Source organism: Schistocerca americana, chromosome 5 (assembly GCF_021461395.2).
Source record: "Schistocerca americana isolate TAMUIC-IGC-003095 chromosome 5, iqSchAmer2.1, whole genome shotgun sequence".
Taxonomy (NCBI): domain Eukaryota; kingdom Metazoa; phylum Arthropoda; class Insecta; order Orthoptera; family Acrididae; genus Schistocerca; species Schistocerca americana.
In genome coordinates, this window is record NC_060123.1 from 695262609 (window position 1) to 695334697 (window position 72089).

Genomic DNA, 72089 nt, shown 5'->3' on the forward strand with positions numbered 1-72089 from the left:
ATTAGAAGGTCCAAGGGATACAGTAAACCTGAAGTGAAACATCGGAATCTAAAACTGGACTCACAGGAGAGGTTCAAATCATAGAAAGTTAGAGTGTCAGTCCTCTAGTACTCAAGTCGGCATTGTGCCTTTTGTATTAAATTCGGATGCAATTTCTGTGTTGCATCGTCAATAAGAAGGTCCAAGGGATACAGTAAACCTTAAGTGAAGCATCGGAAACTGAAACTGGACTCACAGGAGAGGTTCAAATCATGGAAACTAAGAGTGTCAGTCCTCATGTACTTAAGACGGCATTGTGCCTTTTGTATCAAATTCGGATGCTATTTCTGTGTTGCATCGTCAATAAGAAGGTCCAAGGGATACAGAAAACCTGAAGTGATGCATCGGAATCGAAAACTGGATTCACAGGAGAGGTTCAAATCATAGAATGTTAGAGTGTCCGTCCTCTTGTACTTAAGTCGGCTGTGTGCCTTTTGTATTAAATTCGGATGCAATTTATGTGTTTTGTCGTCAATAAGATGGACCAAGGGATACAGTAAACCAGAAGTGAAGCATCGGAATCTAAAACTGGACACACAGGAGATGTTCAAATCATAGAAAGTTAGAGTGTCAGTCCTCTTGTACTTAAGTCGGCATTGTGCCTTTTGTATTAAATTCGTATGCAATTTCTGTGTTTCATCGTCAAAAAGAAGGTCCAATGGATACACTAAACCTGATGTGAAGCATCGGAATCTAAAACTGGACTCACTGGTGAAGTTCAAATCATAGAAAGTTAGAGTGTCAGTCCTCTTGTTCTTAATTCGGCATTGTGCCTTTTGTATTAAATTCAGATTCTGTGTTGCATCGTCAATAAGAAGGTCCAAGGGATACGGAAAACCTGAAGTGATGCATCGGAATCGAAAACTGGATTCACAGGAGAGGTTCAAATCATAGAATGTTAGAGTGTCCGTCCTCTTGTACTTAAGTCGGCTGTGTGCCTTTTGTATTAAATTCGGATGCAATTTATGTGTTTTGTCGTCAATAAGATGGACCAAGGGATACAGTAAACCAGAAGTGAAGCATCGGAATCTAAAACTGGACACACAGGAGATGTTCAAATCATAGAAAGTTAGAGTGTCAGTCCTCTTGTACTTAAGTCGGCATTGTGCTTTTTGTATTAAATTCGTATGCAATTTCTGTGTTTCATCGTCAATAAGAAGGTCCAAGGGATACAGTAAACCTGAAGTGAAGCATCGGAATCTAAAGCTGGACTCACAGGAGAGTTTCAAATCATAGAGGGAAAGTGTGTTAGTCCTCTTGTACTTAAGTCGGCATTGTGCCTTTTGTATTAAATTCGGATGCAATTTCTGTGTTTCATCGTCAATAAGAAGGTCCAAGGGATACAGTAAACCTGAAGTGAAGCATCGGAATCTAAAACTGGACTCACAGGAGAGGTTCAAATCATAGAAAGTTAGAGTGTCAGTCCTCTTGTTTTATGTCCGCATTGTGCCTCTTGTATTAAATTCGGATGCAATTTCCGTTTTTCATCGACAATTAGTAGGTCCAAGGGATACAGTAAACCTGAAGTGAAACATCGGAATCAAAAACTGGACTCACAGGAGAGGTTCAAATAATAGAAAGTTAGAGTTTCAGTCCACTTGTACTTAAGTCGTCACTGTGCCTTTTGTATTAAATTCGGATGCAATTTCTGTGTTTTATCGTCAATAAGAAGGTCCAAGGTATACAGTAAACCTAAAGTGAAGCTTCGGAAACAAAAACTGGACTCACAGGAGAGGTTCAAATCATAGAAACTTAGAGTGTCAGTCCTCTTGTACTTAAGTCGGCATTGTGCCTTCTGTGATAAATTCGGATGAAATTTCTGTGTTTCATCGTCAATAAGAAGGTCCAAGGTATACAGTACACCTGAAGTGAAGCATCGGATTCTAAAACTGGACTCACAGGAGGGGTTCAAGTCATAGAAAGTTAGAGTGTCAGTCCTCTTGCACTTAAGTCGGCATTGTGCCTTTTGTATTAAATTTGGATGCAATTTCTGTGTTGCATCGTCAATAAGAAGGTCCAAGAGATACAGTAAACCTAAAGTGAAGCATCGGAAAGTAAAACCGGACTCTTAGGAGAGGTTCAAATCATAGAATCTTAGAGTGTCAGTCCTCTTGTACTTAAGTCGGCATTGTGCCTTCTGTGATAAATTCGGATGAAATTTCTGTGTTTCATCGTCAATAAGAAGGTCCAAGGTATACAGTACACCTGAAGTGAAGCATCGGATTCTAAAACTGGACTCACAGGAGGGGTTCCAGTCATAGAAAGTTAGAGTGTCAGTCCTCATGTACTTAATTTGGCATTGTGCCTTTTGTATCAAATTCGGATGCTATTTCTGCGTTTCATCGTCAATAAGAAGGTCCAAGGGATACAGTAAACCTGAAGTGAAGCATTGGAAACTAGAACTGGACTCACAGGAGAGGTTCAAATCATAGAAAGTTAGGGTGTCAGTCCTCTTGTACATAAGTCGGCATTGAGCCTTTTGTATTAAATTCGGATGCAATTTCTGTTTTTCATCATCAATGAGAAGGTCCATGGGATACAGTAAGCCTGAAGTGAAGCATTGGAATCGAAAACAGGACTCACAGGAGAGGTTCAAATCATAGAATGTTAGAGTGTCAGTCCTCTTGTACTTAAGTCGGCATTGTGCCTTTTGTATTAAATTCGGATGCAATTTCTGTGTTTATCGTCAATAAGAAGGTCCAAGGGATACAGTAAACCATAAGTGAAGCATCGGAATCTAAAACTGGACTCACAGGAAAGGTTCAAATCATAGAAAGTTAGAGTGTCAGTCCTCTTGTACTTAAGTCGGCATTGTGCCTTTTGTATTAAATTCGGATGCAACTTCTGTGTTTCATCGTCAATGAGAAGGTCCAAGGGATACAGTAAACCTGAAGTGAAGCATCGGAATCTAAAACTGGACTCACAGGAGTGGTTCAAATAATAGAAAGAAAGAGTGTCAGTCCTCTTGTACTTAAGTCGGCATTGTGCCTTTTGTGTTAAATTTGGATGCAATTTCTGTGTTTCATCGTCAATAAGAAGGTCCAAGGAATACAGTAAATCTGAAGTGAAGCATCGGAATCTAAAACTGGACTCACAGGAGAGGTTCAAATCATAGAAAGTTAGAGTGTTAGTCCTCTTGTACTTAAGACGGCATTGTGCCTTTTGTATTGAATTCGGATGCAATTTCGGTGATTCATCGACACTAAGTAGGTCCAAGGGATACAGTAAACCTGAAGTGAAGCATCGGAATCTTAAACTGGACTCACAGGAGAGGTTCAAATCATAGAAGGAAAGAGTGTCAGTCCTCTTGTACTTAAGTCGGCATTGTGCCCTTTGTATTAAATTCGGATGCAATTTCTGTGTTTCATCGTCAATAAGAAGGTCCAAGGGATACAGTAAACCTGAAGTAAAACATCGGAATCTAAAACTGGACTTACAGGAGAGGTTCAAATCTTAGAAAGTTAGAGTGTCAGTCCTCTAGTACTTAAGTCGGCATTGTGCATTTTGTATTAAATTCGGATGCAATTTCTGTGTTGCATCGTCAATACGAAGGTCCGAGGTATACAGTAAACCTGAAGTGAAGCATCGGAAACTAAAACTGGACTCACAGGAGAGGTTCAAATCATAGAAACTTAGAGTGTCAGTCCTCTTGTACTTAAGTCGGCATTGTGCGTTTTGTGAAAAATTCGGATGAAATTTCTGTGTTTCATCGTCAATAAGAAGGTCCAAGGTGTACAGTACACCTGAAGTGAAGCATCGGATTCTAAAACTGGACACACAGGAGGGGTTCAAATCATAGAAAGTTAGAGTGTCAGTCCTCATGTACTTAATTTGGCTTTGTGCCTTTTGTATCAAATTCGGATGCTATTTCTGTGTTTCATCGACACTAAGAAGGTCCAAGGGATACAGTAAACCCTAAGCGAAGCATCGGAATCTAAAACTGGACTCACAGGAGAGGTTCAAATCATAGAAGGTTAGAGTGTCAGTCCTCTTGTATTTATTTCGGCATTGTGCCTTTTGTATTAAATTCGGATGCAATTTCTGTTTTTCATCGACAATTAGAAGGTCCAAGGGATACAGTAAACCTGAAGTGAAACATCGGAATCTAAAACTGGACTCACAGGAGAGGTTCAAATCCTAGAAAGTTAGAGTGTCTGTCCTCTAGTACTCAAGTCGGCATTGTGCCTTTTGTATTGAAATCGGATGCAATTTCTGTGTTGCATCGTCAATAAGAAGGTCCACGGGATACAGTAAACCTGAAGTGAAGCATCGGAAACTAAAACTGGACTCACAGGAGAGGTTCAAAACATTGAAACTAAGAGTGTCAGTCCTCTTGTATTTAAGTCGGCATTGTGCCTTTTGTGAAAAATCCGGATGAAATTTCTGTGTTTCATCGTCAATAAGAAGGTCCAAGGTGTACAGTACACCTGAAGTGAAGCATCGGATTCTAAAACTGGACTCACAGGAGGGGTTCAAATCATAAAATGTTAGAGTGTCAGTCCTCATGTACTTAAGTCGGCATTGTGCCTTTTGTATCACATTCGGATGCTATTTCTGTGTTGCATCGTCAATAAGAAGGTGAAAGGGATACAGTAAACCTGAAGTGAAGCATCGAAATCGAAAACTCCAATCACAGGAGAGGTTCAAATCATAGAAAGATAGCGTGTCTGTCCTCTTGTACTTAGGTCGGCATTGTGCCTTTTGTATTAAATTCAGATGGAATTTCTGTGTTTCATCGTCAATAAGAGTGTCCAAGGGATACAGAAAATCTGAAGTGGTGCATCGGAATCGAAAACTGGACTCCCAGGAGAGGTTCAAATCATAGAAAGTTAGAGTGTCCGTCCTCTTGTACTTAAGTCGGCATTGTGCCTTTTGTATTAAATTCGGATGCATTTTCTGTGTTTTATCGTCAATAAGAAGGTCCAAGGGATACAGTAAACCAGAAGTGAAGCATCGGAATCTAAAACTGGACACACAGGAGAGGTTCAAATCATAGAGGGAAAGAGTGTTAGTCCTCTTGTGCTTAACTCGGTATTGTGCCTTTTGTATCAAATTCGGATGCAATTTCTGTGTTTCATCGTCAATAGGAAGGTCCAAGGGATACAGTAAACCTGAAGTGAAGCATCGGAATCTAAAACTGGACTCACAGGAGAGGTTCAAATCATAGAAAGTTAGAGTGTCAGTCCTCTTGTATTTATGTCGGCATTGTGCCCTTTGTATTAAATTCGGATGCAATTTCTGTTTTTCATCGACAATTAGAAGGTCCAAGGGATACAGCAAACCTGAAGTGAAGCATCGGAATCTAAAACTGGACGCACAGGAAGGGTTCAAATCATAGAAAGAGTGTCAGTCCTCTTGCACTTAAGTCGGCATTGTGCCTTTTGTATTAAATTCAGATGGAATTTCTGTGTTTCATCGTCAATAAGGAGGTCCAAGGGATACAGTAAACCTGAAGTGAAGCATCGGAATCGATACTGGACTCACAGGAGTGGTTCAAATCATAGAAAGTAAGAGTGTCAGTCCTCTTGTACTTAAGTCGGCATTGTGCCTTTCGTATTGAATTCGGATGCAATTTCTGTTTTTCATCGACAATAAGAAGGTCCAAGGGATACACTAAACATGATGTGAATCATCGGAATCTAAAACTGGACTCACTGGTGAGGTTCAAATCATAGAAAGTTAGAGTGTCAGTCCTCTTGTTCTTAATTCGGCATTGTGCCTTTTGTATTAAATTCAGATGGAATTTCTGATAGGTCCAAGGGATATAGTAAAGCTGAAGTGAAACATCGGAATCTAAAACTGGACTCACAGGAGATGTTCAAATCATAGAAAGTTAAAGTGTCAGTCCTCTTGTACTTATGTCGGCATTGTGCCTCTTGTATTAAATTCGGATGCAATTTCTGTGGTTCATCGTCAATAAGACGGTCCAAGGGATACAGTAAACCTGAAGTGAAGCATCGGAATCTAAAACAGGACTCACAGGAGAGGTTCAAATCATAGAAGGAGAGAGTGTCAGTCCCCTTGTACTTAAGTCGGCATTGTGCATTTGGATTAAATTCGGATGCAATTTCTGTGTTTCATCGTCAATAACAAGGTCCAAGGGATACAGTAAACCTGAAGTGATGCATCGGAAACTGAAACTGGACTCACAGGAGAGGTTCAAATCATAGAAACTAAGAGTGTCAGTCCTCATGTACTTAAGACGGCATTGTGCCTTTTGTATTAAGTTTGGATGCAATTTCTGTGATTCATGGTCAATAAGAAAGTCCAAGGGATACAGTAAATCTGAAGTGAAGCATCGGAAACTAAAACTGGACTCACAGTAGAGGTTCCAATCATAGAAAGTTAGAGTGTCGGGCCTCTTGTCCATAAGACGGCATAGTGCCTTTTGTATTAATTTCGGATGCAATTTCTGTGTTTCATCGTCAATAAGAAGGTCCAAGGGATACAGTAAACCCTAAGCGAAGCATCGGAATCTAAAACTGTTCTCACAGGAGAGGTTCAAATCATAGAAAGTTAGAGTGTTAGTCCTCTTGTACTTAAGTCTGCATTGTGCCTTTTGTATTAAAATCGGATGCAATTTCGGTGATTCATCGACACTAAGTAGGTCCAAGGGATACAGTAAACCTGAAGTGAAGCATCGGAATCTAAAACAGGACTCACAGGAGAGGTTCAAATCATAGAAGGAGAGAGTGTCAGTCCCCTTGTACTTAAGTCGGCATTGTGCCTTTTGTATTAAATTCGGATGCAATTTCTGTGTTTCATCGTCAATAAGAAGGTCCAAGGGATACAGTAAACCTGAAGTGAAGCATCGGAATCTAAAACTGGACTCACAGGAGAGGTTCAAATCATAGAAAGTTAGAGTGTCAGTCCTCTTGTGTTTATGTCGGCATTGTGCCTTTTGTATTAAATTCGGATGCAATTTCTGTTTTTCATCGACAATTAGAAGGTCCAAGGGATACAGCAAACCTGAAGTGAAGCATCGGAATCTAAAACTGGACTCACAGGAAGGGTTCAAATCATAGAAAGTTAGAGTGTCAGTCCTCTTGCACTTAAGTCGGCATTGTGCCTTTTGTATTAAATTCAGATGGAATTTCTGTGTTTCATCGTCAATAAGGAGGTCCAAGGGATACAGTAAACCTGAAGTGAAGCATCGGAATCGATACTGGACACACAGGAGTGGTTCAAATCATAGAAAGTTAGAGTGTCTGTCCTCTAGTACTCAAGTCGGCATTGTGCCTTTTGTATTGAAATCGGATGCAATTTCTGTGTTGCATCGTCAATAAGAAGGTCCACGGGATACAGTAAACCTGAAGTGAAGCATCGGAAACTAAAACTGGACTCACAGGAGAGGTTCAAAACATTGAATCTAAGAGTGTCAGTCCTCTTGTATTTAAGTCGGCATTGTGCCTTTTGTGAAAAATCCGGATGAAATTTCTGTGTTTCATCGTCAATAAGAAGGTCCAAGGTGTACAGTACACCTGAAGTGAAGCATCGGATTCTAAAACTGGACTCACAGGAGGGGTTCAAATCATAAAATGTTAGAGTGTCAGTCCTCATGTACTTAAGTCGGCATTGTGCCTTTTGTATCACATTCGGATGCTATTTCTGTGTTGCATCGTCAATAAGAAGGTGAAAGGGATACAGTAAACCTGAAGTGAAGCATCGAAATCGAAAACTCCAATCACAGGAGAGGTTCAAATCATAGAAAGATAGCGTGTCTGTCCTCTTGTACTTAGGTCGGCATTGTGCCTTTTGTATTAAATTCAGATGGAATTTCTGTGTTTCATCGTCAATAAGAGTGTCCAAGGGATACAGAAAATCTGAAGTGGTGCATCGGAATCGAAAACTGGACTCCCAGGAGAGGTTCAAATCATAGAAAGTTAGAGTGTCCGTCCTCTTGTACTTAAGTCGGCATTGTGCCTTTTGTATTAAATTCGGATGCATTTTCTGTGTTTTATCGTCAATAAGAAGGTCCAAGGGATACAGTAAACCAGAAGTGAAGCATCGGAATCTAAAACTGGACACACAGGAGAGGTTCAAATCATAGAGGGAAAGAGTGTTAGTCCTCTTGTGCTTAACTCGGTATTGTGCCTTTTGTATCAAATTCGGATGCAATTTCTGTGTTTCATCGTCAATAGGAAGGTCCAAGGGATACAGTAAACCTGAAGTGAAGCATCGGAATCTAAAACTGGACTCACAGGAGAGGTTCAAATCATAGAAAGTTAGAGTGTCAGTCCTCTTGTATTTATGTCGGCATTGTGCCCTTTGTATTAAATTCGGATGCAATTTCTGTTTTTCATCGACAATTAGAAGGTCCAAGGGATACAGCAAACCTGAAGTGAAGCATCGGAATCTAAAACTGGACGCACAGGAAGGGTTCAAATCATAGAAAGAGTGTCAGTCCTCTTGCACTTAAGTCGGCATTGTGCCTTTTGTATTAAATTCAGATGGAATTTCTGTGTTTCATCGTCAATAAGGAGGTCCAAGGGATACAGTAAACCTGAAGTGAAGCATCGGAATCGATACTGGACTCACAGGAGTGGTTCAAATCATAGAAAGTAAGAGTGTCAGTCCTCTTGTACTTAAGTCGGCATTGTGCCTTTCGTATTGAATTCGGATGCAATTTCTGTTTTTCATCGACAATAAGAAGGTCCAAGGGATACACTAAACATGATGTGAATCATCGGAATCTAAAACTGGACTCACTGGTGAGGTTCAAATCATAGAAAGTTAGAGTGTCAGTCCTCTTGTTCTTAATTCGGCATTGTGCCTTTTGTATTAAATTCAGATGGAATTTCTGATAGGTCCAAGGGATATAGTAAAGCTGAAGTGAAACATCGGAATCTAAAACTGGACTCACAGGAGATGTTCAAATCATAGAAAGTTAAAGTGTCAGTCCTCTTGTACTTATGTCGGCATTGTGCCTTTTGTATTAAATTCGGATGCAATTTCTGTGGTTCATCGTCAATAAGACGGTCCAAGGGATACAGTAAACCTGAAGTGAAGCATCGGAATCTAAAACAGGACTCACAGGAGAGGTTCAAATCATAGAAGGAGAGAGTGTCAGTCCCCTTGTACTTAAGTCGGCATTGTGCCTTTTGTATTAAATTCGGATGCAATTTCTGTGTTTCATCGTCAATAAGAAGGTCCAAGGGATACAGTAAACCTGAAGTGATGCATCGGAAACTGAAACTGGACTCACAGGAGAGGTTCAAATCATAGAAACTAAGAGTGTCAGTCCTCATGTACTTAAGACGGCATTGTGCCTTTTGTATTAAGTTTGGATGCAATTTCTGTGATTCATGGTCAATAAGAAAGTCCAAGGGATACAGTAAATCTGAAGTGAAGCATCGGAAACTAAAACTGGACTCACAGTAGAGGTTCCAATCATAGAAAGTTAGAGTGTCGGGCCTCTTGTCCATAAGACGGCATAGTGCCTTTTGTATTAATTTCGGATGCAATTTCTGTGTTTCATCGTCAATAAGAAGGTCCAAGGGATACAGTAAACCCTAAGCGAAGCATCGGAATCTAAAACTGTTCTCACAGGAGAGGTTCAAATCATAGAAAGTTAGAGTGTTAGTCCTCTTGTACTTAAGTCTGCATTGTGCCTTTTGTATTAAAATCGGATGCAATTTCGGTGATTCATCGACACTAAGTAGGTCCAAGGGATACAGTAAACCTGAAGTGAAGCATCGGAATCTAAAACAGGACTCACAGGAGAGGTTCAAATCATAGAAGGAGAGAGTGTCAGTCCCCTTGTACTTAAGTCGGCATTGTGCCTTTTGTATTAAATTCGGATGCAATTTCTGTGTTTCATCGTCAATAAGAAGGTCCAAGGGATACAGTAAACCTGAAGTGAAGCATCGGAATCTAAAACTGGACTCACAGGAGAGGTTCAAATCATAGAAAGTTAGAGTGTCAGTCCTCTTGTGTTTATGTCGGCATTGTGCCTTTTGTATTAAATTCGGATGCAATTTCTGTTTTTCATCGACAATTAGAAGGTCCAAGGGATACAGCAAACCTGAAGTGAAGCATCGGAATCTAAAACTGGACTCACAGGAAGGGTTCAAATCATAGAAAGTTAGAGTGTCAGTCCTCTTGCACTTAAGTCGGCATTGTGCCTTTTGTATTAAATTCAGATGGAATTTCTGTGTTTCATCGTCAATAAGGAGGTCCAAGGGATACAGTAAACCTGAAGTGAAGCATCGGAATCGATACTGGACTCACAGGAGTGGTTCAAATCATAGAAAGTAAGAGTGTCAGTCCCCTTGTACTTAAGTCGGCATTGTGCCTTTCGTTTTGAATTCGGATGCAATTTCTGTTTTTCATCGACAATAAGAAGGTCCAAGGGATACACTAAACCTGATGTGAAGCATCGGAATCTAAAACTGGACTCACTGGTGAGGTTCAAATCATAGAAAGTTAGAGTGTCAGTCCTCTTGTTCTTAATTCGGCATTGTGCCTTTCGTATTAAATTCAGATGGAATTTCTGATAGGTCCGAGGGATATAGTAAAGCTTAAGTGAAACATCGGAATCCAAAACTGGACTCACAGGAGATGTTCAAATCATAGAAAGTTAGAGTGTCAGTCCTCTTGTACTTATGTCGGCATTGTGCCTTTTGTATTAAATTCGGATGCAATTTCTGTGGTTCATCGTCAATAAGAAGGTCCAAGGGATACAGTAAACCTGAAGTGAAGCATCGGAATCTAAAACAGGACTCACAGGAGAGGTTCAAATCATAGAAGGAGAGAGTGTCAGTCCCCTTGTACTTAAGTCGGCATTGTGCCTTTTGTTTTAAATTCGGATGCAATTTCTGTGTTTCATCGTCAATAAGAAGGTCCAAGGGATACAGTAAACCTGAAGTGAAGCATCGCAAACTGAAACTGGACTCACAGGAGAGGTTCAAATCATAGAAACTACGAGTGTCAGTCCTCATGTACTTAAGACGGCATTGTGCCTTTTGTATTAAGTTTGGATGCAATGTCTGTGATTCATGGTCAATAAGAAGGTCCAAGGGATACAGTAAATCTGAAGTGAAGCATCGGAATCTAAAACTGGACTCACAGTAGAGGTTCCAATCATAGAAAGTTAGAGTGTCGGGCCTCTTGTCCATAAGACGGCATAGTGCCTTTTGTATTAATTTCGGATGCAATTTCTGTGTTTCATCGTCAATAAGAAGGTCCAAGGTATACAGTAAACCCTAAGCGAAGCATCGGAATCTAAAACTGTTCTCACAGGCGAGGTTCAAATCATAGAAAGTTAGAGTGTTAGTCCTCTTGTACTTAAGTCTGCATTGTGCCTTTTGTATTAAAATCGGATGCAATTTCGGTGATTCATCGACACTAAGTAGGTCCAAGGGATACAGTAAACCTGAAGTGAAGCATCGGAATCTAAAACAGGACTCACAGGAGAGGTTCAAATCATAGAAGGAGAGAGTGTCAGTCCCCTTGTACTTAAGTCGGCATTGTGATTTTTGTATTAAATTCGGATGCAATTTCTGTGTTTCATCGTCAATAAGAAGGTCCAAGGGATACAGTAAACCTGAAGTGAAGCATCGGAATCTAAAACTGGACTCACAGGAGAGGTTCAAATCATAGAAAGTTAGAGTGTCAGTCCTCTTGTGTTTATGTCGGCATTGTGCCTTTTGTATTAAATTCGGATGCAATTTCTGTTTTTCATCGACAATTAGAAGGTCCAAGGGATACAGCAAACCTGAAGTGATACATCGGAATCTAAAACTGGACTCACAGGAGAGGTTCAAATCATAGAAAGTTAGAGTGTCAGTCCTCTAGTACTCAAGTCGGCATTGTGCCTTTTGTATTACATTTGGATGCAATTTCTGTGTTGCATCGTCAATAAGAAGGTCCAAGGGATACAGTAAACCTGAAGTGAAGCATCGGAAACTGAAACTGGACTCACAGGAGAGGTTCAAATCATAGAAACTAAGAGTGTCAGTCCTCATGTACTTAAGACGGCATTGTGCCTTTTGTGAAAAATTCGGATGAAATTTCTGTGTTTCATCGTCAATAAGAAGGTCCAAGGTGTACAGTACACCTGAAGTGAAGCATCGGAATCTAAAACTGGACTCACAGGAGGGGTTCAAATCATAGAAAGTTAGAGTGTCAGTCCTCATGTACTTCAGTCAGCATTGTGCCTTTTGTATCAAATTCGGATGCTATTTCTGTGTTGCATCATCAATAAGAAGGTCCAAGGGATACAGAAAACCTGAAGTGATGCATCGGAATCGAAAACTGGACTCACAGGAGAGGTTCAAATCATAGAATGTTAGAGTGTCCGTCCTCTTGTACTTAAGTCGGCATTGTGCCTTTTGTATTAAATTCAGATGGAATTTCTGTGTTTCATCGTCAATAAGGAGGTCCAAGGGATACAGTAAACCTGAAGTGAAGCATCGGAATCGATACTGGACTCACAGGAGTGGTTCAAATCATAGAAAGTAAGAGTGTCAGTCCTCTTGTACTTAAGTCGGCATTGTGCCTTTCGTATTGAATTCGGATGCAATTTCTGTTTTTCATCGACAATAAGAAGGTCCAAGGGATACACTAAACCTGATGTGAAGCATCGGAATCTAAAACTCGACTCACTGGTGAGGTTCAAATCATAGAAAGTTAGAGTGTCAGTCCTCTTGTTCTTAATTCGGCATTGTGCCTTTTGTATTAAATTCGGATGCAATTTTTGTGTTTTATCGTCAATAAGATGGACCAAGGGATACAGTAAACCAGAGGTGAAGCATCGGAATCTAAAACTGGACACACAGGAGATGTTCAAATCATAGAAAGTTAGAGTGTCAGTCCTCTTGTACTTAAGTCGGCATTGTGCCTTTTGTATTAAATTCGTATGTAATTTCTGTGTTTCATCGTCAATAAGAAGGTCCAAGGGATACAGTAAACCTGAAGTGAAGCATCAGAATCTAAAGCTGGACTCACAGGAGAGGTTCGCATCATAGAGGGAATGTGTGTTAGTCCTCTTGTACTTAAGTCGGCATTGTGCCTTTTGTATTAAATTCGGATGCAATTTCTGTGTTTCAACGTCGATAAGAAGGTCCAAGGGATACAGTAAACCTGAAGTGAAGCATCGGAATCTAAAACTGGACTCACAGGAGAGGTTCAAATCATAGAAAGTTAGAGTGTCAGTCATCTTGTATTTATGTCGGCATTGTGCCTTTTGTATTACATTCGGATGCAATTTCTGTTTTTCATCGACAATTAGAAGGTCCAAGGGATAAAGTAAACCTGAAGTGAAACATCGGAATCAAAAACTGGACTCACAGGAGAGGTTCAAATAATAGAAAGTTAGAGTGTCAGTCCACTTGTACTTAAGTCGCCACTTTGCCTTTTGTATTAAATTCGGATGCAATTTCTGTGTTTTATCGTCAATAAGAAGGTCCAAGGTATACAGTAAACCTAAAGTGAAGCATCGGAAACAAAAACTGGACTCACAGGAGAGGTTCAAATCATAGAAACTTAGAGTGTCAGTCCTCTTGCACTTAAGTCGGCATTGTGCCTTTTGTATTAAATTCAGATGGAATTTCTGTGTTTCATCGTCAATAAGGAGGTCCAAGGGATACAGTAAACCTGAAGTGAAGCATCGGAATCGATACTGGACTCACAGGAGTGGTTCAAATCACAGAAAGTAAGAGTGTCAGTCCTCTTGTACTTAAGTCGGCATTGTGCCTTTCGTATTGAATTCGGATGCAATTTCTGTTTTTCATCGACAATAAGAAGGTCCAAGGGATACACTAAACCTGATGTGAAGCATCGGAATCTAAAACTCGACTCACTGGTGAGGTTCAAATCATAGAAAGTTAGAGTGTCAGTCCTCTTGTTCTTAATTCGGCATTGTGCCTTTTGCATTAAATTCAGATGGAATTTCTGATAGGTCCGAGGGATATAGTAAAGCTGAAGTGAAACATCGGAATCTAAAACTGGACTCACAGGAGATGTTCAAATCATAGAAAGTTAGAGTGTCAGTCCTCTTGTACTTATGTCGGCATTGTGCCTTTTGTATTAAATTCGGATGTAATTTCTGTGGTTCATCGTCAATAAGAAGGTCCAAGGGATACAGTAAACCTGAAGTGAAGCATCGGAATCTAAAACAGGACTCACAGGAGAGGTTCAAATCATAGAAGGAGAGAGTGTCAGTCCCCTTGTACTTAAGTCGGCATTGTGCCTTTTGTATTAAATTCGGATGCAATTTCTGTGTTTCATCGTCAATAAGAAGGTCCAAGGGATACAGTAAACCTGAAGGAAGCATCGCAAACTGAAACTGGACTCACAGGAGAGGTTCAAATCATAGAAACTAAGAGTGTCAGTCTTCATGTACTTAAGACGGCATTGTGCCTTTTGTATTAAGTTTGGATGCAATGTCTGTGATTCATGGTCAATAAGAAGGTCCAAGGGATACAGTAAATCTGAAGTGAAGCATCGGAATCTAAAACTTGACTCACAGTAGAGGTTCCAATCATAGAAAGTTAGTGTGTCGGGCCTCTTGTCCATAAGACGGCATAGTGCCTTTTGTATTAATTTCGGATGCAATTTCTGTGTTTCATCGTCAATAAGAAGGTCCAAGGTATACAGTAAACCCTAAGCGAAGCATCGGAATCTAAAACTGTTCTCACAGGCGAGGTTCAAATCATAGAAAGTTAGAGTGTTAGTCCTCTTGTACTTAAGTCTGCATTGTGCCTTTTGTATTAAAATCGGATGCAATTTCGGTGATTCATCGACACTAAGTAGGTCCAAGGGATACAGTAAACCTGAAGTGAAGCATCGGAATCTAAAACAGGACTCACAGGAGAGGTTCAAATCATAGAAGGAGAGAGTGTCAGTCCCCTTGTACTTAAGTCGGCATTGTGCCTTTTGTATTAAATTCGGATGCAATTTCTGTGTTTCATCGTCAATAAGAAGGTCCAAGGGATACAGTAAACCTGAAGTGAAGCATCGGAATCTAAAACCGGACTCACAGGAGAGGTTCAAATCATAGAAAGATAGAGTGTCAGTCCTCTTGTGTTTATGTCGGCATTGTGCCTTTTGTATTAAATTCGGATGCAATTTCTGTTTTTCATCGACAATTAGAAGGTCCAAGGGATACAGCAAACCTGAAGTGATACATCGGAATCTAAAACTGGACTCACAGGAGAGGTTCAAATCATAGAAAGTTAGAGTGTCAGTCCTCTAGTACTCAAGTCGGCATTGTGCCTTTTGTATTAAATTCGGATGCAATTTCTGTGTTGCATCGTCAATAAGAAGGTCCAAGGGATTCAGTAAACCTGAAGTGAAGCATCGGAAACTGAAACTGGACTCACAGGAGAGGTTCAAATCATAGAAACTAAGAGTGTCAGTTTTCATGTACTTAAGACGGCATTGTGCCTTTTGTGAAAAATTCGGATGAAATTTCTGTGTTTCATCGTCAATAAGAAGGTCCAAGGTGTTCAGTACACCTGAAGTGAAGCATCGGAATCTAAAACTGGACTCACAGGAGGGGTTCAAATCATAGAAAGTTAGAGTGTCAGTCCTCATGTACTTCAGTCAGCATTGTGCCTTTTGTATCAAATTCGGATGCTATTTCTGTGTTGCATCATCAATAAGAAGGTCCAAGGGATACAGAAAACCTGAAGTGATGCATCGGAATCGAAAACTGGACACACAGGAGAGGTTCAAATCATAGAATGTTAGAGTGTCCGTCCTCTTGTACTTAAGTCGGCTGTGTGCCTTTTGTATTAAATTCGGATGCAATTTTTGTGTTTTATCGTCAATAAGATGGACCAAGGGATACAGTAAACCAGAAGTGAAGCATCGGAATCTAAAACTGGACACACAGGAGATGTTCAAATCATAGAAAGTTAGAGTGTCAGTCCTCTTGTACTTAAGTCGGCATTGTGCCTTTTGTATTAAATTCGTATGCAATTTCTGTGTTTCATCGTCAATAAGAAGGTCCAAGGGATACAGTAAACCTGAAGTGAAGCATCAGAATCTAAAGCTGGACTCACAGGAGAGGTTCAAATCATAGAGGGAAAGTGTGTTAGTCCTCTTGTACTTAAGTCGGCATTGTGCCTTTTGTATTAAATTCGGATGCAATTTCTGTGTTTCAACGTCGATAAGAAGGTCCAAGGGATACAGTAAACCTGAAGTGAAGCATCGGAATCTAAAACTGGACTCACAGGAGAGGTTCAAATCATAGAAAGTTAGAGTGTCAGTCATCTTGTATTTATGTCGGCATTGTGCCTTTTGTATTAAATTCGGATGCAATTTCTGTTTTTCATCGACAATTAGAAGATCCAAGGGATAAAGTAAACCTGAAGTGAAACATCGGAATCAAAAACTGGACTCACAGGAGAGGTTCAAATAATAGAAAGTTAGAGTGTCAGTCCACTTGTACTTAAGTCGCCACTGTGCCTTTTGTATTAAATTCGGATGCAATTTCTGTGTTTTATCGTCAATAAGAAGGTCCAAGGTATACAGTAAACCTAAAGTGAAGCATCGGAAACAAAAACTGGACTCACAGGAGAGGTTCAAATCATAGAAACTTAGAGTGTCAGTTCTCCTGTACTTAAGTCGGCATTGTGCCTGTTGTATTAAATTCGGATGAAATTTCTATGTTTCATCGTCAATAAGAAGGTCCAAGGTATACAGTACACCTGAAGTGAAGCATCGGAATCTGAAACTGGACTCACAGGAGGGGTTCAAATCATAGAAAGATAGAGTGTCAGTCCTCTTGCACTTAAGTCGGCATTGTGCCTTTTGTATTAAATTCGGATGCAATTTCTGTGTTTCATCGTCAATAAGAAGGTCCAAGGGATACAGTAAACCTGAAGTGAAGCATCGGAATCTAAAACTGGACTCACAGGAGTGGTTCAAATAATAGAAAGAAAGAGTGTCAGTCCTCTTGTACTTAAGTCGGCATTGTGCCTTTTGTGTTAAATTTGGATGCAATTTCTGTGTTTCATCGTCAATAAGAAGGTCCAAGGAATACAGTAAATCTGAAGTGAAGCATCGGAATCTAAAACTGGACTCACAGGTGAGGTTCAAATCATAGAAACTTAGAGTGTTAGTCCTCTTGTACTTAAGACGGCATTGTGCCTTTTGTATTAAATTCGGATGCAATTTCGGTGATTCATCGACACTAAGTAGGTCCAAGGGATACAGTAAACCTGAAGGGAAGCATCGGAATCTAAAACTGGACTCACAGGAGAGGTTCAAATCATAGAAGGAAAGAGTGTCAGTCCTCTTGTACTTAAGTCGGCATAGTGCCTTTTGTGTTAAATTCGGATGCAATTTCTGTCTTTCATCGTCAATAAGAAGGTCCAAGGCATACAGTAAACCTGAAGTAAAACATCGGAATCTAAAACTAGACTTACAGGAGAGGTTCAAATCATAGAAAGTTAGAGTGTCAGTCCTCTAGTACTTAAGTCGGCATTGTGCATTTTGTATTAAATTCGGATGCAATTTCTGTGTTGCATCGTCAATACGAAGGTCCAGGGTATACAGTAAACCTGAAGTGAAGCATCGGAAACTAAAACTGGACTCACAGGAGAGGTTCAAATCATAGAAACTTAGAGTGTCAGTCCTCTTGTACTTAAGTCGGCATTGTGCGTTTTGTGAAAAATTCGGATGAAATTTCTGTGTTTCATCGTCAATAAGAAGGTCCAAGGTGTACAGTACACCTGAAGTGAAGCATCGGATTCTAAAACTGGACTCACAGGAGGGGTTCAAATCATAGAAAGTTAGAGTGTCAGTCCTCATGTACTTAATTTGGCTTTGTGCCTTTTGTATCAAATTCGGATGCTATTTCTGTGTTTCATCGACACTAAGAAGGTCCAAGGGATACAGGAAAAGATGAAGTGAAGCATCGGAATCTAAAACTGGACTCACAGGAGAGGTTCAAATCATAGAAAGTTAGAGTGTCAGTCCTCTAGTACTTAAGTCGGCGTTGTGCCTTTTGTATTAAATTCGGATTCAATTTCTGTGTTGCATCGTCAATAGGAAGGTCCAAGGTACACAGTAAACCTGAAGTGAAGCATCGCAAACTAAAACTGGACTCACAGGAGAGGTTCAAATCATAGAAACTTAGAGTGTCAGTCCTCTTGTACTTAAGTCGGCATTGTGCGTTTTGTGAAAAATTCGGATGAAATTTCTGTGTTTCGTCGTCAATAAGAAGGTCCAAGGTGTTCAGTACACCTGAAGTGAAGCATCGGATTCTAAAACTGGACTCACAGGAGGGGTTCAAATCATAGAAAGTTAGAGTGTCAGTCCTCTTGTACTTAAGTCGGCATTGTGCCTTTTGTATTAAATTCAGGTGGAATTCCTGTGTTTCATCGTCAATAAGGAGGTCCAAGGAATTCAGTAAACCTGAGGTGAAGCATCGGAATCGATACTGGACTCACAGGAGAGGTTCAAATCATAGAAAGTTAGAGTGTCAGTCCTCTTGTACTAAAGTCGGCATTGTGCCTTTCGTATTAAATTCGGATGCAATTTCTGTTTTTCATCGACAATAAGAAGGTCCAAGGGATACACTAAACCTGATGTGAAGCATCGGAATCTAAAACTGGACTCACTGGAGAGGTTCAAATCATAGAAAGTTAGAGTGTCAGTCCTCTTGTACTTATGTCGGCATTGTGCCCTTTGTATTAAATTCGGATGCAATTCCTGTGGTTCATCGTCAATAAGAAGGTCCAAGGGATACAGTAAACCTGAAGTGAAGCATCGGAATCTAAACTGGACTCACAGGAGAGGTTCAAATCACAGAAAGTTAGAGGGTCAGTCCTCTTGTACTAAAGTCGGCATTGTGCCTTTCGTATTAAATTCGGATGCAATTTCTGTGTTTCATCGTCAAAAAGAAGGTCCAAGGGATACAGTAAACCTGAAGTGAAGCATCGGAATCTAAAACTGGACTCACAGGAGAGGTTCAAATTATAGAAAGAAAGAGTGTCAGTCCTCTTGTACTTAAGTCGTCATTGTGCCTTTTGTTTTAGATTTGGATGCAATTTCTGTGTTTCATCGTCAATAAGAAGGTCCAAGGGATACAGTAAATCTGAAGTGAAGCATTGGAATCTAAAACTCGACTCACAGGAGAGGTTCATATCATAGAAAGTTAGAGTGTCAGTCCTCATGTACTTAAGTCAGCATTGTGCCTTTTGTATCAAATTCGGATGCTATTTCTGTATTGCATCGTCAATAATAAGGTCCAAGGGATACAGAAAACCTGGAGTGATGCATCGGAATCGAAAACTGGACTCACAGGAGAGGTTCAAATCATAGAATGTTAGAGTGTCCGTCCTCTTGTACTTAAGTCGGCTGTGTGCCTTTTGTATTAAATTCGGATGCAGTTTTTGTGTTTTATCGGCAATAAGATGGACCAAGGGATACAGTAAACCAGAAGTGAAGCATCGGAATCTAAAACTGGACACACAGGAGATGTTCAAATCATAGAAAGTTAGAGTGTCAGTCCTCTTGTACTTAAGTCGGCATTGTGCCTTTTGTATTAAATTCGTATGCAATTTCTGTGTTTCATCGTCAATAAGAAGGTCCAAGGGAGACAGTAAACCGGAAGTGAATCATCGGAATCTAAAGCTGGACTCACAGCAGAGGTTCAAACCATAGAGGGAAAGGGTGTTAGTCCTCTTGTACTTAAGTCAGCATTGTGCCTTTTGTATTAAATTCGGATGCAATTTCTGTTTCTCATCGACAATTAGAAGGTCCAAGGGATACAGTAAACCTGAAGTGAAACATCGGAATCAAAAACTGGACTCACAGGAGAGGTTCAAATAATAGAAAGTTAGAGTGTCAGTCCACTTGTACTTAAGTCGTCACTGTGCCTTTTGTATTAAATTCGGATGCAATTTCTGTGTTTTATCGTCAATACGAAGGTCCAAGGTATACAGTAAACCTAAAGTGAAGCATCGGAAACAAAAACTGGACTCACAGGAGAGGTTCAAATCATAGAAACTTAGAGTGTCAGTCCTCCTGTACTTAAGTCGGCATTGTGCCTGTTGTATTAAATTCGGATGAAATTTCTATGTTTCTTCCTCAATAAGAAGGTCCAAGGTATACAGTACACCTGAAGTGAAGCATCGGAATCTGAAATTTAACTCACAGGAGGGGTTCAAATCATAGAAAGATAGAATGTCAGTCCTCTTGCACTTAAGTCGGCATTGTGCCTTTTGTATAAAATTCGGATGCAATTTCTGTGTTGCATCGTCAATAAGAAGGTCCAAGGGATACAGTAAACCTAAAGTGAAGCATCGGAAACTAAAACTGGACTCACAGGAGAGGTTCAAATCATAGAAACTTAGAGTGTCAGTCCTCTTGTACGTAAGTCGGCATTGTGCCTTCTGTGATAAATTCGGATGAAATTTCTGTGTTTCATCGTCAATAAGAAGGTCCAAGGTATACAGTACACCTGAAGTGAAGCATCGGATTCTAAAACTGGACTCGCAGGAGGGGTTCAAGTCATAGAAAGTTAGAGTGTCAGTCCTCATGTACTTAATTTGGCATTGTGCCTTTTGTATCAAATTCGGATGCTATTTCTGCGTTTCATCGTCAATAAGAAGGTCCAAGGGATACAGTAAACCTGAAGTGAAGCATTGGAAACTAGAACTGGACTCACAGGAGAGGTTCAAATCATAGAAAGTTAGGGTGTCAGTCCTCTTGTACATAAGTCGGCATTGAGCCTTTTGTACTAAATTCGGATGCAATTTCTGTGTTTATCGTCAATAAGAAGGTCCAAGGGATACAGTAAACCAGAAGTGAAGCATCGGAATCTAAAACTGGACTCACAGGAAAGGTTCAAATCATAGAAAGTTAGAGTGTCAGTCCTCTTGTACTTAAGTCGGCATTGTGCCTTTTGTATTAAATTCGGATGCAATTTCTGTGTTACATCGTCAATAAGATGGTCCAAGGGATACAGTAAACCTGAAGTGAAGCATCTGAATCTAAAACTGGACTCACAGGAGTGGTTCAAATAATAGAAAGAAAGAGTGTCAGTCCTCTTGTACTTAAGTCGGCATTGTGCCTTTTGTGTTAATTTTGGATGCAATTTTTGTGTTTCATCGTCAATAAGAAGGTCCAAGGAATACAGTAAATCTGAAGTGAAGCATCGGAATCTAAAACTGGACTCACAGGAGTGGTTCAAATCATAGAAAGTTAGAGTGTTAGTCCTCTTGTACTTAAGACGGCATTGTGCCTTTTGTATTAAATTCGGATGCCATTTCGGTGATTCATCGACACTAAGTAGGTCCAAGGGATACAGTAAACCTGAAGTGAAGCATCGGAATCTAAAACTGGACTCACAGGAGAGGTTCAAATCGTAGAAGGAAAGAGTGTCAGTCCTCTTGTACTTAAGTCGGCATTGTGCCTTTTGTATTAAATTCGGATGCAATATCTGTGTTTCATCGTCAATAAGAAGGTCCAAGGGATACAGTAAACCTGAAGTAAAACATCGGAATCTAAAACTGGACTTACAGAAGAGGTTCAAATCATAGAAAGTTAGAGTGTCTGTCCTCTAGTACTGATGTCGGCATTGTGCATTTTGTATTAAATTCGGATGCAATTTCTGTGTTTCATCGTCAATACGAAGGTCCAAGGTATACAGTAAACCTGAAGTAAAGCATCGGAAACTAAAACTGGACTCACAGGAGAGGTTCAAATCATAGAAACTTAGAGTGTCAGTCCTCTTGTACTTAAGTCGGCATTGTGCGTTTTGTGAAAAATTCGGATGAAATTTCTGTGTTTCATCGTCAATAAGAAGGTCCAAGGTGTAGAGTACACCTGAAGTGAAGCATCGGATTCTAAAACTGGACTCACAGGAGGGGTTCAAATCATAGAAAGTTAGAGTGTCAGTCCTCATGTACTTAATTTGGCTTTGTGCCTTTTGTATCAAATTCGGATGCTATTTCTGTGTTTCATCGACACTAAGAAGGTCCAAGGGATACAGTAAAGCTGAAGTGAAGCATCGGAATCTAAAACTGGACTCACAGGAGAGGTTCAAATCATAGACAGTTAGAGGGTCAGTCCTCTTGTACTAAAGTCGGCATTGTGCTTTTCTTATTAAATTCGGATGCAATTTCTGTGTTTCATCGTCAAAAAGATGGTTAAAGGGATACAGTAAACCTGAAGTGAAGCATCGGAATCTAAATCTGGACTCACAGGAGAGGTTCAAATTATAGACAGAAAGAGTGTCAGTCCTCTTGTACTTAAGTCGGCATTGTGCCTTTTGTATAAAATTTGGATGCAATTTCTGTGTTTCATGGTCAATAAGAAGGTCCAAGGGATACAGTAAATCTGAAGTGAAGCTTCGGAATCTAAAACTGGACTCACTGGAGAGATTCATACCATAGAAAGTTAGAGTGTCGGGCATCTTGTCCTTAAGACGGCATTGTGCCTTTTGTATTAAATTCGGATGCAATTTCTGTGTTTCATCGTCAATAAGAAGGTCCAAGGTATACAGTAAACCCTAAGCGAAGCATCGGAATCTAAAACTGGACTCACAGGAGAGGTTCAAATCATAGAAGGTTAGAGTGTCAGTCCTCTTGTATTTATTTCGGGATTGTGCCTTTTGTATTAAATTCGAATGCAATTTCTGTTCTTCATCGACAATTAGAAGGTCCAAGGGATACAGTAAACCTGAAGTGAAACATCGGAATCTAAAACTGGACTCACAGGAGAGGTTCAAATCATAGAAAGTTAGAGTGTCAGTCCTCTAGTACTCAAGTCGGCATTGTGCCTTTTGTATTAAATTCGGATGCAATTTATGTGTTGCATCGTCAATAAGAAGGTCCAAGGGATGCAGTAAACCTGAAGTGAAGCATCGGAAACTAAAACTGGACTCACAGGAGAGGTTCAAATCGTTGAAACTACGAGTGTCAGTCCTCTTGTATTTAAGTCGGCATTGTGCCTTTTGTGAAAAATTCGGATGAAATTTCTGTGTTTCATCGTCAATAAGAAGGTCCAAGGTGTACAGTACACCTGAAGTGAAGCATCGGATTCTAAAACTGGACTCACAGGAGGGGTTCAAATCATAGAAAGTTAGAGTGTCAGTCCTCATGTACTTAAGTCGGCATTGTGCCTTTTGTATCACATTCAGATGCTATTTCTGTGTTGCATCGTCAATAAGAAGGTGAAAGGGATACAGTAAACCTGAAGTGAAGCAACGAAATCGAAAACTGGAATCACAGGAGAGGTTCAAATCATAGAAAGATAGCGTGTCTGTTCTCTTGTACTTAAGTCGGCATTGTGCCTTTTGTATTAAATTCAGATGGAATTTCTGTGTTTCATCGTCAATAAGAAGGTCCAAGGGATACAGAAATTCTGAAGTGGTGCATCGGAATCGAAAACTGGACACACAGGAGAGGTTCAAATCATAGAGGGAAAGAGTGTTAGTCCTCTTGTGCTTAAGTCGGCATTGTGCCTTTTGTATTAAATTCGGATGCAATTTCTGTGGTTCATCGTCAATAAGAAGGTCCAAGGGATACAGTAAACCTGAAGTGAAGCATCGGAATCTAAAACTGGACTCACAGGAGAGGTTCAAATCATAGAAAGTTAGAGGGTCAGTCCTCATGTACTTAAGTCGGCATTCTGCCTTTCGTATTAAATTCGGGTGCAATTTCTGTGTTCCATCATCAAAAAGAAGGTCCAAGGGATACAGTAAACCTGAAGTGAAGCATCGGAATCTAAAACTGGACTCACAGGAGAGGTTCAAATCGTAGAAGGAAAGAGTGTCAGTCCTCTTGTACTTAAGTCGGCATTGTGCCTTTTGTATTAAATTCGGATGCAATTTCTGTGTTTCATCGTCAATAAGAAGGTCCAAGGGATACAGTAAACCTGAAGTAAAACATCGGAATCTAAAACTGGACTTACAGAAGAGGTTCAAATCATAGAAAGTTAGAGTGTCTGTCCTCTAGTACTGATGTCGGCATTGTGCATTTTGTATTAAATTCGGATGCAATTTCTGTGTTTCATCGTCAATACGAAGGTCCAAGGTATACAGTAAACCTGAAGTAAAGCATCGGAAACTAAAACTGGACTCACAGGAGAGGTTCAAATCATAGAAACTTAGAGTGTCAGTCCTCTTGTACTTAAGTCGGCATTGTGCGTTTTGTGAAAAATTCGGATGAAATTTCTGTGTTTCATCGTCAATAAGAAGGTCCAAGGTGTAGAGTACACCTGAAGTGAAGCATCGGATTCTAAAACTGGACTCACAGGAGGGGTTCAAATCATAGAAAGTTAGAGTGTCAGTCCTCATGTACTTAATTTGGCTTTGTGCCTTTTGTATCAAATTCGGATGCTATTTCTGTGTTTCATCGACACTAAGAAGGTCCAAGGGATACAGTAAAGCTGAAGTGAAGCATCGGAATCTAAAACTGGACTCACAGGAGAGGTTCAAATCATAGACAGTTAGAGGGTCAGTCCTCTTGTACTAAAGTCGGCATTGTGCTTTTCTTATTAAATTCGGATGCAATTTCTGTGTTTCATCGTCAAAAAGATGGTTAAAGGGATACAGTAAACCTGAAGTGAAGCATCGGAATCTAAATCTGGACTCACAGGAGAGGTTCAAATTATAGAAAGAAAGAGTGTCAGTCCTCTTGTACTTAAGTCGGCATTGTGCCTTTTGTATAAAATTTGGATGCAATTTCTGTGTTTCATGGTCAATAAGAAGGTCCAAGGGATACAGTAAATCTGAAGTGAAGCTTCGGAATCTAAAACTGGACTCACTGGAGAGATTCATACCATAGAAAGTTAGAGTGTCGGGCATCTTGTCCTTAAGACGGCATTGTGCCTTTTGTATTAAATTCGGATGCAATTTCTGTGTTTCATCGTCAATAAGAAGGTCCAAGGTATACAGTAAACCCTAAGCGAAGCATCGGAATCTAAAACTGGACTCACAGGAGAGGTTCAAATCATAGAAGGTTAGAGTGTCAGTCCTCTTGTATTTATTTCGGGATTGTGCCTTTTGTATTAAATTCGAATGCAATTTCTGTTCTTCATCGACAATTAGAAGGTCCAAGGGATACAGTAAACCTGAAGTGAAACATCGGAATCTAAAACTGGACTCACAGGAGAGGTTCAAATCATAGAAAGTTAGAGTGTCAGTCCTCTAGTACTCAAGTCGGCATTGTGCCTTTTGTATTAAATTCGGATGCAATTTATGTGTTGCATCGTCAATAAGAAGGTCCAAGGGATGCAGTAAACCTGAAGTGAAGCATCGGAAACTAAAACTGGACTCACAGGAGAGGTTCAAATCGTTGAAACTACGAGTGTCAGTCCTCTTGTATTTAAGTCGGCATTGTGCCTTTTGTGAAAAATTCGGATGAAATTTCTGTGTTTCATCGTCAATAAGAAGGTCCAAGGTGTACAGTACACCTGAAGTGAAGCATCGGATTCTAAAACTGGACTCACAGGAGGGGTTCAAATCATAGAAAGTTAGAGTGTCAGTCCTCATGTACTTAAGTCGGCATTGTGCCTTTTGTATCACATTCAGATGCTATTTCTGTGTTGCATCGTCAATAAGAAGGTGAAAGGGATACAGTAAACCTGAAGTGAAGCATCGAAATCGAAAACTGGAATCACAGGAGAGGTTCAAATCATAGAAAGATAGCGTGTCTGTTCTCTTGTACTTAAGTCGGCATTGTGCCTTTTGTATTAAATTCAGATGGAATTTCTGTGTTTCATCGTCAATAAGAAGGTCCAAGGGATACAGAAATTCTGAAGTGGTGCATCGGAATCGAAAACTGGACACACAGGAGAGGTTCAAATCATAGAGGGAAAGAGTGTTAGTCCTCTTGTGCTTAAGTCGGCATTGTGCCTTTTGTATTAAATTCGGATGCAATTTCTGTGGTTCATCGTCAATAAGAAGGTCCAAGGGATACAGTAAACCTGAAGTGAAGCATCGGAATCTAAAACTGGACTCACAGGAGAGGTTCAAATCATAGAAAGTTAGAGGGTCAGTCCTCATGTACTTAAGTCGGCATTCTGCCTTTCGTATTAAATTCGGGTGCAATTTCTGTGTTCCATCATCAAAAAGAAGGTCCAAGGGATACAGTAAACCTGAAGTGAAGCATCGGAATCTAAATCTGGACTCACAGGAGAGGTTCAAATTATAGAAAGAAAGAGTGTCAGTCCTCTTGTACTTAAGTCGGCATTGTGCCTTTTGTATAAATTTGGATGCAATTTCTGTGTTTCATGGTCAATAAGAAGGTCCAAGGGATACAGTAAATCTGAAGTGAAGCATCGGAATCTAAAACTGGACTCACAGTAGAGATTCAAATCATAGAAAGTTAGAGTGTCAGTCCTCTTGTACTTATGTCGGCATTGTGCCTTTTGTATTAAATTCGGATGCAATTTCTGTGGTTCATCGTCAATAAGAAGGTCCAAGGGATACAGTAAACCTGAAGTGAAGCATCGGAATCTAAAACTGGACTCACAGGAGAGGTTCAAATCATAGATAATTAGAGTGTCAGTCCTCTTGTTCTTAATTCGGCATTGTGCCTTTTGTATTAAATTCAGATGGAATTTCTGTATTTCATCGTCAATAAGAAGGTCCAAGGGATATAGTAAAGCTGAAGTGAAACATCGGAATCTAAAACTGGACTCACAGGAGATGTTCAAATCATGGAAAGTTAGAGTGTCAGTCCTCTTGTACTTATGTCGGCATTGTGCCTTTTGTATTAAATTCGGATGCAATTTCTGTGGTTCATCGTCAATAAGAAGGTCCAAGGGATACAGTAAACCTGAAGTGAAGCATCGGAATCTAAAACTGGACTCACAGGAGAGGTTCAAATCATAGAAAGTTAGAGGGTCAGTCCTCATGTACTTAAGTCGGCATTCTGCCTTTCGTATTAAATTCGGGTGCAATTTCTGTGTTCCATCGTCAAAAAGAAGGTCCAAGGGATACAGTAAACCTGAAGTGAAGCATCGGAATCTAAATCTGGACTCACAGGAGAGGTTCAAATTATAGAAAGGAAGAGTGTCAGTCCTCTTGTACTTAAGTCGGCATTGTGCCTTTTGTATAAATTTGGATGCAATTTCTGTGTTTCATGGTCAATAAGAAGGTCCAAGGGATACAGTAAATCTGAAGTGAAGCATCGGAATCTAAAACTGGACTCACAGTAGAGGTTCAAATCATAGAAAGTTAGAGTGTCGGGCCTCTTGTCCATAAGACAGCACTGTGCCTTTTGTATTAAATTCGGATGCAATTTCTGTGTTTCATCGTCAATAAGAAGGTCCAAGGTATACAGTAAACCCTAAGCGAAGCATCGGAATCTAAAACTGTTCTCACAGGAGAGGTTCAAATCATAGAAAGTTAGAGTGTTAGTCCTCTTGTACTTAAGTCTGCATTGTGCCTTTTGTATTAAAATCGGATGCAATTTCGGTGATTCATCGACACTAAGTAGGTCCAAGGGATACAGTAAACCTGAAGTGAAGCATCGGAATCTAAAACAGGACTCACAGGAGAGGTTCAAATCATAGAAGGAGAGAGTGTCAGTCCCCTTGTACTTAAGTCGGCATTGTGCCTTTTGTATTAAATTCGGATGCAATTTCTGTGTTTCATCGTCAATAAGAAGGTCCATGGGATACAGTAAACCTTAAGTGAAGCATCGGAATCGAAAACTGGACTCACAGGAGAGGTTCAAATCATAGAAAGTTAGAGTGTCCGTCCTCTTAGACTTAAGTTGGCTGTGTGCCTTTTGTATTAAATTCGGATGCAATTTTTGTGTTTTATCGTCAATAAGATGGACCAAGGGATACAGTAAACTAGAAGTGAAGCATCGGAATCTAAAACTGGACACACAGGAGATGTTCAAATCATAGAAAGTTAGAGTGTCAGTCCTCTTGTACTTAAGTCGGCATTGTGCCTTTTGTATTAAATTCGTATGCAATTTCTGTGTTTCATCGTCAATAAGAAGGTCCAAGGGATACAGTAAACCTGATGTGAAGCATCGGAATCTAAAGCTGGACTCACAGGAGAGGTTCAAATCATAGAGGGAAAGTGTGTTAGTCCTCTTGTACTTAAGTCGGCATTGTGAATTTTGTATTAAACTCGGATGCAATTTCTGTGTTTCATCGTCAATAAGAAGGTCCAAGGGATACAGTAAACCTGAAGTGAAGCATCGAAATGTAAAACCGGACTCACAGGAGAGGTTCAAATCATAGAAAGTTAGAGTGTCAGTATTCTTGCATTTATGTCGGCATTGTGCCTTTTGTATTAAATTCGGATGCAATTTCTGTTTTTCATCGACAATTAGAAGGTCCAAGGGATACAGTAAACCTGAAGTGAAACATCGGAATCAAAAACTAGACTCACAGGAGAGGTTCAAATAATAGAAAGTTAGAGTGTCAGTCCACTTGTACTTAAGTCGTCACTGTGCCTTTTGTATTAAATTCGGATGCAATTTCTGTGTTTTATCGTCAATAAGAAGGTCCAAGGTATACAGTAAACCTAAAGTCAAGCATCGGAAACAAAATCTGGACTCACAGGAGGGGTTCAAGTCATAGAAAGTTAGAGTGTCAGTCCTCATGTACTTAATTTGGCATTGTGCCTTTTGTATCAAAGTCGGATGCTATTTCTGCGTTTCATCGTCAATAAGAAGGTCCAAGGGATACAGTAAACCTGAAGTGAAGCATTGGAGACTAGAACTGGACTCACAGGAGAGGTTCAAATCATAGAAAGTTAGGGTGTCAACCTCTTGTACATAAGTCGGCATTGAGCCTTTTGTATTAAATTCGGATGCAATTTCTGTTTTTCATCATCAATGAGAAGGTCCATGGGATACAGTAAACCTGAAGTGAAGCATTGGAATCAAAAACAGGACTCACAGGAGAGGTTCAAATCATAGAATGTTAGAATGTTAGTCCTCTTGTACTTGAGTCGGCATTGTGCCTTTTGTATTAAATTCGTATGCAATTTCTGTGTTTCATCGTCCATAAGAAGGTCCAATGTATAAAGTAAACCTGAAGTGAAGCATCGGAATGTAAAACTGGACTCACAGGAGAGGTTTAAATTATAGCAAGTTAGAGTGTGAGTCATCTTGTACTTAAGTCGGCATTGTGCCTTTTGCATTAAATTCGGATGCAATTTCTGTGTTTCATCGTCAATATGGAGGTCCAAGGGATACAGTAAACCTGAAGTGAAGCATCGTAATCTAAAACTGGACTCACAGGAGCGGTTCAAATCATAGAAAGTTAGATTGTCAGTCCTCTAGTACTTAAGTCGGCATTGTGCCTTTTGTATTACATTCGGATGCAATTTCTGTGTTTCATCGTCAATAAGAAGGTCTAAGGGATACAGTAATTCAGAAGTGAAGCATCGGAATCTAAAACTGGACTCACAGGAGAGGTTCAAATCATAGAAAGTTAGAGTGTCATTCCTCTTGTACTTACGTCGGCATTGTGCCTTTTGTATTAAATTCGGATGCAATTTCTGTGTTTCATCGTCACCAAGAAGGTCCAAGGGATACAGTAAACCTGAAGTGAAGCATCGGAATCTAAAACTGGACCCACAGGAGAGGTTTAAATCATAGAAAGTTAGGGTGTGAGTCCTCTTGTATGTAAGTCGGCATTGTGCCTTTTGTATTGAATTCGGATGCAATTTCTGTGTTTCATCGTCAATAAGAAGGTCCAAGGTATACAGTAAACCAGAAATGAAGCATTGGAATCGAAAACAGGACTCACAGGAGAGGTTCAAATCATAGAGTGTTAGAGTGTCAGTCCTCTTGTACTTAAGTCGGCATTGTGCCTTTTGTATTAAATTCGGATGCAATTTCTGTGTTTATCGTCAATAAGAAGGTCCAAGGGATACAGTAAACCAGAAGTGAAGCATCGGAATCTAAAACTGGACTCACAGGAAAGGTTCAAATCATAGAAAGTTAGAGGGTCAATCCTCCTGTACTTAAGTCGGCATTGTGCCTTATGTATTAAATTCGGATGCAATTTCTGTGCTTCATCGTCAATACGAAGGTCCAAGGTATACAGTAAACCTGAAGTGAAGCATCGGAATCTAAAACTGGACCCACAGGAGAGGTTTAAATCATAGAAAGTTAGGGTGTGAGTCCTCTTGTATGTAAGTCGGCATTGTGCCTTTTGTATTGAATTCGGATGCAATTTCTGTGTTTCATCGTCAATAAGAAGGTCCAAGGTATACAGTAAACCTGAAATGAAGCATTGGAATCGAAAACAGGACTCACAGGAGAGGTTCAAATCATAGAGTGTTAGAGTGTCAGTCCTCTTGTACTTAAGTCGGCATTGTGCCTTATGTATTAAATTCGGATGCAATTTCTGTGCTTCATCGTCAATACGAAGGTCCAAGGTATACAGTAAACCTGAAGTGAAGCATCGGAATCCAGAACTGGACTCACAGGAGAGGTTTAAATCATAGAAAGTTATAGTGTGAGTCATCTTCTACTTAAGTCGCCATTGTGCCTTTTGTATTAATTACGGATGCAATTTCTGTGTTTGATCGTCAATATGAAGGTCCAAGGGATACAGTAAACCTGAAGTGAAGCATCGTAATCTAAAACTGGACTCACAGGAGCGGTTCAAATCATAGAAAGTTAGAGTGTCTGTCCTCTAGTACTTAAGTCGGCATTGTGCCTTTTGTTTTAAATTCGGATACAAATTCTGTGTTTCATCGGCAATAAGAAGGTCCAAGGGATACAGTAAACCAGAAGTGAAGCATCGGAATCTAAAACTGGACTCACAGGACAGGTTTAAATGATAGAAGGTTAGAGTGTCAGTCCTCTTTTACATAAGTCGGCCTTGTGCCTTTTGTATCAAATTCGGATGCAATTCCTGTGTTTCATCGTCAATAAAATGGTCCAAGGTATACAGTAAATCCTAAGTGAAGCATCGGAATCTAAAACTGGGCTCACAGTAGAGGTTCAAATCATAGAAAGTTAGAGTGTCAGTTCTCTTGTACTTAGGTCGGCATTGTGCCTTTTGTATTAAATTCGGATGCAATTTCTGTGTTTCATCGTCACTAAGAAGTTCCAAGGGATACAGTAAACCTGAAGTGAAGCATCGGAAACTAAAACTGGACTCACAGGAGAGGTTCAAATCATAGAAAGTTAGAGGGTCAATCCTCCTGTACTTAAGTCGGCATTGTGCCTTATGTATTAAATTCGGATGATATTTCTGTGCTACATCGTCAATACGAAGGTCCAAGGTATACAGTAAACCTGAAGTGAAGCATCGGAATCTAAAACTGGACTCACAGGAGAGGTGTAAATCATAGAAAGTTAGGGTGTGAGTCCTCTTGTACGTAAGTCGGCATTGTGCCTTTTGTATTGAATTCGGATGCAATTTCTGTGTTTCATCGTCAATAAGAAGGTCCACGGTATACAGTAAACCTGAAGTGAAGCATTGGAATCGAAAACAGGACTCACAGGAGAGGTTCAAATCATAGAATGTTAGAGTGTCAGTCCTCTTGTACTTAAGTCGGCATTGTGCCTTTTGTAATAAATTCGGATGCAATTTCTGTGTTTATCGTCAATAAGAAGGTCCAAGGGTTACAGTAAACCAGAAGTGAAGCATCGGAATCTAAAACTGGACTCACAGGAAAGGTTCAAATCTTAGAAAGTTAGAGTGTCAGTCCTCTTGTACTTAAGTCGGCATTGTGCCTCTAGTATTAAATTCGGATGCAATTTCTGTGTTTCATCGTCAATAAGAAGGTCCAAGGTATAAAGTAAACCTGAAGTGAAGCATCGGAATCCAGAACTCTACTCACAGGAGAGGTTTAAATCATAGAAAGTTATAGTGTGAGTCATCTTCTACTTAAGTCACCATTGTGCCATTTGTATTAATTTCGGATGCAATTTCTGTGTTTCATCGTCAATATGAAGGTCCAAGGGATACAGTAAACCTGAAGTGAAGCATCGTAATCTAAAACTGGACTCACAGGAGCGGTTCAAATCATAGAAAGTTAGAGTGTCTGTCCTCTAGTACTTAAGTCGGCATTGTGCCTTTTGTTTCAAATTCGGATACAATTTCTGTGTTTCATCGGCAATAAGAAGGTCCAAGAGATACAGTAAACCAGAAGTGAAGCATCGGAATCTAAAACTGGACTCACAGGACAGGTTTAAATGATAGAAGGTTAGAGTGTCAGTCCTCTTTTACATAAGTCGGCCTTGTGCCTTTTGTATCAAATTCGGATGCAATTCCTGTGTTTCATCGTCAATAAAAAGGTCCAAGGTATACAGTAAATCCTAAGTGAAGCATCGGAATCTAAAACTGGGCTCACAGTAGAGGTTCAAATCATAGAAAGTTAGAGTGTCAGTTCTCTTGTACTTAGGTCGGCATTGTGCCTTTTGTATTAAATTCGGATGCAATTTCTGTGTTTCATCGTCACTAAGAAGTTCCAAGGGATACAGTAAACCTGAAGTGAAGCATCGGAAACTAAAACTGGACTCACAGGAGAGGTTCAAATCATAGAAAGTTAGAGTGTCAGTCCTCTTGTATCTAAGTTGGCATTGTGCTTTTTGTACTAAATTTCGTTGCAATTTCTGTGTTTCATCGTCAATAAGAAGGTCCAAGGGATACAGTAAACCTGAAGTGAAGCATCGGAACCTAAAACTGGACTCAAAGGAGAGGTTCAAATCATAGAAAGTTAGAGTGTCAGTCCTCTTGTACTTAAGTCGGCATTGTGCCTTTTGTATTACATTTAGATGCAATTTCTGTGTTTCATCGTCAATAAGAAGGTCCAAGGGATACAGTAAACCTGAAGAGAAGCATCGGAAACTAAAACTGCACTCACAGGAGAGGTTCAAATCATAGGAAGTTAGAGTGCCAGTCCTCTTGTGCATAAGTCGGCATTGTGCCTTTTGAATTAAATTCGGATGCAATTTCTGTGTTTCATCGTCAATAAGAAGGTCCAAGGGATACAGTAAACCTGAAGTGAAGCATCGGAAACTAAAACTGGACTCACAGGAGAGGTTCAAATCATAGAATGTTAGAATGTTAGTCCTCTTGTACTTGAGTCGGCATTGTGCCTTTTGTATTAAATTCGGATGCAATTTCTGTGTTTCATCGTCAATAAGAAGGACCAATGTATAAAGTAAACCTGAAGTGAAGCATTGGAATCGAAAACAGGACTCACAGGAGAGGTTCAAATCATAGAATGTTAGAGTGTCAGTCCTCTTGTACTTAAGTCGGCATTGTGCCTTTTGTTTTAAATTCGGATACAATTTCTGTGTTTCATCGACAATTAGATGCTCCAAGGGATACAGTAAACCTGAAGTGAAACATCGGAATCAAAAACAGGACTCACAGGAGAGGTTCAAATAATAGAAAGTTAGAGTGTCAGTCCACTTGTACTTAAGTCGTCACTGTGCCTTTTGTATTAAATTCGGATGCAATTTCTGTGTTTTATCGTCAATAAGAAGGTCCAAGGTATACAGTAAACCTAAAGTCAAGCATCGGAAACAAAAACTGGACTCACAGGAGGGGTTCAAGTCATAGAAAGTTAGAGTGTCAGTCCTCATGTACTTAATTTGGCATTGTGCCTTTTGTATCAAAGTCGGATGCTATTTCTGCGTTTCATCGTCAATAAGAAGGTCCAAGGGATACAGTAAACCTGAAGTGAAGCATTGGAAACTAGAACTGGACTCACAGGAGAGGTTCAAATCATAGAAAGTTAGGGTGTCAACCTCTTGTACATAAGTCGGCATTGAGCCTTTTGTATTAAATTCGGATGCAATTTCTGTTTTTCATCATCAATGAGAAGGTCCATGGGATACAGTAAACCTGAAGTGAAGCATTGGAATCAAAAACAGGACTCACAGGAGAGGTTCAAATCATAGAATGTTAGAATGTTAGTCCTCTTGTACTTGAGTCGGCATTGTGCCTTTTGTATTAAATTCGTATGCAATTTCTGTGTTTCATCGTCAATAAGAAGGTCCAATGTATAAAGTAAACCAGAAGTGAAGCATCGGAAAGTAAAACTGGACTCACAGGAGAGGTTTAAATTATAGCAAGTTAGAGTGTGAGTCATCTTGTACTTAAGTCGGCATTGTGCCTTTTGTATTAAATTCGGATGCAATTTCTGTGTTTCATCGTCAATATGGAGGTCCAAGGGATACAGTAAACCTGAAGTGAAGCATCGTAATCTAAAACTGGACTCACAGGAGCGGTTCAAATCATAGAAAGTTAGATTGTCAGTCCTCTAGTACTTAAGTCGGCATTGTGCCTTTTGTATTACATTCGGATGCAATTTCTGTGTTTCATCGTCAATAAGAAGGTCTAAGGGATACAGTAATTCAGAAGTGAAGCATCGGAATCTAAAACTGGACTCACAGGAGAGGTTCAAATCATAGAAAGTTAGAGTGTCATTCCTCTTGTACTTACGTCGGCATTGTGCCTTTTGTATTAAATTCGGATGCAATTTCTGTGTTTCATCGTCAAATAGAAGGTCCAAGGTATAAAGTAAACCTGAAGTGAAGCATCGGAATCCAGAACTGGACTCACAGGAGAGGTTTAAATCATAGAAAGTTATAGTGTGAGTCATCTTCTACTTAAGTCGCCATTGTGCCTTTTGTATTAATTTCGGATGCAATTTCTGTGTTTCATCGTCAATATGAAGGTCCAAGGGATACAGTAAACCTGAAGTGAAGCATCGTAATCTAAAACTGGACTCACAGGAACGGTTCAAATCATAGAAAGTTAGGGTGTCTGTCCTCTAGTACTTAAGGCGGCATTGTGCCTTTTGTTTTAAATTCGGATACAATTTCTGTGTTTCATCGGCAATAAGAAGGTCCAAGGGATACAGTAAACCAGAAGTGAAGCATCGGAATCGAAAACTGGACTCACAGGACAGGTTTAAATGATAGAAGGTTAGAGTGTCAGTCCTCTTTTACATAAGTCGGCCTTGTGCCTTTTGTATCAAATTCGGATGCAATTCCTGTGTTTCATCGTCAATAAAAAGGTCCAAGGTATACAGTAAATCCTAAGTGAAGCATCGGAATCTAAAACTGGGCTCACAGTAGAGGTTCAAATCATAGAAAGTTAGAGTGTCAGTTCTCTTGTACTTAGGTCGGCATTGTGCCTTTTGTATTAAATTCGGATGCAATTTCTGTGTTTCATCGTCACTAAGAAGTTCCAAGGGATACAGTAAACCTGAAGTGAAGCATCGGAAACTAAAACTGGACTCACAGGAGAGGTTCAAATCATAGAAAGTTAGAGTGTCAGTCCTCTTGTATCTAAGTTGGCATTGTGCTTTTTGTACTAAATTCCGTTGCAATTTCTGTGTTTCATCGTCAATAAGAAGGTCCAAGGGATACAGTAAACCTGAAGTGAAGTATCGGAACCTAAAACTGGACTCAAAGGAGAGGTTCAAATCATAGAAAGTTAGAGTGTCAGTCCTCTTGTACTTAAGTCGGCATTGTGCCTTTTGTATTACATTTAGATGCAATTTCTGTGTTTCATCGTCAATAAGAAGGTCCCAGGTATACAGTAAACCTGAAGTGAAGCATCGAAATCTAAAACTGGACTCACTGGAGAGGTTCAAATCATAGAAAGTTAGAGTGTCAGTCCTCTAGTACTTAAGTCGTCACTGTGCCTTTTGTATTAAATTCGGATGCAATTTCTGTGTTTTATCGTCAATAAGAAGGTCCAAGTTATACAGTAAACCTAAAGTCAAGCATCGGAAACAAAAACTGGACTCACAGGAGGGGTTCAAGTCATAGAAAGTTAGAGTGTCAGTCCTCATGTACTTAATTTGGCATTGTGCCTTTTGTATCAAAGTCGGATGCTATTTCTGCGTTTCATCGTCAATAAGAAGGTCCAAGGGATACAGTAAACCGGAAGTGAAGCATTGGAAACTAGAACTGGACTCACAGGAGAGGTTCAAATCATAGAAAGTTAGGGTGTCAACCTCTTGTACATAAGTCGGCATTGAGCCTTTTGTATTAAATTCAGATGCAATTTCTGTTTTTCATCATCAATGAGAAGGTCCATGGCATACAGTAAACCTGAAGTGAAGCATTGGAATCAAAAACAGGACTCACAGGAGAGGTTCAAATCATAGAATGTTAGAATGTTAGTCCTCTTGTACTTGAGTCGGCATTGTGCCTTTTGTATTAAATTCGTATGCAATTTCTGTGTTTCATCGTCAATAAGAAGGTCCAATGTATAAAGTAAACCTGAAGTGAAGCATCGGAAAGTAAAACTGGACTCACAGGAGAGGTTTAAATTATAGCAAGTTAGAGTGTGAGTCATCTTGTACTTAAGTCGGCATTGTGCCTTTTGTATTAAATTCGGATGCAATTTCTGTGTTTCATCGTCAATATGGAGGTCCAAGGGATACATTAAACCTGAAGTGAAGCATCGTAATCTAAAACTGGACTCACAGGAGCGGTTCAAATCATAGAAAGTTAGATTGTCAGTCCTCTAGTACTTAAGTCGGCATTGTGCCTTTTGTATTACATTCGGATGCAATTTCTGTGTTTCATCGTCAATAAGAAGGTCTAAGGGATACAGTAATTCAGAAGTGAAGCATCGGAATCTAAAACTGGACTCACAGGAGAGGTTCAAATCATAGAAAGTTAGAGTGTCATTCCTCTTGTACTTACGTCGGCATTGTGCCTTTTGTATTAAATTCGGATGCAATTTCTGTGTTTCATCGTCAAATAGAAGGTCCAAGGTATAAAGTAAACCTGAGGTGAAGCATCGGAATCCAGAACTGGACTCACAGGAGAGGTTTAAATCATAGAAAGTTATAGTGTGAGTCATCTTCTACTTAAGTCGCCATTGTGCCTTTTGTATTAATTTCGGATGCAATTTCTGTGTTTCATCGTCAATATGAAGGTCCAAGGGATACAGTAAACCTGAAGTGAAGCATCGTAATCTAAAACTGGACTCACAGGAGCGGTTCAAATCATAGAAAGTTAGGGTGTCTGTCCTCTAGTACTTAAGGCGGCATTGTGCCTTTTGTTTTAAATTCGGATACAATTTCTGTGTTTCATCGGCAATAAGAAGGTCCAAGGGATACAGTAAACCAGAAGTGAAGCATCGGAATCTAAAACTGGACTCACAGGACAGGTTTAAATGATAGAAAGTTAGAGTGTCAGTCCTCTTTTACATAAGTCGGCCTTGTGCCTTTTGTATCAAATTCGGATGCAATTCCTGTGTTTCATCGTCAATAAAAAGGTCCAAGGTATACAGTAAATCCTAAGTGAAGCATCGGAATCTAAAACTGGGCTCACAGTAGAGGTTCAAATCATAGAAAGTTAGAGTGTCAGTTCTCTTGTACTTAGGTCGGCATTGTGGCTTTTGTATTAAATTCGGATGCAATTTCTGTGTTTCATCGTCACTAAGAAGTTCCAAGGGATACAGTAAACCTGAAGTGAAGCATCGGAAACTAAAACTGGACTCACAGGAGAGGTTCAAATCATAGAAAGTTAGTGTGTCAGTCCTCTTGTATCTAAGTTGGCATTGTGCTTTTTGTACTAAATTCCGTTGCAATTTCTGTGTTTCATCGTCAATAAGACGGTCCAAGGGATTCAGTAAACCTGAAGTTAAGCATCGGAACCTACAACTGGACTCAAAGGAGAGGTTCAAATCATAGAAAGTTAGAGTGTCAGTCCTCTTGTACTTAAGTCGGCATTGTGCCTTTTGTATTACATTTAGATGCAATTTCTGTGTTTCATCGTCAATAAGAAGGTCCCAGGTATACAGTAAACCTGAAGTGAAGCATCGAAATCTAAAACTGGACTCACTGGAGAGGTTCAAATCATAGAAAGTTAGAGTGTCAGTCCTCTAGTACTTAAGTCGGCATTGTGCCTTTTGTATTAAATTCGGATGCAATTTCTGTGTTTCATCGTCAATAAGAAGGTCCAAGGGATACAGTAAACCTGAAGAGAAGCATCGGAAACTAAAACTGGACTCACAGGAGAGGTTCAAATCATAGGAAGTTAGAGGCCAGTCCTCTTGTGCTTAAGTCGGCATTGTGCCTTTTGAATTAAATTCGGATGCAAAATCTGTGTTTCATCGTCACTAACAAGGTCCAAGGGATACAGTAAACCTGAAGTGAAGCATCGGAAACTAAAACTGGACTCACAGGAGAGGTTCAAATCATAGAATGTTAGAATGTTAGTCCTCTTGTACTTGAGTCGGCATTGTGCCTTTTGTATTAAATTCGGATGCAATTTCTGTGTTTCATCGTCAATAAGAAGGTCCAATGTATAAAGTAAACCTGAACGAAGCATTGGAATCGAAAACAGGACTCACAGGAGAGGTTCAAATCATAGAATGTTAGAGTGTCAGTCCTCTTGTACTTAAGTCGACACTGTGCCTTTTGTTTTAAATTCGGATACAATTTCTGTGTTTCATCGACAATTAGAAGGTCCAAGGGATACAGTAAACCTGAAGTGAAACATCGGAAGCAAAAACTGGACTCACAGGAGAGGTTCAAATAATAGAAAGTTAGAGTGTCAGTCCACTTGTACTTAAGTCATCACTGTGCCTTTTGTATTAAATTCGGATGCAATTTCTGTGTTTTATCGTCAATAAGAAGGTCCAAGGTATACAGTAAACCTAAAGTCAAGCATCGGAAACAAAAACTGGACTCACAGGAGGGGTTCAAGTCATAGAAAGTTAGAGTGTCAGTCCTCATGTACTTAATTTGGCATTGTGCCTTTTGTATCAAAGTCGGATGCTATTTCTGCGTTTCATCGTCAATAAGAAGGTCCAAGGGATACAGTAAACCTGAAGTGAAGCATTGGAAACTAGAACTGGACTCACAGGAGAGGTTCAAATCATAGAAAGTTAGGGTGTCAACCTCTTGTACATAAGTCGGCATTGTGCCTTTTGTATTACATTCGGATGCAATTTCTGTGTTTCATCGTCAATAAGAAGGTCTAAGGGATACAGTAATTCAGAAGTGAAGCATCGGAATCTAAAACTGGACTCACAGGAGAGGTTCAAATCATAGAAAGTTAGAGTGTCATTCCTCTTGTACTTACGTCGGCATTGTGCCTTTTGTATTAAATTCGGATGCAATTTCTGTGTTTCATCGTCAAATAGAAGGTCCAAGGTATAAAGTAAACCTGAAGTGAAGCATCGGAATCCAGAACTGGACTGACAGGAGAGGTTTAAATCATAGAAAGTTAGAGTGTGAGTCATGTTCTACTTAAGTCGCCATTGTGCCTTTTGTATTAATTTCGGATGCAATTCCTGTGTTTCATCGTCAATATGAAGGTCCAAGGGATACAGTAAACCTGAAGTGAAGCATCGTAATCTAAAACTGGACTCACAAGAGCGGTTCAAATCATAGAAAGTTAGAGTGTCTGTCCTCTAGTACTTAAGTCGGCATTGTGCCTTTTGTTTTAAATTCGAATACAATTTCTGTGTTTCATCGGCAATAAGAAGGTCCAAGGGATACAGTAAACCAGAAGTGAAGCATCGGAATCTAAAACTGGACTCACAGGACAGGTTTAAATGATAGAAGGTTAGAGTGTCAGTCCTCTTTTACATAAGTCGGCCTTGTGCCTCTTGTATCAAATTCGAATGCAATTCCTGTGTTTCATCGTCAATAAAAAGGTCCAAGGTATACAGTAAATCCTAAGTGAAGCATCGGAATCTAAAACTGGGCTCACAGTAGAGGTTCAAATCATAGAAAGTTAGAGTGTCAGTTCTCTTGTACTTAGGTCGGCATTGTGCCTTTTGTATTAAATTCGGATGCAATTTCTGTGTTTCATCGTCACCAAGAAGGTCCAAGGGATACAGTAATCCTGAAGTGAAGCATCGGAAACTAAAACTGGACTCACAGGAGAGGTTCAAATCATAGAAAGTTAGAGGGTCAATCCTCCTGTACTTAAGTCGGCATTGTGCCTTATGTATTAAATTCGGATGCAATTTCTGTGCTTCATCGTCAATACGAAGGTCCAAGGTATACAGTAAACCTGAAGTGAAGCATCGGAATCTAAAACTGGACTCACAGGAGAGGTTTAAATCATAGAAAGTTAGGGTGTGAGTCCTCTTGTACGTAAGTCGGCATTGTGCCTTTTGTATTGAATTCGGATGCAATTTCTGTGTTTCATCGTCAATAAGAAGGTCCAAGGTATACAGTAATCCTGAAGTGAAGCATTGGAATCGAAAACAGGACTCACAGGAGAGGTTCAAATCATAGAATGTTAGAGTGTCAGTCCTCTTGTACTTAAGTCGGCATTGTGCCTTTTGTATTAAATTCGGACGCAATTTCTGTGTTTATCGTCAATAAGAAGGTCCAAGGGATACAGTAAACCAGAAGTGAAGCATCGGAATCTAAAACTGGACTCACAGGAAAGGTTCAAATCTTAGATAGTTAGAGTGTCAGTCCTCTAGTACTTAAGTCGGCATTGTGCCTTTTGTATTACATTCGGATGCAATTTCTGTGTTTCATCGTCAATAAGAAGGTCTAAGGGATACAGTAATTCAGAAGTGAAGCATCGGAATCCAGAACTGGACTCACAGGAGAGGTTTAAATCATAGAAAGTTATAGTGTGAGTCATCTTCTACTTAAGTCGCCATTGTGCCTTTTGTATTAATTTCGGATGCAATTTCTGTGTTTGATCGTCAATATGAAGGTCCAAGGGATACAGTAAACCTGAAGTGAAGCATCGTAATCTAAAACTGGACTCACAGGAGCGGTTCAAATCATAGAAAGTTAGAGTGTCTGTCCTCTAGTACTTAAGTCGGCATTGTGCCTTTTGTTTTAAATTCGGATACAATTTCTGTGTTTCATCGGCAATAAGAAGGTCCAAGGGATACAGTAAACCAGAAGTGAAGCATCGGAATCTAAAACTGGACTCACAGGACAGGTTTAAATGATAGAAGGTTAGAGTGTCAGTCCTCTTTTACATAAGTCGGCCTTGTGCCTTTTGTATCAAATTCGGATGCAATTCCTGTGTTTCATCGTCAATAAAAAGGACCAAGGTATACAGTAAATCCTAAGTGAAGCATCGGAATCTAAAACTGGGCTCACAGTAGAGGTTCAAATCATAGAAAGTTAGAGTGTCAGTTCTCTTGTACTTAGGTCGGCATTGTGCCTTTTGTATTAAATTCGGATGCAATTTCTGTGTTTCATCGTCACTAAGAAGTTCCAAGGGATACAGTAAACCTGAAGTGAAGCATCGGAAACTAAAACTGGACTCACAGGAGAGGTTCAAATCATAGAAAGTTAGAGGGTCAATCCTCCTGTACTTAAGTCGGCATTGTGCCTTATGTATTAAATTCGGATGATATTTCTGTGCTTCATCGTCAATACGAAGGTCCAAGATATACAGTAAACCTGAAGTGAAGCATCGGAATCTAAAACTGGACTCACAGGAGAGGTGTAAATAATAGAAAGTTAGGGTGTGAGTCCTCTTGTACGTAAGTCGGCATTGTGCCTTTTGTATTGAATTCGGATGCAATTTCTGTGTTTCATCGTCAATAAGAAGGTCCAAGGTATACAGTAAACCTGAAGTGAAGCATTGGAATCGAAAACAGGACTATCAGGAGAGGTTCAAATCATAGAATGTTAGAGTGTCAGTCCTCTTGTACTTAAGTCGGCATTGTGCCTTTTGTATTAAATTCGGATGCAATTTCTGTGTTTATCGTCAATAAGAAGGTCCAAGGGATACAGTAAACCAGAAGTGAAGCATCGGAATCTAAAACTGGACTCACAGGACAGGTTCAAATCTTAGAAAGTTAGAGTGTCAGTCCTCTTGTACTTAAGTCGGCATTGTGCCTCTTGTATTAAATTCGGATGCAATTTCTGTGTTTCATCGTCAATAAGAAGGTCCAAGGTATAAAGTAAACCTGAAGTGAAGCATCGGAATCCAGAACTGGACTCACAGGAGAGGTTTAAATCATAGAAAGTTATAGTGTGAGTCATCTTCTACTTAAGTCGCCATTGTGCCTTTTGTATTAATTTCGGATGCAATTTCTGTGTTTCATCGTCAATATGAAGGTCCAAGGGATACAGTAAACCTGAAGTGAAGCATCGTTATCTAAAACTGGACTCACAGGAGCGGTTCAAATCATAGAAAGTTAGAGTGTCAGTCCTCTTGTATCTAAGTTGGCATTGTGCTTTTTGTACTAAATTCCGTTGCAATTTCTGTGTTTCATCGTCAATAAGAAGGTCCAAGGGATACAGTAAACCTGAAGTGAAGCATCGGAACCTAAAACTGGACTCAAAGGAGAGGTTCAAATCATAGAAAGTTAGAGTGTCAGTCCTCTTGTACTTAAGTCGGCATTGTGCCTTTTGTATTACATTTAGATGCAATTTCTGTGTTTCATCGTCAATAAGAAGGTCCCAGGTATACAGTAAACCTGAAGTGAAGCATCGAAATCTAAAACTGGACTCACTGGAGAGGTTCAAATCATAGAAAGTTAGAGTGTCAGTCCTCTAGTACTTAAGTCGGCATTGTGCCTTTTGTATTAAATTCGGATGCAATTTCTGTGTTTCATCGTCAATAAGAAGGTCCAAGGGATACAGTAAACCTGAAGAGAAGCATCGGAAACTAAAACTGGACTCACAGGAGAGGTTCAAATCATAGGAAGTTAGAGTGCCAGTCCTCTTGTGCTTAAGTCGGCATTGTGCCTTTTGAATTAAATTCGGATGCAATTTCTGTGTTTCATCGTCACTAAGAAGGTCCAAGGGATACAGTAAACCTGAAGTGAAGCATCGGAAACTAAAACTGGACTCACAGGACAGGTTTAAATGATAGAAAGTTAGAGTGTCAGTCCTCTTTTACATAAGTCGGCCTTGTGCCTTTTGTATCAAATTCGGATGCAATTCCTGTGTTTCATCGTCAATAAAAAGGTCCAAGGTATACAGTAAATCCTAAGTGAAGCATCGGAATCTAAAACTGGGCTCACAGTAGAGGTTCAAATCATAGAAAGTTAGTGTGTCAGTCCTCTTGTACTTAGGTCGGCATTGTGCCTTTTGTATTAAATTCGGATGCAATTTCTGTGTTTCATCGTCACTAAGAAGGTCCAAGGGATACAGTAAACCTGAAGTGAAGCATCGGAAACTAAAACTGGACTCACAGGAGAGGTTCAAATCATAGAAAGTTAGAGGGTCAATCCTCCTGTACTTAAGTCGGCATTGTGCCTTTTGTATTAAATTCGGATGCAATTTCTGTGCTTCATCGTCAATACGAAGGTCCAAGGTATACAATAAACCTGAAGTGAAGCATCGGAATCTGAAACTGGACTCACAGGAGAGGTTTAAATCATAGAAAGTTAGGGTGTGGGTCCTCTTGTACGTAAGTCGGCATTGTGCCTTTTGTATTGAATTCGGATGCAATTTCTGTGTTTCATCGTCAATAAGAAGGTCCAAGGTATACAGTAAACCTGAAGTGTAGCATCGGAAACTAAAACTGGACTCACAGGGGAGGTCCAAATCATAGAAAGTTAGAGTGTCAGTCCTCTAGTACTTAAGTCGGCATTGTGACTTTTGTATTAAATTCGGATGCAATTTCTGTGTTTCATCGTCAGTTAGAAGGTCCAAGGTATACAGTAAATTTGAAGTGAAGCATCGGAATCTAAAACTGGGCTCACAGTAGAGGTTCAAATCATAGAAAGTTAGTGTGTCAGTCCTCTTGTACTTAGGTCGGCATTGTGCCTTTTGTATTAAATTCGGATGCAATTTCTGTGTTTCATCGTCACTAAGAAGGTCCAAGGGATACAGTAAACCTGAAGTGAAGCATCGGAAACTAAAACTGGACTCACAGGAGAGGTTCAAATCATAGAAAGTTAGAGGGTCAATCCTCCTGTACTTAAGTCGGCATTGTGCCTTTTGTATTAAATTCGGATGCAATTTCTGTGTTTCATCGTCAATAAGAAGGTCCAAGGGATACAGTAAACCTGAAGAGAAGCATCGGAAACTAAAACTGGACTCACAGGAGAGGTTCAAATCATAGGAAGTTAGAGTGCCAGTCCTCTTGTGCTTAAGTCGGCATTGTGCCATTTGAATTAAATTCGGATGCAATTTCTGTGTTTCATCGTCACTAAGAAGGTCCAAGGGATACAGTAAACCTGTTGTGAAGCATCGGAAACTAAAACTGGACTCACAGGAGAGGTTCAAATCATAGAATGTTAGAATGTTAGTCCTCTTGTACTTGAGTCGGCATTGTGCCTTTTGTATTAAATTCGGATGCAATTTCTGTGTTTCATCGTCAATAAGAAGGTCCAATGTATAAAGTAAACCTGAAGTGAAGCATTGGAATCGAAAACAGGACTCACAGGAGAGGTTCAAATCATAGAATGTTAGAGTGTCAGTCCTCTTGTACTTAAGTCGGCATTGTGCCTTTTGTTTTAAATTCGGATACAATTTCTGTGTTTCATCGGCAATAAGAAGGTCCAAGGGATACAGTAAACCAGAAGTGAAGCATCGGAATCTAAAACTGGACTCACAGGACAGGTTTAAATGATAGAATGTTAGAGTGTCAGTCCTCTTGTACTTAAGTCGGCATTGTGCCTTTTGTATTAAATTCGGATGCAATTTCTGTGTTTATCGTCAATAAGAAGGTCCAAGGGATACAGTAAACCAGAAGTGAAGCATCGGAATCTAAAACTGGACTCACAGGAAAGGTTCAAATCTTAGAAAGTTAGAGTGTCAGTCCTCTTGTACTTAAGTCGGCATTGTGCCTCTTGTATTAAATTCGGATGCAATTTCTGTGTTTCATCGTCAATAAGAAGGTCCAAGGTATAAAGTAAACCTGAAGTGAAGCATCGGAATCCAGAACTGGACTCACAGGAGAGGTTTAAATCATAGAAAGTTATAGTGTGAGTCATCTTCTACTTAAGTCGCCATTGTGCCTTTTGTATTAATTTCGGACGCAATTTCTGTGTTTCATCGTCAATATGAAGGTCCAAGGGATACAGTAAACCTGAAGTGAAGCATCGTAATCTAAAACTGGACTCACAGGAGCGGTTCAAATCATAGAAAGTTAGAGTGTCTGTCCTCTAGTACTTAAGTCGGCATTGTGCCTTTTGTTTTAAATTCGGATACAATTTCTGTGTTTCATCGGCAATAAGAAGGTCCAAGGGATACAGTAAACCAGAAGTGAAGCATCGGAATCTAAAACTGGACTCACAGGACAGGTTTAAATGATAGAAGGTTAGAGTGTCAGTCCTATTTTACATAAGTCGGCCTTGTGTATTTTGTATCAAATTCGGATGCAATTCCTGTGTTTCATCGTCAATAAAAAGGTCCAAGGTATACAGTAAATCCTAATTGAAGCATCGGAATCTAAAACTGGGCTCACAGTAGAGGTTCAAATCATAGAAAGTTAGAGTGTCAGTTCTCTTGTACTTAGGTCGGCATTGTGCCTTTTGTATTAAATTCGGATGCAACTTCTGTGTTTCATCGTCACTAAGAAGTTCCAAGGGATACAGTAAACCTGAAGTGAAGCATCGGAAACTAAAACTGGACTCACAGGAGAGGTTCAAATCATAGAAAGTTAGAGTGTCAGTCCTCTTGTATCTAAGTTGGCATTGTGCTTTTTGTACTAAATTCCGTTGCAATTTCTGTGTTTCATCGTCAATAAGAAGGTCCAAGGGATACAGTAAACCTGAAGAGAAGCATCGGAAACTAAAACTGGACTCACAGGAGAGGTTCAAATCATAGGAAGTTAGAGTGCCAGTCCTCTTGTGCTTAAGTCGGCATTGTGCCTTTTGAATTAAATTCGGATGCAATTTCTGTGTTTCATCGTCACTAAGAAGGTCCAAGGGATACAGTAAACCTAAAGTGAAGCATCGGAATCTAAAACTGGACTCACAGGACAGGTTTAAATGATAGAAGGTTAGAGTGTCAGTCCTCTTTTACATAAGTCGGCATTGTGCCTTTTGTATTAAATTCGGATGCAATTTCTGTGTTTATCGTCAATAAGAAGGTCCAAGGGATACAGTAAACCAGAAGTGAAGCATCGGAATCTAAAACTGGACTCACAGGAAAGGTTCAAATCTTAGAAAGTTAGAGTGTCAGTCCTCTTGTACTTAAGTCGGCATTGTGCCTCTTGTATTAAATTCGGATGCAATTTCTGTGTTTCATCGTCAATAAGAAGGTCCAAGGTATAAAGTAAACCTGAAGTGAAGCATCGGAATCCAGAACTGGACTCACAGGAGAGGTTTAAATCATAGAAAGTTATAGTGTGAGTCATCTTCTACTTAAGTCGCCATTGTGCCTTTTGTATTAATTTCGGATGCAATTTCTGTGTTTCATCGTCAATATGAAGGTCCAAGGGATACAGTAAACCTGAAGTGAAGCATTGTAATCTAAAACTGGACTCACAGGAGCGGTTCAAATCATAGAAAGTTAGAGTGTCAGTCCTCTAGTACTTAAGTCGGCATTGTGCCTTTTGTATTAAATTCGGATGCAATTTCTGTGTTTCATCGTCAATAAGAAGGTCCAAGGGATACAGTAAACCTGAAGAGAAGCATCGGAAACTAAAACTGGACTCACAGGAGAGGTTCAAATCATAGGAAGTTAGAGTGCCAGTCCTCTTGTGCTTAAGTCGGCATTGTGCCTTTTGAATTAAATTCGGATGCAATTTCTGTGTTTCATCGTCACTAAGAAGGTCCAAGGGATACAGTAAACCTAAAGTGAAGCATCGGAATCTAAAACTGGACTCACAGGACAGGTTTAAATGATAGAAGGTTAGAGTGTCAGTCCTCTTTTACATAAGTCGGCCTTGTGCCTTTTGTATCAAATTCGGATGCAATTCCTGTGTTTCATCGTCAATAAAAAGGTCCAAGGTATACAGTAAATCCTAAGTGAAGCATCGGAATCTAAAACTGGGCTCACAGTAGAGGTTCAAATCATAGAAAGTTAGTGTGTCAGTCCTCTTGTACTTAGGTCGGCATTGTGCCTTTTGTATTAAATTCGGATGCAATTTCTGTGTTTCATCGTCACTAAGAAGGTCCAAGGGATACAGTAAACCTGAAGTGAAGCATCGGAAACTAAAACTGGACTCACAGGAGAGGTTCAAATCATAGAAAGTTAGAGGGTCAATCCTCCTGTACTTAAGTCGGCATTGTGCCTTTTGTATTAAATTCGGATGCAATTTCTGTGCTTCATCGTCAATACGAAGGTCCAAGGTATACAGTAAACCTGAAGTGAAGCATCGGAATCTGAAACTGGACTCACAGGAGAGGTTTAAATCATAGAAAGTTAGGGTGTGGGTCCTCTTGTACGTAAGTCGGCATTGTGCCTTTTGTATTGAATTCGGATGCAATTTCTGTGTTTCATCGTCAATAAGAAGGTCCAAGGTATACAGTAAACCTGAAGTGTAGCATTCGAAACTAAAACTGGACTCACAGGGGAGGTCCAAATCATAGAAAGTTAGAGTGTCAGTCCTCTTGTACTTAAGTCGGCATTGTGACTTTTGTATTAAATTCGGATGCAATTTCTGTGTTTCATCGTCAATTAGAAGGTCCAAGGTATACAGTAAATTTGAAGTGAAGCATCGGAATCAAAAACTGGACTCACAGGAGAGGTTCAAATCATAGACAGTTAGAGTGTCAGTCCTCTTGTACTTAAGTCGGCATTGTGCCTTTTGTACTAAATTCGTATGCAATTTCTGTGTTTCATCGTCAATAAGAAGGTCCAAGGGATACAGTAAACCTGAAGTGAAGCATCGGAATCTAAAGCTGGACTCACAGGAGAGGTTCAAATCATAGAGGGAAAGTGTGTTAGTCCTCTTGTACTTAAGTCGGCATTGTGCCTTTTGTATTAAACTCGGATGCAATTTCTGTGTTTCATCGTCAATAAGAAAGTCCAAGGGATACAGTAAACCTGAAGTGAAGCATCGGAATGTAAAACTGGACTCACCGGAGAGGTTCAAATCGTGGAAAGTTAGAGTGTCAGTCCTCTTGCATTTATGTCGGCATTGTGCCTTTTGTATTAAATTCGGATGCAATTTCTGTTTTTCATCGACAATTAGAAGGTCCAAGGGATACAGTAGACCTGAAGTGAAACATCGGAATCAAAAACTGGACTCACAGGAGAGGTTCAAATAATAGAAAGTTAGAGTGTCAGTCCACTTGTACTTAAGACGTCACTGTGCCTTTTGTATTAAATTCGGATGCAATTTCTGTGTTTTATCGTCAATAAGAAGGTCCAAGGTATACAGTAAACCTAAAGTGAAGCATCGGAAACAAAAACTGGACTCACAGGAGGGGTTCAAGTCATAGAAAGTTAGAGTGTCAGTCCTCATGTACTTAATTTGGCATTGTGCCTTTTGTATCAAAGTCGGATGCTATTTCTGCGTTTCATCGTCAATAAGAAGGTCCAAGGGATACAGTAAACCTGAAGTGAAGCATTGGAAACTAGAACTGGACTCACAGGAGAGGTTCAAATCATAGAAAGTTAGGGTGTTAACCTCTTGTACATAAGTCGGCATTGAGCCTTTTGTATTAAATTCGGATGCAATTCCTGTGTTTCATCGTCAATAAAAAGGTCCAAGGTATACAGTAAATCCTAAGTGAAGCATCGGAATCTAAAACTGGGCTCACAGTAGAGGTTCAAATCATAGAAAGTTAGAGTGTCAGTTCTCTTGTACTTAGGTCGGCATTGTGCCTTTTGTATTAAATTCGGATGCAATTTCTGTGTTTCATCGTCACAAAGAAGGTCCAAGGGATACAGTAAACCTGAAGTGAAGCATCGGAAACTAAAACTGGACTCACAGGAGAGGTTCAAATCATAGAAAGTTAGAGGGTCAATCCTCCTGTACTTAAGTCGGCATTGTGCCTTTTGTATTAAATTCGGATGCAATTTCTGTGCTTCATCGTCAATACGAAGGTCCAAGGTATACAGTAAACCTGAAGTGAAGCATCGGAATCTAAAACTGGACTCACAGGAGAGGTTTAAATCATAGAAAGTTAGGGTGTGAGTCCTCTTGTACGTAAGTCGGCATTGTGCCTTTTGTATTGAATTCGGATGCAATTTCTGTGTTTCATCGTCAATAAGAAGGTCCAAGGTATACAGTAAACCTGAAGTGAAGCATTGGAATCGAAAACAGGACTCACAGGAGAGGTTCAAATCATAGAATGTTGGAGTGTCAGTCCTCTTGCACTTAAGTCGGCATTGTGCCTTTTGTATTAAATTCGGATGCAATTTCTGTGTTTATCGTCAATGAGAAGGTCCAAGGGATACAGTAAACCAGAAGTGAAGCATCGGAATCTAAAACTGGACTCACAGGAGAGGTTCAAATCATAGAAAGATAGGGTGTCAGTCCTCTTGTACATAAGTCGGCATTGAGCCCTTTGTATTAAATTCGGATGCAATTTCTGTTTTTCATCATCAATGAGAAGGTCCATGGGATACAGTAAACCTGAAGTGAAGCATTGGAATCGAAAACTGGACTCACAGGAGAGGTTCAAATCATAGAAAGTTAGAGTGTCAGTCCTCTTGTATCTAAGTTGGCATTGTGCTTTTTGTACTAAATTCCGTTGCTATTTCTGTGTTTCATCGTCAATAAGAAGGTCCAAGGGATACAGTAAACCTGAAGTGAAGCATCGGAACCTAAAACTGGACTCAAAGGAAAGGTTCAAATCATAGAAAGTTAGAGTGTCAGTCCTCTTGTACTTAAGTCGGCATTGTGCCTTTTGTATTACATTTAGATGCAATTTCTGTGTTTCATCGTCAATAAGAAGGTCCCAGGTATACAGTAAACCTGAAGTGAAGCATCGAAATCTAAAACTGGACTCACTGGAGAGGTTCAAATCATAGAAAGTTAGAGTGTCAGTCCTCTAGTACATAAGTCGGCATTGTGCCTTTTGTATTAAATTCGGATGCAATTTCTGTGTTTCATCGTCAATAAGAAGGTCCAAGGGATACAGTAAACCTGAAGAGAAGCATCGGAATCTAAAACTGGACTCACAGGAGAGGTTCAAATCATAGGAAGTTAGAGTGCCAGTCCTCTTGTGCTTAAGTCGGCATTGTGCCTTTTGAATTAAATTCGGATGCAATTTCTGTGTTTCATCGTCACTAAGAAGGTCCAAGGGATACAGTACACCTGAAGTGAAGCATCGGAAACTAAAACTGGACTCACAGGAGAGGTTCAAATCATAGAATGTTAGAATGTTAGTCCTCTTGTACTTGAGTCGGAATTGTGCCTTTTGTATTAAATTCGGATGCAATTTCTGTGTTTCATCGTCAATAAGAAGGTCCAATGTATAAAGTAAACCTGAAGTGAAGCATCGGAATGTAAAACTGGACTCACAGGAGAGGTTTAAATTATAGCAAGTTTGAGTGTGAGTCATCTTGTACTTAAGTCGGCATTGTGCCTTTTGTATTAAATTCGGATGCAATTTCTGTGTTTCATCGTCAATATGGAGGTCCAAGGGATACAGTAAACCTGAAGTGAAGCATCGTAATCTAAAACTGGACTCACAGGAGCGGTACAAATCATAGAAAGTTAGATAGTCAGTCCTCTAGTACTTAAGTCGGCATTGTGCCTTTTGTATTACATTCGGATGCAATTTCTGTCTTTCATCGTCAATAAGAAGGTCCAAGGGATACAGTAATTCAGAAGTGAAGCATCGGAATCTAAAACTGGACTCACAGGAGAGGTTCAAATCATAGAAAGTTAGAGTGTCATTCCTCTTGTACTTACGTCGGCATTGTGCCTTTTGTATTAAATTCGGATGCAATTTCTGTGTTTCATCGTCAATAAGAAGGTCCAAGGTATAAAGTAAACCTGAAGTGAAGCATCGGAATCCAGAACTGGACTCACAGGAGAGGTTTAAATCATAGAAAGTTAGAGTGTGAGTCATCTTCTACCTAAGTCGCCATTGAGCCTTTTGTATTAATTTCGGATGCAATTTCTGTGTTTCATCGTCAATATGAAGGTCCAAGGGATACAGTGAACCTAAAGGGAAGCATCGTAATCTAAAACTGGACTCACAGGAGCGGTTCAAATCATAGAAAGTTAGAGTGTCAGTCCTCTAGTACTTAAGTCGGCATTGTGCCTTTTGTATTATATTCGGATACAATTTCTGTGTTTCATCGGCAATAAGAAGGTCCAAGGGATACAGTAAACCAGAAGTGAATCATCGGAATCTAAAACTGGACTCACAGGACAGGTTTAAATGATAGAAGGTTAGAGTGTCAGTCCTCTTTTACATAAGTCGGCCTTGTGCCTTTTGTATCAAATTCGGATGCAATTCCTGTGTTTCATCGTCAATAAAAAGGTCCAAGGTATACAGTAAATCCTAAGTGAAGCATCGGAATCTAAAAATGGGCTCACAGTTGGGGTTCAAATCATAGAAAGTTAGAGTGTCAGTCCTCTTGTACTTAGGTCGGCATTGTGCCTTTTGTATTAAATTCGGATGCAATTTCTGTGTATCATCGTCACTAAGAAGGTCCAAGGGATACAGTAAACCTGAAGTGAAGCATCGGAAACTAAAACTGGACTCACAGGAGAGGTTCAAATCATAGAAAGTTAGAGGGTCAATCCTCCTGTACTTAAGTCGGCATTGTGCCTTTTGTATTAAATTCGGATGCAATTTCTGTGCTTCATCGTCAATACGAAGGTCCAAGGTATACAGTAAACCTGAAGTGAAGCATCGGAATCTGAAACTGGACTCACAGGAGAGGTTTAAATCATAGAAAGTTAGGGTGTGGGTCCTCTTGTACGTAAGTCGGCATTGTGCCTTTTGTATTGAATTCGGATGCAATTTCTGTGTTTCATCGTCAATAAGAAGGTCCAAGGTATACAGTAAACCTGAAGTGTAGCATCGGAAACTAAAACTGGACTCACAGGGGAGGTCCAAATCATAGAAAGTTAGAGTGTCAGTCCTCTTGTACTTAAGTCGGCATTGTGACTTTTGTATTAAATTCGGATGCAATTTCTGTGTTTCATCGTCAATTAGAAGGTCCAAGGTATACAGTAAATTTGAAGTGAAGCATCGGAATCTAAAACTGGACTCACAGGAGAGGTTCAAATCATAGACAGCTAGAGTGTCAGTCCTCTTGTACTTAAGTCGGCATTGTGCCTTTTGTATTACATTCGGATTCAATTTCTGTGCTTCATCGTCAATAAGAAGGGCAAGGGATACTGTAAACCTGAAGTGAAATATCGGAATCTAAAACTGGACTCACAGGAGAAGTTCAAATCATAGAAACTTAGAGTGTCAGTCCTCTTGTACTTGAGTCGGCATTGTTCCTTTTGTATTAAATTCGGATGCAATGTCTGTGTTTCATCGTCAATAAGAAGGTCCAAAGTATACAGTAAACCTGAAGTGAAGCATCGGATTCTAAAACTGGACGCACAGGGAGGGTTCAATTCATTGAAAGTTAGAGTGTCACTCCTCTTGTACTTAAGTCGGCATTGTGCCTTTTGTATTAAATTCGGATGCATTTTCTGTGTTTCATCGCCACTAAGAAGGTCCGAGGATTACAGTAAACCTGAAGTTAAGCATCGGAATCGAAAACTGGACTCACAGGAGAGGTTCAAATCATAGATAGTTAGAGTGTCAGTCCTCTTGTACATAACTCGCCATTGTGCTTTTTGTATTAATTTCACATGCATTTTCTGTGTTTCATCGTCAATAAGAAGGTCCAAGGGATACAGTAAACCTGAAGTGGAGCATCGGAATCTAAAACTGGACTCACAGGAGAGGTTCAAATCATAGAAAGAAAGAGTGTCAGTCCTCTTGTACTTAAGTCGGCATTGTGCCTATTGTATTAATTTTGGATGTAATTTCTGTATTTCATCGTCAATATGAAAGTCCAAGGGACACAGTAAATCTGAAGTGAAGCATCGCAATCTAAAACTGGACTCACAGGAGAGGTTCAAATCATAGAAAGATAGAGTGTCGGGCCTCTTGCCCTTAAGACGGCATTGTGCCTTTTGTAGTATATTCGGCTGCAATTTCTGTGTTTCATCGTCTATAAGAAGGTCCAAGGTATACAGTAAACCCTACGTGAAGCATCGGAATCTAAAACTGGATTCACAAGAGAGGTTCAAATCATAGAAAGTTAGAGTGTTAGTCCTCTTGTACTTAAGTCGGCATTGTGCCTTTTGTATTAAATTCGGATGCAATTTCTGTGATTCATCGACACTAAGTAGGTCAAAGGGATATAGTAAACCTGAAGTGAAGCACCGGAATCTAAAACTGGACTCACAGAGAGGATTCAAATCATAGAAAGGAAGAGTGTCAGTCCTCTTGTACTTAAGTCGGCATTGTGCCTTTTGTATTAAATTCAGCTGGAATTTCTGTGTTTCATCGTCAATAAGAAGGTCCAAGGGATTCAGTAAACCTGAAGTGAAGCGTCTGAATATAAAACTGGACTCACAGGGGAGGTTCAAATAATAGAAAGTTATAGTGTCAGACCTCTTGTACTTAAGTCGGCATTGTGCCTTTTGTATTAAATGCGGATGCAATTTCTGTGTTTCATCATCAATAAGAAGGTCCAAATGATACAGTAAACCTGAAGTGAAGAATCGGAATCTAAAACTGGATTCACAAGAGAGGTTCAAATCATAGAAAGTTAGAGTGTTAGTCCTCTTGTACTTAAGTCGGCATTGTGCCTTTTGTATTAAATTCGGATGCAATTTCTGTGATTCATCGACACTAAGTAGGTCAAAGGGATATAGTAAACCTGAAGTGAAGCACCGGAATCTAAAACTGGACTCACAGAGAGGATTCAAATCATAGAAAGGGAGAGTGTCAGTCCTCTTGTACTTAAGTCGGCATTGTGCCTTTTGTATTAAATTCAGCTGGAATTTCTGTGTTTCATCGTCAATAAGAAGGTCCAAGGGATTCAGTAAACCTGAAGTGAAGCGTCTGAATATAAAACTGGACTCACAGGGGAGGTTCAAATAATAGAAAGTTAGAGTGTCAGTCCTCTTGTACTTAAGTCGGCATTGTGCCTTTTGTATTAAATTCGGATGCAATTTCTGTGTTTCATCGTCAATAAGAAGGTCCAAGGGATACAGTAAACCTGTCGTGAAGCATCGTAATCTAAAACTGGACTCACTGGAGAGGTTCAAATCATAGAAAGTTAGAGTGTCAGTTCTCTTGTATTTAAGTCAGCATTGTGCCTTTTGTATGAAATTCGGATGCAATTTCTCTTTTTCATCGACAATTAGAAGGTCCAAGGGATACAGTAAACCTGAAGCGAAACATGGGAATCTAAAACTGGACTCACAGGAGAGGTTCAAATAATAGAAATTTAGAGTGTCAGTCCTCTTGTACTTACGTCGGCATTGTGCGTTTTGTATTAAATTCGGATGCAATTTCTGTGTTTCATCGTCAATAAGAAGGTCCAAGGGATACAGTAAAGCTGAAGTGAAGCATCGGAATCTAAAACTGGACTCACTGGAGAGGTTCAAACATAGAAAGTTAGAGTGTCAGTCCTCTTGTACTTAAGTCGGCATTGTGCATTTTGTATTAAATTCGGATGCAATTTCTGTGTTTCATCATCAATAAGAAGGTCCAAATGATACAGTAAACCTGAAGTGAAGCATCGGAATCGAAAACTGGACTCACAGGAGAGGTTCACATCAAAGAAGGAAAGAGTGTCAGTCCTCTTGTACTTAAGTCGGCATTGTGCCTTTTGTATTAAATTCGGATGCAATTTCTGTGTTTCATCGTCAATAAGAAGGTCCAAGGGATACAGTAAACCTGACGTGAAGCATCGTAATCTAAAACTGGACTCACTGGAGAGGTTCAAATCATAGAAAGTTAGAGTGTCAGTTCTCTTGTATTTAAGTCAGCATTGTGCCTTTTGTATGAAATTCGGATGCAATTTCTCTTTTTCATCGACAATTAGAAGGTCCAAGGTATACAGTAAACCTGAAGTGAAGCATCGGAAACTAAAACTGGACTCACAGGGGAGGTCCAAATCATAGAAAGTTAGAGTGTCAGTCCTCTTGTACTTAAGTCGGCATTGTGACTTTTGTATTAAATTCGGATGCAATTTTTGTGTTTCATCGTCAATTAGAAGGTCCAAGGTATACAGTAAATTTGAGGTGAAGCATCGGAATCTAAAACTGGACTCACAGGAGAGGTTCAAATCATAGACAGTTAGAGTGTCAGTCCTCTTGTACTTAAGTCGGCATTGTGCCTTTTGTATTACATTCGGATGCAATTTCTGTGCTACATCGTCAATAAGAAGGTCCAAGGTATAAAGTAAACCTGAAGTGAAGCATCGGAATCTGAAACTGGACTCACAGGAGAGGTTTAAATCATAGAAAGTAAGAGTGTCAGTCCTCTTGTACTTAAGTCGGCATTGTGCCTTTATTATTAAATTCAGATGGAATTTCTGTGTTTCATCGTCAATACAAAGATCCAAGGGATTCAGTAAACCTGAAGTGAAGCGTCGGAATCGAAAACTGGACTCACAGGAGAGGTTCAAATCATAGAATGTTAGAGTGTCAGTCCTCTTGTACTCAAGTCAGCATTGTGCCTTTTGTAGTAAATTCCGATGCAATTTCTGTGTTTTTATCGTCAATAACAAAGTCCAAGAGATACCGTAAACCTGAAGTGAAGAATCGGAATCGAAAACTGGACTCACAGGAGGGGTTCAAATCATAGAAATTTAGAGGGTCAGTCCTCTTTTACATAAGTCGGCATTGTGCCTTTTGTATTAAATTCGGATGCTTTTTCTGTGTTTCATCGTCAATAAGAAGGTCCAAGGTATACAGTAAACCCTAAGTGAAGCATCGGAATCTAAAACTGGACTCACGGGAGAGGTTCAAATCATAGAAAGTTAGAGTGTCAGTCCTCTTGTACTTAAGTCGGCATTGTGCCTTTTGTATTAAATTCGAATGCATTTTCTGTGTTTCATCGCCACTAAGAAGGTCCAAGGGATACAGTAAACCTGAAGTGAAGCATCAGAAACTAAAACTGGACTCACAGGCGAGGTTCAAATCATAGAAAATTAGAGTGTCAGTCCTCTTGTACTTAAGTCGGCATTGTGCCTTTTGTATTAAATTCGGATGCAATTTCTGTGTTTCATCGACAATAAGAAGGTCCAAGGTATACTGTAAACCTGAATTGAAGCATCGTAATCTAAAACTGGACTCACAGGGAGGGTTCAAATCATAGTAAGTTAGAGTGTCAGTCCTCTTGTACTTAAGTCGGCATTGAGCCGTTTGTATAAAATTCAGATGGAATTTCTGTGTTTTGCCGTCAATAAGAAGGTCCAAGGGATATAGTAAACCTGAAGTGAGGCATCGGAATCTAAAACTGGACTCATCGGAGAGGTTCAAATCATATAAAGTTAGTGTGTCAGGCCTCTTTTCCTTTAGTCGGCATTGTGCATTTTGTATATATTCAGATGGAATTTCAGTCTTTCATCGTCAATAAGAAGGTCCAAGGCATACAGTAAACCTGAAGTGAAGCATCAGAATCAAAAACTAGACTCACAGGTGAGGTTCATATCATAGAAAGTTAGAGTGTCAGTCCTCTTGTATTAAAGTCGGCATTGTGACTTTTGTAATACATTCAGATGCAATTTCGGTGTTTCATCGTGAATAAGAAGGTCCAAGGGATATAGTAAACCTGAAGTGAAACATCGGAATCTAAAACTGGACTCACAGGAGATGTTCGAATCATAGAAAGTTAGAGTGTCAGTCCTCTTGTACTTAAGTCGGCAAACTGATTTTTGTATTATATTCGGATGCAATTTCTATGGTTCATCGTCAATAAGAAGGTCCAAGGGATACAGTAAACCTGAAGTGAAGCATCTGAATCTAAAAGTGGACTCACAGGAGAGGTTCAAATCACAGAAAGTTAGAGTGTCAGTCCTCTTTCTACTTAAGTCGGCATTGTGCCTTTCGTATTAAATTCGGATGCAATTTCTGTGTTTCATCGTCAAAAAGAAGGTCCGAGGATTACAGTAAACCTGAAGTTAAGCATCGGAATCGAAAACTGGACTCACAGGAGAGGTTCAAATCATAGATAGTTAGAGTGTCAGTCCTCTTGTACATAACTCGCCATTGTGCTTTTTGTATTAATTTCGCATGCATTTTCTGTGTTTCATCGTCAATAAGAAGGTCCAAGGGATACAGCAAACCTGAAGTGAAGCATCGGAATCGAAAACTGGACGTACAGGAGAGGTTCAAATCATAGATAGAGTGTCAGTCCTCTTGTACATTAGTCGCCATTGTGCCTTTTGTATTAAATTCGGATGCGATTTCTGTGTTTTATCGTCAACAAGAAGGTCCAAGGGATACAGTAAACCTGAAGTGAAGCATCGGAATCTAAAACTGGTCTCACTGGAGAGGTTCAAACCATAGAAAGAAAGCGTGTCAGTCTTCTTGTAACTAAGTCGGCATTGTGCCTTTTGTACTAAATTCGGTTGCATTTTCTGTGTTTCATCGTCAATAACAAGGTCAAATGGATACAGTAAACCTGAAGTGAAGCATCGGAAACTAAAACTGGACTCACAGAAGAGGTTCAAATCATAGAAATTTAAAGTGTCAGTCCTCTTGCACTTAAGTCGGCATTGTGCCTTTAGTATTAAATTCGAATGCAATTTCTGTGTTTCATCGTCAATAAGAAGGTCCAATGGATACAGTAAACCTGAAGTGAAGCATCGGAAACTAAAACTGAACACACAGGAGGGGTTCAAATCATAGAACGTTAGAGTGTCAGTCCTCTTGTACATAGGTCGGCATTGTGCCTTTTGTATTAAATTCGGATGCAATTTCTGTGATTCATCGACACTAAGTAGGTCCAAGGGATACAGTTAACCTAAAGTGAAGCATCGGAATCTAAAACTGGACTCACAGAGAGGATTCAAATCTTAGATAGGGAGAGTGTCAGTCCTCTTGTACTTAAGTCGGCATTGTGCCTTTTGTATTAAATGCAGCTGGAATTACTGTGTTTCATCGTCAATAAGAAGGTCAAAGGGATTCAGTAAACCTGAAGTGAAGCGTCGGAACCGAAAACTGGACTCACAGGAGAGGTTCAAATCATAGAAAGTTAGAGTGTCAGTCCTCTAGTACTTAAGTCGGCATTGTGCCTTTTGTATTATACTCGGATGCAATTTCTGTGTTTCATCGTCAATAAGATGGTCCAAATGATACAGTAAACCTGAAGTGAAGCATCGGAAACGAAAACTGGACTCACAGGAGAGGTTCAAATCATAGAAAGTTAGAGTGTCAGTCCTCTTGTACATAAGTCGGCATTGAGACTTTTGTATTAAATTCGGATGCAATTTCTTTGTTTCATCGTCAATAAGAAAGTCCAAGGAATACAGTAAACCTGAAGTGAAGCATCGCAATCTAAAACTGGACTCACATGAGAGGTTCAAATCATAGAAGGAAAGAGTATCAGTCCTCTTGTACTTAAGTCGGCATTGTGCCTTTTGTATTAAATTCGGATGCAATTTCTGTGTTTCTTCGTCAATAAGAAGGTCCAAGGGATACAGTAAACCTGAAGTGAACCATCGGAATCTAAAACTGGACTCACTGGAGAGGTTCAAATCATAGAAAGATAGAGTGTCAGTCCTCTTGTATTTAAGTCAGCATTGTGCCTTTTGTATTAAATTCGGATGCAATTTCTGTTTTTCATCAAGAATTAGAAGGTCCAAGGGATACAGTAATCCTGAATTGAAACATCGGAATCTAAAACTGGACTCACAGGAGAGGTTCAAATAATAGAAAGTTAGAGTGTCAGTCCTCTTGTACTTAAGTCGGCATTGTGCCTTTTGTATTAAATTCGGATGCAATTTCTGTGTTTCATCTTCAATAAGAAGGTCCAAGGGATACAGTAAAGCTGATGTGAAGCATCCGAATCTAAAACTGGACTCACAGGAGTGATTCAAATCATAGAAAGTTAGAGTGTCAGTCCTTTTGTACTCAAGTCGGCACTCTTCCTTTTGTATTAAATTCGGATTCATTTTCTGTGTTTCATCGTCACTACGAAGGTCCAAGGGATACAGTAAACCTGAAGTGAAGCATCGGAAACTAAAACTGGACTCACAGGAGAGTTTCAAATCATAGAAAATTAGAGTGTCAGTCCTCATGTACTTAAGGCGGCATTGTGCCTTTTGTATTAAATTCGGATGCATTTTCTGTGTTTCATCGTCACTAAGAAGGTCCAAGGGATACAGTAAACCTGAAGTGAAGCATCGGAAACTAAAACTGGACTCACAGGAGAGGTTCAAATCATAGAAAATTAGAGTGTCAGTCCTCTTGTACTTAAGTCGGAATTGTGCCTTTTGTATTAAATTCGGAGTCAATTTCTGTGTTTCATCGACAATAAGAAGGTCCAAGGGATACAGTAAAGCTGAAGTGAAGCATTGGAATCTAAAACTGGACTCACGGGAGAGGTTCAAATCATAGAAAGTTAGAGTGTCAGTCCTCTTGTACTTAACTCGGCATTGTGCCATTTGTATTAAATTCGGATGCATTGTCTGTGTTTCATAGTCACTAAGAAGGTCCAAGGCATACAGTAAACCTGAAGTGAAGCATCGGAAACTAAAACTGGACTCACAGGAGAGGTTCAAATCATAGAAAATTAGAGTGTCAGTCCTTATGTACTTAAGTCGGCATTGTGCCTTTTGTATTAAATTCAGATGGAATTTCAGTCTTTCATCGTCAATAAGAAGGTCCGAGGGAAACAGTAAACCTGAAGTGAGGCATCGGAATCTAAAACTGGACTCATCGGAGAGGTTCAAATCATATAAAGTTAGAGTGTCAGGCCTCTTATCCTTAAGTCGGCATTGTGCATTTTGTATTAAATTCAGATGGAATTTCAGTCTTTCATCGTCAATAAGAAGGTCCAAGGGATACAGTAAAGCCGAAGTGAAACATTGGAATCTAAAACTGGACTCACAGGAGATGTTCAAATCATAGAAAGTTAGAGTGTTAGTCCTCTTGTACTTAAGTCGGCATTGTGCCTTTTGTATTAAATTCGGATGCAATTTCTGTGATTCATCGACACTAAGTGGGTCCTAGGGATATAGTAAACCTGAAGTGAAGCACCAGAATCTAAAACTGGACTCACAGAGAGGGTTCAAATCATAGAAAGGGAGAGTGTCAGTCCTCTTGTACTTAAGTCGGCATTGTGCCTTTTGTACTAAATTCAGCTGGAATTTCTGTGTTTCATCGTCAATAAGAAGGTCCAAGGGATTCAGTAAACCTGAAGTGAAGCGTCTGGATATAAATCTGGACTCACAGGGGAGGTTCAAATAATAGAAAGTTAGAGTGTCAGTCCTCTTGTACTTAAGTCGGCATTGTGCCTTTTGTATTAAATGCGGATGCAATTTCTGTGTTTCATCATCAATAAGAAGGTCCAAATGATACAGTCAACCTGAAGTGAAGCATCGGAATCGAAAACAGGACTCACAGGAGAGGTTCACATCAAAGAAGGAAAGAGTGTCAGTCCTCTTGTACTTAAGTCGGCATTGTGCCTTTTGTATTAAATTCGGATGCAATTTCTGTGTTTCATCGTCAATATGAAGGTCCAAGGGATACAGTAAACCTGACGTGAAGCATCGTAATCTAAAACTGGACTCACTGGAGAGGTTCAAATCATAGAAAGTTAGAGTGTCAGTTCTCTTGTATTTAAGTCAGCATTGTGCCTTTTGTATGAAATTCGGATGCTATTTCTCTTTTTCATCGACAATTAGAAGGTCCAAGGGATACAGTGAACCTGAAGTGAATCATCGGAATCTAAAACTGGACTCACAGGAGAGGTTCAAATAATAGAAATTTAGAGTGTCAGTTCTCTTGTACTTAAGTCGGCATTGTGCCTTTTGTATTAAATTCGGATGCAATTTCTGTGTTTCATCGTCAATAAGAAGGTCCAAGGGATACAGTAAAGCTGAAGTGAAGCATCGGAATCTAAAACTGGACTCACTGGAGAGGTTCCAACATAGAAAGTTAGAGTGTCAGTCCTCTTGTACTTAAGTCGGCATTGTGCCTTTTGTATTAAATTCGGATGCAATTTCTGTGTTTCATCCTCAACAAGAAGGTCCAAGGGATACAGCAAACCTGAAGTGAAGCATCGGAATCGAAAACTGGACGTACAGGAGAGGTTCAAATCATAGATAGTTAGAGTGTCAGTCCTCTTGTACATTAGTCGCCATTGTGCCTTTTGTATTAAATTCGGATGCGATTTCTGTGTTTTATCGTCAACAAGAAGGTCCAAGGGATACAGTAAACCTGAAGTGAAGCATCGGAATCCAAAACTGGTCTCACTGGAGAGGTTCAAACCATAGAAAGAAAGCGTGTCAGTCTTCTTGTAACTAAGTCGGCATTGTGCCTTTTGTACTAAATTCGGTTGCATTTTCCGTGTTTCATCGTCAATAACAAGGTCAAATGGATACAGTAAACCTGAAGTGAGGCATCGGAAACTAAAACTGGACTCACAGAAGCGGTTCAAATCATAGAAATTTAGAGTGTCAGTCCTCTTGCACTTAAGTCGGCATTGTGCCTTTAGTATCAAATTCGAATGCAATTTCTGTGTTTCATCGTCAATAAGAAGGTCCAATGGATACAGTAAACCTGAAGTGAAGCATCGGAAACTAAAACTGAACTCACACGAGGGGTTCAAATCATAGAACGTTAGAGTGTCAGTCCTCTTGTACATAAGTCGGCATTGTGCCTTTTGTATTAAATTCGGATGCAATTTCTGTGATTCATCGACACTAAGTAGGTCCAAGGGATACAGTTAACCTAAAGTGAAGCATCGGAATCTAAAACTGGACTCACAGAGAGGGTTCAAATCTTAGAAAGGGAGAGTGTCAGTCCTCTTGTACTTAAGTCGGTATTGTGACACTTGTATTAAATTCAGCTGGAATTACTGTGTTTCATCGTCAATAAGAAGGTCTAAGGGATTCCGTAAACCTGAAGTGAAGCGTCGGAACCGAAAACTGGACTCACAGGAGAGGTTCAAATCATAGAAAGTTAGAGTGTCAGTCCTCTAGTACTTAAGTCGGCATTGTGCCTTTTGTATTATATTCGGATGCAATTTCTGTGTTTCATCGTCAATAAGAAGGTCCAAATGATACAGTAAACCTGAAGTGAAGCATCGGAAACGAAAACTGGACTCACAGGAGAGGTTCAAGTCATAGAAAGTTAGAGTGTCAGTCCTCTTGTACATAAGTCGGCATTGAGACTTTTGTATTAAATTCGGATGCAATTTCTTTGTTTCATCGTCAATAAGAAGGTCCAAGGAATACAGTAAACCTGAAGTGAAGCATCGCATTCTAAAACTGGACTCACATGAGAGGTTCAAATCATAGAAGGAAAGGGTATCAGTCCTCTTGTACTTAAGTCGGCATTGTGCCTCTTGTATTAAATTCGGATGCAATTTCTGTGTTTCTTCGTCAATAAGAAGGTCCAAGGGATACAGTAAACCTGAAGTGAACCATCGGAATCTAAAACTGGACTCACTGGAGAGGTTCAAATCATAGAAAGATAGAGTGTCATTCCTCTTGTATTTAAGTCAGCATTGTGCCTTTTGTATTAAATTCGGATGCAATTTCTGTTTTTCATCAACAATTAGAAGGTCCAAGGGATACAGTAAACCTGAATTCAAAACATCGGAATCTAAAACTGGACTCACAGGAGAGGTTCAAATAATAGAAAGTTAGAGTGTCAGTCCACTTGTACTCAAGTCGGCACTGTTCCTTTTGTATTAAATTCGGATTCATTTTCTGTGTTTCATCGTCACTAAGAAGGTCCAAGGGATACAGTAAACCTGAAGTGAAGCATCGGAAACTAAAACTGGACTCACAGGAGAGTTTCAAATCATAGAAAATTAGAGTGTCAGTCCTCATGTACTTAAGTCGGCTTTGTGCCTTTTGTATTAAATTCGGATGCATTTTCTGTGTTTCATCGTCACTAAGAAGGTCCAAGGGATACAGTAAACCTGAAGTGAAGCATCGGAAACTAAAACTGGACTCACAGGAGAGGTTCAAATCATAGAAAATTCGAGTGTCAGTCCTCTTGTACTTAAGTCGGCATTGTGCCTTTTGTATTAAATTCAGATGGAATTTCAGTCTTTCATCGTCAATAAGAAGGTCCGAGGGAAACAGTAAACCTGAAGTGAGGCATCGGAATCTAAAACTGGACTCATCGGAAAGGTTCAAATCATATAAAGTTAGAGTGTCAGGCCTCTTATCCTTAAGTCGGCATTGTGCATTTTGTATTAAATTCAGATGGAATTTCAGTCTTTCATCGTCAATAAGAAGGTCCAAGGGATACAGTAAAGCTGAAGTGAAACATCGGAATCTAAAACTGGACTCACAGGAGATGTTCAAATCATAGAAAGTTAGAGTGTTAGTCCTCTTGTACTTAAGTCGGCATTGTGCCTTTTGTATTAAATTCGGATGCAATTTCAGTGATTCATCGACACTAAGTAGGTCCAAGGGATATAGTAAACCTGAAGTGAAGCACCAGATTCTAAAACTGGACTCACAGAGAAGGTTCAAATCATAGAAAGGGAGAGTGTCAGTCCTCTTGTACTTAAGTCGGCATTGTGCCTTTTGTATTAAATTCAGCTGGAATTTCTGTGTTTCATCGTCAATAAGAAGGTCCAAGGGATTCAGTAAACCTGAAGTGAAGCGTCTGAATATAAATCTGGACTCACAGGGGAGGTTCAAATAATAGAAAGTTAGAGTGTCAGTCCTCTTGTACTTATGTCGGCATTGTGCCTTTTGTATTAAATGCGGATGCAATTTCTGTGTTTCATCTTCAATAAGAAGGTCCAAATGATACAGTAAACCTGAAGTGAAGCATCGGAATCGAAAACTGGACTCACAGGAGAGGTTCACATCAAAGAAGGAAAGAGTGTCAGTCCTCTTGTACTTAAGTCGGCATTGTGCCTTTTGTATTAAATTAGGATGCAATTTCTGTGTTTCATCGTCAATATGAAGGACCAAGGGATACAGTAATCCTGAAGTGAAGCATCGGAAACTAAAACTGGACTCACAGGAGAGGTTCAAATCATAGAAAGTTAGAGTGTCTGTCCTCTTGGAGTTAAGTCGGCATTGTGCATTTGTATTAAATTCGGATGAAATTTCTGTGTTTCATCGCCAATAAGAAGGTCCAAGGTATACAGTACACCTGAAGTGAAGCATCGGAATCTAAAACTGGACTCGCAGGAGGGGTTCAAATCACAGAAAGTTAGAGTGTCAGTCCCCTTCTACTTAAGTCGTCATTGTGCCTTTTGTATTAAATTCAGGTGCAATTTCTTTGTTTCATCGTCAATAAGAAGGTCCAAGGGATACAGTAAACCTGAAGTGAAGCATCGGAAACTAAAACTGGACTCACATTTGTGGTTCAAATCATAGAAAGTTAGAGTGTCAGTCCTCTAGTACTTCAGTCGGCATTGTGCCTTTTGTATTAAATTCGGATGCAATTTCTGTGTTTCATCGTCAATAAGAAGGTCCAAGGGATACAGTAAACCTGAAGTGAAGCATCGGAATCTAAAACTGGACTCACAGGAGGGGTACAAATCATAGAAAGTTAGAGTTTTAGTACTCTAGCACTTAAGTCGGCATTGTGCCTTTTGTATTAAATTCGGATGCAATTTCTGTGTTTCATCGTGAATAAGCAGGTCCAAGGTATACAGTAAACCTGAAGTGAAGCATCGGAAACTAAAACTGGACTCACTGGAGGGGTTCAAATCATAGAAAGTTAGTGTGTCAGTCCGCTTGTACTTAAGTCGGCATCGTGCCTTTTGTATTAAATTCGGATGCATTTTTGTGTTTCATCGTCAATAAGAAGGTGCAAGGGATACAGAAAACCTGAAGTGTAGCATCGGAAACTAAAACTGGACTCACAGGAGAGCTTCAAATCATAGAAAGTTAGAGTGTCAGTCCCCTAGTACTTAAGTCGGCATTGTGCTTATTGTATTAAATTCGGATGCAATTTCTGTGTTTCATCGTTAATAAGAAGGTCCAAGGGATACAGTAAACCTGAAGTGAAGCATCTGAAACTAAAACTGGACTCACAGGAGAGGTTCAAATCATAGAAAGTTAGAGTGTCAGTCCTCTAGTACTTAAGTCGACATTGTGCCTTTTGTATTAAATTCGGATGCAATTTCTGTGTTTCATCGTCAATAAGGAGGTGCAAGGGATACAGTAAACCTGAAGTGAAGCATCGGAATCTAAAACTGGACTAACAGGAGGGGTTCAAATCATAGAAAGTTAGAGTATCAGTCCTCTAGTACTTAAGTCGGCATTGTGCCTTTAGTATTAAATCGGATGCAATCTCGGTGTTTCATCGTCAATAAGAAGGTCCAAAGGATACAGTAAACCTGAAGTGAAGCATCGGAAACTAAAACTGTACTAATAGGAGAGGTTCAAATCATAGAAAGTTAGTGTGTTAGTCCTCTAGTACTTAAGTTGGCATTGTGCCTTTTGTTTTAAATTCGGATGCAATTTCTGTGTTTCTTCGTCAATAAGAAGGTCCAAGGGATACAGTAAACATGATGTGAAGCATCGGAAACTAAAACTGGTCTCACAGGAGAGGTTCAAATCATAGAAAGTTAGAGTGTCAGTCCTCTAGTACTTAAGTTGGCATTGTGCCTTTTGTATTAAATTCGGATTCAATTTCTGTGCTTGATCGTCAATAAGAAGGTCCAATCGATACAGTAAACCTGAAGTGAAGCATCGGAATATAAAACTGGACTCAAAGGAGGGGTTCAAATCACAGAAAGTTAGAGTGTCAGTCCTCTTGTACTTAAGTAAGCATTGTGCCTATTGTATTTAATTCGGATGCAATTTCTGTGTTTCATCGTCAATAAGAAAGACCAAGGGATACAGTAAACCTGAAGTGAAGCATCGGAATCTAAAACTGGACTCACATGAGAGGTTCAAATCATAGAGAGTTAGAGTGTCAGTCCTCTTGTACTTAAGTCGGCATTGTGCCTTTTGTATTAAATTCGGATGCAATTTCTGTGTTTCATCGTCAACAAGAAGGTCCAAGGGATACAGTAAACCTGAAGTGAAGCATCGGAATCTAAAATTGGACTCACAGGAGAGGTTCAAATCATAGAGATTTAGAGTGTTTTTTCCTCTTGTACTTAAGTCGGCATTGTGCCTTTTGTATTTAATTCGGATGCAATTTCTGTGTTTCATCGTCAATAAGATGGTCCAAGGGTTACAGTAAACCTTAAGTGAAGCATCGGAATCTAAAACTCGGCTCACAGTAAAAGCTCAAATCATAGAAAGCTAGAGTGTCAGTCCTCTTGTACTTAAGTCGGCATTGTGCCTTTTGTATTAAATTCGGATGCAATTTCTGTGTTTCATCGTTAATAAGAAGGTCCAAGAAAGTTAGAGTGTCAGTCCTCTAGTACTTAAGTCGGCATTGTGCCTTTTGTATTAAATTCGGATTCAATTTCTGTGCTTGATCGTCAATAAGAAGGTCCAATCGATACAGTAAACCTGAAGTGAAGCATCGGAATATAAAACTGGACTCAAAGCAGGGGTTCAAATCACAGAAAGTTAGAGTGTCAGTCCTCTTGTACTTAAGTAAGCATTGTGCCTATTGTATTTAATTCGGATGCAATTTCTGTGTTTCATCGTCAATAAGAAAGACCAAGGGATACAGTAAACCTGAAGTGAAGCATCGGAATCTAAAACTGGACTCACATGAGAGGTTCAAATCATAGATAGAGTGTCAGTCCTCTTGTACTTAAGTCGGCATTGTGCCTTTTGTATTAAATTCGGATGCAATTTCTGTGTTTCATCGTCAACAAGAAGGTCCAAGGGATACAGTAAACCTGAAGTGAAGCATCGGAATCTAAAATTGGACTCACAGGAGAGGTTCAAATCATAGAGATTTAGAGTGTCTTTTCCTCTTGTACTTAGGTCGGCATTGTGCCTTTTGTATTTAATTCGGATGCAATTTCTGTGCTTCATCGTCAATAAGAAGGTCCAAGGGATACAGTAAACCTGAAGTGAAGCACCGGAATCTAAAACTGGACTCACAGGAGGGGTTCAAATCATAGAGAGTTAGAGTGTCAGTCATCTCGTACTTAAGTCGGCATTGTGCTGTTTGTATTAAATTTGGATGCAATTTCTGTGTTTCATCGTCAATAAGAAGGTCCAAAGGATACAGTAAACCTGAAGTGAAGCATCGGAATCTAAAACTGGACTCACAGGAGAGGTTCAAATCATAGAAAGTGAGAGTGTCAGTCCTCTTTTACTTAAGTCGGCATTGTGCCTTTTGTATTAAGTTCGGATGCAATTTTTGTGTTTCATCGTCAATACGAAGGTCCAAGGTATACAGTAAACCTGAAGTGAAGCACCGGAATCTAAAACTGGACTCACAGGAGAGGTTCAAATCAGAGACAGTGAGAGTGTCAGTCCTCTTGTACTTAAGTCGGCATTGTGCCTTTTGTATTAAATTCCAATGCAATGTCTGTGATTCATCGTCAATAAGAAGGTGCAAGGTATATAGTAAACCTGAAGTGAAGCATCGGAAACTAAAACTCGACTCACAGGAGAGGTTCAAATCATTGAAAGTTAGAGTGTCACTCCTCCAGTACTTAAGTCGGCATTGTGCCTTTTGTATTAAATTCGGATGCAATTTCTGTGTTTCATCGTCAATATGAAGGACCAAGGGATACAGTAATCCTGAAGTGAAGCATCGGAAACTAAAACTGGACTCACAGGAGAGGTTCAAATCATAGAAAAATAGAGTGTCTGTCCTCTTGGAGTTAAGTCGGCATTGTGCATTTGTATTAAATTCGTGTGAAATTTCTGTGTTTCATCGCCAATAAGAAGGTCCAAGGGATACAGTAAACCTGAAGTGAAGCATCGGAATCTAAAACTGGACTCACAGGAGGGGTACAAATCATAGAAAGTTAGAGTTTTAGTACTCTAGCACTTAAGTCGGCATTGTGCCTTTTGTATTAAATTCGGATGCAATTTCTGTGTTTCATCGTGAATAAGCAGGTCCAAGGTATACAGTAAACCTGAAGTGAAGCATCGGAAACTAAAACTGGACTCACTGGAGGGGTTCAAATCATAGAAAGTTAGTGTGTCAGTCCGCTTGTACTTAAGTCGGCATCGTGCCTTTTGTATTAAATTCGGATGCATTTTTGTGTTTCATCGTCATTAAGAAGGTGCAAGGGATACAGAAAACCTGAAGTGTAGCATCGGAAACTAAAACTGGACTCACAGGAGAGGTTCAAATCATAGAAAGTTAGAGTGTTAGTCCTCTTGTACTTAAGTCGGCATTGTGCCTTTTGTATTAAATTCGGATGCAATTTCTGTGATTCATCGACACTAAGTAGGTCCAAGGGATATAGTAAACCTGAAGTGAAGCACCAGATTCTAAAACTGGACTCACAGAGAGGGTTCAAATCATAGAAAGGGAGAGTGTCAGTCCTCTTGTACTTAAGTCGGCATTGTGCTTTTTGTATTAAATTCAGCTGGTATTTCTGTGTTTCATCGTCAATAAGAAGGTCCAAGGGATTCAGTAAACCTGAAGTGAAGCGTCTGAATATAAATCTGGACTCACAGGGGAGGTTCAAATAATAGAAAGTTAGAGTGTCAGTCCTCTTGTACTTAAGTCGGCATTGTGCCTTTTGTATTAAATGCGGATGCAATTTCTGTGTTTCATCATCAATAAGAAGGTCCAAATGATACAGTAAACCTGAAGTGAAGCATCGGAATCGAAAACTGGACTCACAGGAGAGGTTCACATCAAAGAAGGAAAGAGTGTCAGTCCTCTTGTACTTAAGTCGGCATTGTGCCTTTTGTATTAAATTAGGATGCAATTTCTGTGTTTCATCGTCAATATGAAGGACCAAGGGATACAGTAATCCTGAAGTGAAGCATCGGAAACTAAAACTGGACTCACAGGAGAGGTTCAAATCATAGAAAGTTAGAGTGTCTGTCCTCTTGGAGTTAAGTCGGCATTGTGCATTTGTATTAAATTCGGATGAAATTTCTGTGTTTCATCGCCAATAAGAAGGTCCAAGGTATACAGTACACCTGAAGTGAAGCATCGGAATCTAAAACTGGACTCGCAGGAGGGGTTCAAATCACAGAAAGTTAGAGTGTCAGTCCCCTTCTACTTAAGTCGTCATTGTGCCTTTTGTATTAAATTCGGGTGCAATTTCTTTGTTTCATCGTCAATAAGAAGGTCCAAGGGATACAGTAAACCTGAAGTGAAGCATCGGAAACTAAAACTGGACTCACATTTGTGGTTCAAATCATAGAAAGTTAGAGTGTCAGTCCTCTAGTACTTCAGTCGGCATTGTGCCTTTTGTATTAAATTCGGATGCAATTTCTGTGTTTCATCGTCAATAAGAAGGTCCAAGGGATACAGTAAACCTGAAGTGAAGCATCGGAATCTAAAACTGGACTCACAGGAGGGGTAAAAATCATAGAAAGTGAGAGCTTTAGTACTCTAGCACTTAAGTCGGCATTGTGCCTTTTGTATTAAATTCGGATGCAATTTCTGTGTTTCATCGTGAATAAGCAGGTCCAAGGTATACAGTAAACCTGAAGTGAAGCATCGGAAACTAAAACTGGACTCACTGGAGGGGTTCAAATCATAGAAAGTTAGAGTGTCAGTCCGCTTGTACTTAAGTCGCCATCGTGCCTTTTGTATTAAATTCGGATGCATTTTTGTGTTTCATCGTCAATAAGAAGGTGCAAGGGATACAGAAAACCTGAAGTGTAGCATCGGAAACTAAAACTGGACTCACAGGAGAGGTTCAAATCATAGAAAGTTAGAGTGTCAGTCCTCTAGTACTTAAGTCGGCATTGTGCTTATTGTATTAAATTCGGATGCAATTTCTGTGTTTCATCGTTAATAAGAAGGTCCAAGGGATACAGTAAACCTGAAGTGAAGCATCTGAAACTAAAACTGGACTCACAGGAGAGGTTCAAATCATAGAAAGTTAGAGTGTCAGTCCTCTAGTACTTAAGTCGGCATTGTGCCTTTTGTATTAAATTCGGATGCAATTTCTGTGTTTCATCGTCAATAAGGAGGTGCAAGGGATACAGTAAACCTGAAGTGAAGCATCGGAATCTAAAACTGGACTCACAGGAGGGGTTCAAATCATAGAAAGTTAGAGTATCAGTCCTCTAGTACTTAAGTCGGCATTGTGCCTTTAGTATTAAATCGGATGCAATCTCGGTGTTTCATTGTCAATAAGAAGGTCCAAAGGATACAGTAAACCTGAAGTGAAGCATCGGAAACTAAAACTGTACTAATAGGAGAGGTTCAAATCATAGAAAGTTAGTGTGTTAGTCCTCTAGTACTTAAGTCGGCATTGTGCCTTTTGTTTTAAATTCGGATGCAATTTCTGTGTTTCATCGTCAATAAGAAGGTCCAAGGGATACAGTAAACCTGAAGTGAAGCATCGGAATATAAAACTGGACTCAAAGGAGGGGTTCAAATCACAGAAAGTTAGAGTGTCAGTCCTCTTGTACTTAAGTAAGCATTGTGCCTATTGTATTTAATTCGGATGCAATTTCTGTGTTTCATCGTCAATAAGAAAGACCAAGGGATACAGTAAACCTGAAGTGAAGCATCGGAATCTATAACTGGACTCACATGAGAGGTTCAAATCATAGAGAGTTAGAGTGTCAGTCCTCTTGTACTTAAGTCGGCATTGTGCCTTTTGTATTAAATTCGGATGCAATTTCTGTGTTTCATCGTCACTAAGAAGGTCCAAGGGATACAGTAAACCTGAAGTGAAGCATCGGAATCTAAAATTGGACTCACAGGAGAGGTTCAAATCATAGAGATTTAGAGTGTCTTTTCCTCTTGTACTTAAGTCGGCATTGTGCCTTTTGTATTTAATTCGGATGCAATTTCTGTGTTTCATCGTCAATAAGATGGTCCAAGGGTTACAGTAAACCTTAAGTGAAGCATCGGAATCTAAAACTGGGCTCACAGTAAAAGCTCAAATCATAGAAAGCTAGAGTGTCAGTCCTCTTGTACTTAAGTCGGCATTGTGCCTTTTGTATTAAATTCGGATGCAATTTCTGTGTTTCATCGTTAATAAGAAGGCCCAAGGGATACAGTAAACCTGAAGTGAAGCATCGGAATCTAAAATTGGACTCACAGGAGAGGTTCAAATCATAGAGATTTAGAGCGTCTTTTCCTCTTGTACTTAAGTCGGCATTGTGCCTTTTGTATTTAATTCGGATGCAATTTCTGTGCTTCATCGTCAATAAGAAGGTCCAAGGGGATAGAGTAAACCTGAAGTGAAGCACCGGAATCTAAAACTGGACTCACGGGAGGGGTTCAAATCATAGAGAGTTAGAGTGTCAGTCATCTCGTACTTAAGTCGGCATTGTGCTGTTTGTATTAAATTTGGATGCAATTTCTGTGTTTCATCGTCAATAAGAAGGTCCAAAGGATACAGTAAACCTGAAGTGAAGCACCGGAATCTAAAACTGGACTCACAGGAGAGGTTCAAATCATAGAAAGTGAGAGTGTCAGTCCTCTTGTACTTAAGTCGGCATTGTGCCTTTTGTATTAAATTCCAATGCAATGTCTGTGATTCATCGTCAATAAGAAGGTGCAAGGTATATAGTAAACCTGAAGTGAAGCATCGGAAACTAAAACTCGACTCACAGGAGAGGTTCAAATCATTGAAAGTTAGAGTGTCAACCCTCCAGTACTTAAGTCGGCATTGTGCCTTTTGTATTAAATTCGGATGCAATTTCTGTGTTTCATCGTCAATATGAAGGACCAAGGGATACAGTAATCCTGAAGTGAAGCATCGGAAACTAAAACTGGACTCACAGGAGAGGTTCAAATCATAGAAAGTTAGAGTGGTTGTCCTCTTGGAGTTAAGTCGGCATTGTGCATTTGTATTAAATTCGGATGAAATTTCTGTGTTTCATCGCCAATAAGAAGGTGCAAGGTATATAGTAAACCTGAAGTGAAGCATCGGAAACTAAAACTCGACTCACAGGAGAGGTTCAAATCATTGAAAGTTAGAGTGTCACTCCTCCAGTACTTAAGTCGGCATTGTGCCTTTTGTATTAAATTCGGATGCAATTTCTGTGTTTCATCGTCAATATGAAGGACCAAGGGATACAGTACACCTGAAGTGAAGCATCGGAATCTAAAACTGGACTCGCAGGAGGGGTTCAAATCACAGATAGTTAGAGTGTCAGTCCCCTTCTACTTAAGTCG